This window comes from Melanerpes formicivorus, unplaced genomic scaffold (assembly GCF_026170545.1).
Source record: "Melanerpes formicivorus ecotype bairdi unplaced genomic scaffold, bMelFor1.0.p_v2 SCAF_43, whole genome shotgun sequence".
NCBI lineage: Eukaryota > Metazoa > Chordata > Aves > Piciformes > Picidae > Melanerpes > Melanerpes formicivorus.
This window is the reverse complement of record NW_027142395.1, coordinates 1,640,311-1,712,399: the sequence shown is the minus strand read 5'-3', so window position 1 is coordinate 1,712,399 and position 72,089 is coordinate 1,640,311.

Sequence of the window (72,089 nt, the reverse complement as noted above, 5' to 3'; positions counted from 1 at the left end):
CTAAGATCCTGCATGTTTAAAGTCATTCTTATCTACCTAGTGCCAGCTGAGGAGCTCCACCTCTGTTGAGGTCAGTAAGCATTTCACAGGCTTTCTTTCAATGGGTCACATCCTAAGCATCTTACTCACTTTTTTCATCTGTCTGTACTCAGGCATGCTTTCAGAGAAGTTTATCCACATTGGGGCTGACTAAATACTGAGCAAACAGTGCACGATTTGGCTCTCTTTTATAAATAATGATTCTAAGGTTTGATTTAGCAACAGATGAGCCTGAGCCATAAAGTTGCATCTGGCTCCTAACTGTGTCAACTCACATGGCAGAGATTTTTTTTTCCCCAACATGTTTTATTTCAGCCAAATCTTGGCCTGAAAGTTCATGCAGAAAGACAAACTGTGAATCAGAAGCCTGTATCAGCGCTCTGGGTAACGCGCGTACCAAGATAGCCTGCAGCCACATGCCAGCTTGCCATTGACCTTTTATCTGCATAAATAGTCATGACCTTTGGGCTGCTCAAATTAGTGCTAGCTGCTTGAGCAGTTAAGTATCACAACCTTGTACTGCTCAGGCAGCATCTCTTTGCTTCTTAACTGCTCACACCATTTCCTTCACTGGGTGATGGAGGTAGGTGGTGGCATGGGGCAGCTTTCTTAGCTCTGTGGGCATCCTCTGCCTTGGTGCTGGGTAACGCCATACTAAAGCCTCACTACATCAACTGAGCAGCACAGGGAAGACCAAGTGAAGAAGCTGACAATCTGCCTTCAGATTGACACTTTTCTGTAGGCCACAATAAGCCTTCACCTTTATTCTTGCTTTAATTTACCATCCCCTCTCATTATCTTTCATCAAATTTAAAACAGGACCTAAAAGAATTTGAATATCACAATAAATAAATCATTACCAAAATAGTTATTCTTTTGCTGAGCTTCAAAGGCAGTAGTTTTGCTTAAAGGCTGTAGTGGATCTCTAAACCACAGATCTCTCTTTAAAATCTAATCTACTTCTCTTTTTCCAGTAGACTGTATGCTGCAAGGTTTAATGCCCATTATTTTCTCAGTAGACCCGAGCTAGCATGCTCTCTCATGTAAATAAACATTTAGTCCTGTTTCAAAATGCGTCATTTATGTCCTGAAACCACAGCAGTTATTTTTGGAAATAGGTATTTGCACAGTTTTATAAGCACAGCTTTTCCAATTGTTTAGAAGAGATCCTTTGGTTGCTGAAATAACAATATTGACTAGGACTGGTAAATGAGAAAATAAATAATGAAAGGAAGGGAGGAAGGAAGGGAGGAAGGAAGGGAGGGAGGAAAGGAGGGAGGAAGGGAGGGAGGGAGGGAGGGAGGAAGGAAGGAAGGAAGGAAGGAAGGAAGGAAGGAAGGAAGGAAGGAAGGAAGGAAGGAAGAAAGGAAGGAAGGAAGGAAGGAAGGAAAGAAGGAAGGAAGGAAGGAAGGAAGGAAAGAAAAAGAAAGAAAGAAAGAAAGAGAAAGAAAAGAAAGAAAAGAAAGAAAAAAGAAAGAAAGAAAGAAAGAAAGAAAGAAAGAAAGAAAGAAAGAAAGAAAGAAAGAAAGAAAGAAAGAAAGAAAGAAAGAAAGAAAGAAAGAAAGAAAGAAAGAAAGAAAGAAAGAAAGAGTTTGATACTTCTAAGGATATAGAGCAGGAAACAAAATACAAATGTTTTCAGTTCAGTTCTCCAAGACAATGACTGCACAGACACATTTCAAATGGAGGTTACTATCCTTGAAATTTGCTCCAAAGCTCTTTTGTTCTCATTAACTTAAGCTTTGTTCTCTTTGGCTCTTTTGGTCAGAGGGTAGCAGATACCAAGTGTGGTTTTCAATCTGATGTACACCGTCTGCATGATGCTTGAAAAATTCTGTTGACTCCTATTATGCATTCTGGAGACATTTTTAATTGCACCAACTGTCAGGCAAGTAGTGAGATAGCTAATCACTAATCCTCATGTTTTTAAAACTCAATTTGAGGGAGGCATCCTGCAAGTAAGAGTGGGAGCTGCATGCTGAAGCACACGATTGCTGCCATGGGCAGACCCACTGAAAGGGAACTAATTGTTCTACTGCATCAGATCCTTCAGCTCCACACCAATGTCTAGCTCACAGTGGTCAGAATGAGCAGAATTTCACCCCATGTTTCAGGAATACCATTTTGCTAGAAGGGCTGCAGTGCCACCCATATGGTCCTTGGTCAGCCACTCAAAATGCAAGTGTCCTGCCTCTCTTGCAGGAGGATGATTTGGACAAGGGCCACAAGCTCTGAGAATGAGTCAGGAGGGTGCAGGTGTGTCTTTATGCTGTGCAGCTGGAGTGAATGCAAGAAAGAGGTCTGTGGCAACAGGTTGGACTTGATGATCTCTTCCAACCTTGGTGATTCTGTGATTCTGTGAAAGGATGAGGACTTTTTGCTCCTGTTTCTGTGAACTGTTGCATAGACACAAGATGCTATGAATTTCAAAGCCCCTTCGCCAAATTACAGCATCCTCCTCTTTAGTTATACCTAAGAAAGGGCATATATGTTTCACTAGTGAAGCAGCTGAAGGGGAGGGCTTGTCTGAAGCCTTCTCCTCTGCATCCACTGAGCCCCTTACACACAAGCTTTGTTGCAGCTGCAGAGGGAAAAATGCGGACTACCCTTGCTGAAACATTGGCAGCACATCACTGTTTACAACTGGAATTCTTGCTGCCTGTTTTTACCAATGACAACTTAGGACAGGAATAGGAAACTTCACATGATGATGAGGTCAACTTTTTTTCACTTGTACAGTACACCTAGAGAAGCACAAAGCTGCTGAAGTTAAGATTTATGGTTGCTTGCAAAAAAAATTGCACTTGAACCAGAATTTTTAGCTGACTCTTTTGTGTCATCTTTTATAGCACTTCCATCAGCATACTCATTTGAAACTTTTACAAGCAGTTTGGCTTGTTTCAATTTGTTCAGCATTTCAGCTCTCCCTCCTTGATTATCAGTGGCTGTATCAGGAGCAATTTTAACTTGACCCATTCTTGAGTAAATGAGAAGGCAACGCATGTGTTTGCAAAGCATGTTTAACTTGTGTCTTTTATCTGTGGTTAATATTAAATCTATTGAACTACATAAATAAGTAATTCACTTACAAACTTGTCAAACTAATAGTCATTTCTTCCCCTCAGAGTTTATAGCTCCAAGGTATCTCTTCTAAATGGTTTAATTTCCTTTTGTGTACCTAGAGATAAAAGCAGTCAGCTAGACAGCTTTCACATGTGGAAGAGAGAGGGCCGCTCAGCTGTCAGCTTTCCTCTGTCCCCATCCCACTACATACTATGTACATAAATGACACTCTGTATGTCACTTCTGCTGTGGTGGCTTGTGCATGTGAAGTAAACTCCTGCTCAAGCCTTCTGGTTTGGATAACAGCTCTGTAAAATAATTTCTACCAAGAGAATAGGGATCTGTTTCTGTTCTCATGCAAATGAAATTAGTGGAATTATATAAGCATAAAATCAGGGGCAAATGAGAGGAAACTCACTTGTTCTTTTGTGCTTTTATGGAGTTGGGCTCCTTAAACACAAATAAGGCAATAATCTCATAAGAGATGGGAAGCATGGCATCAGGCACCTAGCCACAGCAGTTGAGACTTGAAAACCATGCAATGCATAGAGATAGCTGGGTGTCAAAGGGTGGTTTGAAACAGAATTAACTCCACAGACTGGGAAGCCCCTTAGAGTTAAGCAAAAGGAAATACTAAGTGCAGGGGGTCTAAATGATCCTTCTCCATCCTCATAGATTTTTAGATTCATAGAATGGAAGGGGCCTTAAAGATCATCTAGTTCAAACTGCCCTGGCACTGGCAGGGACGCCCTCCACTAGACCAGATTGCTCAAGGCCTCGTCCAACCTGGTCTTGAGCACCTCCATGAAGTGGGTATCCACACCCTCCCCCGGGCAACCTGTTTCACTGTCTCACCACCCTCACTGTAAAGAATTTCTTCCTAATATCTAGTCTAACCCTATCATAGAATCACAGAATCATAGAATCAATAAGGTTGGAAGAGACCTCAAAGATCATCAAATCCAACCTGTCACCCAACACCTCATGACTACTAAACCATGGCACCTAGTGCCACTTCTAATCCCCTCTTGAACACCTCCAGGGATGGTGACTCCACCACCTCCCTGGGCAGCATATTCCAATGGCCAACAACTCTTTCTGTGAAGAACTTTCTCCTCACCTTGACCCTAAACTTCCCCTTGCAGAGCTTGAGACTGTGTCCTCTTGTTCTGGTGCTAGTTGCCTGGGAGAAGAGACCAACCCCCACCTGGCTACAACCTCCCTTCAGGGAGTTGTAGACAGCAAGAAGGTCTCCCCTGAGCCTCCTCTTCTCCAGGCTAAACAATCCCAGCTCCCTCAGCCTCTCCTTGTAGGGCTTGTGCTCGAGGCCTCTCACCCTGCCCTCCTCAAGCTTCATTCCTCTCTTTCTGACACTATAAGCCCTTGTAAAAAGTCTCTGGCTTTCATGTAGGCCCCATTCAGGTACTAGAAGCCCACTGTAAGGTCTCCCCAGAGTCTTCTGTTCTGCAGGCTGAACAGCCCCAACTCTTGTAGCCTGTCCCCATAGGGGAGGTGCTCCAGCCCTCTGATCATTGTCGTGGCCCTCCTCTGGAACCTTATCCAGTTGCCTGTATCAAAGCTGAAGGGAGAGATCTCCTTCGAGTCAGGAATCTGTTCCTTAAATAATTGCTTAGAACTTCTCTATGGAAGCAGCTATGAGAGTGCTTTCTCTCAAAACCTACCCCAGAACCATTTTAGGCTGTGTACTGTGCTGGTGCTGGGCTCTTAATCCATGGGAATTCTTCTCCCTCTACCATGAGATGCATATGTAAAACCCTGCATAAACCATTGTAGTCTCTGGGATCTGGGGGTGGAGAAAGGAATGGAAGAAATCTTGTAGCAGAATATATTTAGCTTCCATCTCTTCCAGGATGCTCCTTCACACCTCTCACTTAAGTGCATCCAGCCTTGTGCTGTGGAAATTCAGCAGAAGCAGCAGAGCTCTCTGCCTTGATGAAGAGGCCTAGATTTATACTTCAATAAAGCAGCCTCAGTTTTGAAAACATAAGAGACATCCCCCCCCCCCCCCGCCAAGTTGTTTGACAAAAGACATTTTAAACACAGCCCACAGGAGAGAGGTTAAGTTGGTTTCTAAAACTGTTCAGCTGTACTGGAAGGAAAGTAAAATTTTATGGCTGTGCAGAAATGAAAAATGAGATCAAGATAATTAGTTAAAAGGGCAGAAATCACATTTACTAAGATGCCTTTGGTCTGCAATGTTTGGTCTTTACTGTTTTTCAACTAACAAGACTGTAGAACTCATTACTTGTCCTTAAGGAGTGCTACTGTACATGGGGAGTAACCAGCTCGTGGTTATCTGCTGTGACCAAAATGCTGACATTTTGAAATGGATGTTATTCATTGCAACAACTTTGAGGCCATTTCATATGGAAACAATTAAGAGGTAGAAAGCATATCATAACAAAGGAATGAGAAGAAAGATCAGGAAATACAAGAAGATTGGATCATTCCCTAAAAATAGACACAGTATTTACTGTTGGCAATTACAATAGATCTAAGAGCTGAATTACCACAGGAGAGCAGACATGACTCTGAATTGTAGATTTCCTTAGGCAGTCTAAGAGGAAACAGTTCAGTTTAATGATGAATGTAAAATTTAGAATAGAATAGAATAGAATAGAATAGAATAGAATAGACCAGGTTGGAAGATAGGTCCAAGATAGACAAAATGTAACTTATTTCATATGTGCGCAACAGGGAGTGAATCTGAAAATACCACACTTAAAAAGTGGTCACAATGGGAAGTTACAGACAAATAAAAAGCAAATAGGAAATAAAAGAAGGATGCAGCCTATGTGCATTTCTTTTAAAGCAAGGGGAAAATACAAATGTATGTTGAAGAGCACTCACAGAGGTTTGCCCATCTTCTTGAGACCAATCTGAATAGGCAACGGGAAACCAAAAAATGCTTAAGAACAAGATCTATTCCTAAGAGGTGTATACTCTTACAGGCAGGATATACCCAGGGGAAGGGCTCTTTCTCACACTACTATCAGAGCACAAGCAAGATGATGACTGGAAAGCATATATCATAATTAAGAGTACTGAAACACCATTTAATACTTTTGTCTGATTGAGTAATTAGATAAACACAGTATTAATGCTAAGTGCTATGAGATAGATGAGATGCTGTCAGTCATACATAGCTGGGAGCCAGGCTGTCCATGTCCCTCTCTTCCTAAAGCAGTTATCCATATCTGCAGGAAAGTTTGGAAATCACTTTCAGTAGCTACCAATGCTAGAGCTCCTAGTGCCTTAACTTCCATGGGTTGCAGCTGTATGCACACATACACAGAATTTCAGTATGTCCCAAAACCTGAGTGATTTGAACTTAAACTTGCATTGTTAGGTAATAGCAAACTGTCATCTAACTTCTCCCTCTTGACCACTGTCCAGGAGACTAATTTCTGTTGCTGCTGAAATCAATTTGAGTTTAATGACTGACCTCACTAGGGCCAGGATTTGGCTTAATGTCTTGATGTAAGGAGCTAATGGTTCTTCTGACAACAGCTCTGGCTGTTGTCAGAAAAAAATATTGTCAGGGGAAAAATATTTAATGCCTTTCATCTGGAGGAAGATCCCATTCATGATATTAGCTGGCAGAGGCGACATCGGGTATCAATGCCTTCATTCCTGTTCAAATGCCCTGCTTTCTTCTTAAATAACAGTAATGCCCAAGTGGAAGGCATCTCACTTCAGGAAGCTGAGATCTGTGCAAATACTCACTAAAACTGGCCAACATATATAGAGCAGAGGGATGGTCAAGGGTGCACCTGAACCTCTGAGTATGGCACTAACCAACCTGGCATACTGCCTGCACTTTCATCACCCTGCCTTTCCTCCACTCCCCCTGCACCTCCATGACCCTCGCAACATGATATTCCACAACAGCACTAGTCTAAAGCTAGCAGAGCTTCAGAAAGCTGGCTGGAGTGGGTGGATTTAGCAACAGCACTCTCCCTCTGGCTCCTTCTCCCTTTCTGGAGCATCTCTCAGAGGCAGTGAGCTTGCCTCCCACACCTCTTGCCACTCATCCCCGGGCCACTCCTTCTAATCACTCATGGAACCCATGCAATTTCCAGTCTTTTCCTAATTTTGGAAAGTGCTTCTACCTAAGTAATAGCAAAGTGGGGCATGGCAGGAGGCAAGTGGTTGGGAGAAGTAGCCCCACATGGGATGTGAGCTTCATCCATCTACCAGCTGACCACATAAAGCAGCGGTTGTGGAATAAGTAATTCTGGGTACCACTGGCATTTTAGAAAGAGCTACATATTTGACATAGTTTCTCCAAAAGATCCCTTTAAATAGTAAAACTTTTGCACATTTGTATTCAGAGCTCTTATGATTTTATTTTTAAAGGGAATGTAGGTGTTCACAAACAGTGGGTGTGAGACTGACAGCACTAGACCAGAGCTCTACAAGTGCAGAATAACTGCTGCGTTGACTACTATACTGCAAACTCCTGTAATGAAAATACCAAGGATGGAGAGGGTCTTCCTGGCCTTGTGCTTATTTTGCCTTTGTCTTTGCAGTTGAAGCTGCCCCAAAGGGAACCAGCAGCTAAGATAGTCCATGCCTGTGCGTGCACACATGTGTTCAAACAGTTGCTAGGACAGACACAAGGTTATCAAGCCTTTCAGCCAGTAACTGCTTTTAAGCCTCAGCAATGCATTTGGATTTTGCACCTCATTGCCCCAGAAGTCGCTTTTTGCATGATGTCAGGAGTTCTCTGACACTTCCTTAAGCAGCATGTTTGGGTCTTTTAAAAATTCTTTTTACTTTTAAGAACAAGAAGTCAGTTCCGACTCAGATACTTGTACCCAACGTTGGAAATATCAAAGGTTCTTAGGAGGTTTCCAAGGACTGGGGAGACTCCCAAAAGCATGCATGCTAATCTCTTAAAGGAAACACCCTGGAGTACAGTGTTTTCCATAGCTGGGGTAGCTCCTGCCTCTAAGCATCATTTAACAGGCAATCCTGCAGACCAGAACGATCGTATTGGGCTTCCAATCCTTTCTCCCACTCAGAAACACCTTATGAAAAAAAATCCATGTCAGAATGCCTCTGAAAATTTTAAAGCCTCTTTTTTATTCCTTCCTTGTTCCTTGAGCCATCTATTCTGTACATGATAAGGTCAGGAGTGGTGCCAGTACAGCATAGAAACCTCCCCTTTCTTCAGGCATGCCAGGTAGATTACCAAATTAAGTGACTTCCTACATTTTTCTACCAGTCTGTAGGCATGCAATTTCCTTTCAGCAATTTCTCGGAATCTTCCAGTCCTCATGTTGATGTGCTTTGGCTTTTGGCTCAAGATATTAGGAAGAATAACTCTGTAGCCTATATTTTATTCTTCTCTTCCTTTGAATAATTTAGGGTCAAGTTATAATTTTCTCTCACTGGCTCTAGTCTTGTGCAGAGTAGAATAAAATTCTTCTCATTTTTGTCATTTTTCCCCCCAAGCTAACTGGAGTGGTTTTGTTAATGTGCTATGCTTGTATGCTCAGCCCCCTGCTAACCATGTTAAGAGCTGTTTTTCCCTTGTACATTCAGCAGGGAAAATCAGAAGGGGATCAAAGCATTGTGCCAGTTCTGGATGCTAGAGAACACGTAGGCAGGAGCTGCCTGACACAGAGTTCCTCTGAAGGTGGCATCTGCCTGCCAGATTACAGGGGGCTGTAGTCAGGCAACAAGAACTGGAAGAGAGTGGTGCCTTGGACCTGCTTTTTTGTGTTTCACCTGGGAAATATGATTTGCAAGGTTTGTTTGCTTTCATAGTGCTAGAAATTTCTGTTACACAGACAGAAATGCTGTTGCTCCAAAAAGATCAGGCTCAAGGCTCTGAACTAACTGGGAGCCCAAAGAATAGATTCAGGGTGACCTGAGGTCTGCCCCTGCAGAGAAACTGTATGAAAACCAGCAACAGAGCCTCTTGCTGCGAGGTCATCTAAGGCTCCTTGCACATTCTCCTGATTTTTATGGTGGAATATTTTGTGATGATTTTCAACTCTTCTCTCTGTTCATTTTTTTTTAAAGTGCTTTTGCAGTAGTCAGCTCTCTGAAACACCATTTTCTTTCCTTTGAATTGACTGAGAATCTAGGTTAAAGTGACTGACTGATGTGACAACAAAGGAGCAATTGTCATCAAGTCCAAAGAATTTGATATGCTGCAGTTATAAAATGTACTTGGACAGCCCAAGTTCTGTGCCAGATTAATATTTGATGTCATTGGACTTGACTGGCTGTAACCGAAAAAGCTGGGACCATTGTTGGCAAAACGGCCATCTCCCTCTCAGGAAGAAGTTAGAGCTTGTAGAAGCTGACAGTCTGACAGCCTCATTTTCCATTTGCCACTAGGCACCAGTCAGTGCGAGCAACGACAATGTAATTTTCTCCATATTTAACGAAGGAAAGGTCAAATTCTCTTTGCAATCCCTAGGTATTGTGTATGTTTTCTGTTATCAGTAACAACCTTGCATCTTGCTATAGTTTAGAGGGCATCAGTGCATGGCTCCTCTTCACAGTAACTACTCCTTCTCTGTCCCTCCTCAGGCACCCTCACCTCTCCTAGTGCCTGTGGCAGCAGCAGTACCTGTACCAATCTGCTTCAGACTCCTCAGCTAGCAGCAGGTACTATTTAATCATGGCCACAGTTAGACACAGTAACCTATATACCTGGTAAATAGAAGCTGGAAGGGTCATTAAGCAACACCTAGGACCCAGATATTTTAATAGAATGGAATGGAATGGAATGGAATGGAATGGAATGGAATGGAATGGAATGGAATGGAATAGAATAGAATAGAATAGAATAGAATAGAATAGAATAGAATAGAATAGAATAGAATAGACCAGGTTGGAAGAGACCTTCAAGATCATTGTGTCCAACCCATCAACCAATCCAACCCACCTAAACAACTAAACCATGGCACCAAGCACCCCATCGAGTCTCATCCTGAATACCTCCAATGATGGTGACTCCAGCACCTCCCCAGGCAGCCCATTCCAATGGGCAATCACTCTGTCTGTGTAGAACTTCTTCCTAACATCCAGCCTAAACCTCCCCTGGTGCAGCCTGAGACTGTGTCCTCTTGTTCTGGTGCTGGCTGCCTGGGAGAAGAGACCAACATCCGCCTGTCTACAACCTCCCTTCAGGTAGTTGTAGAGAGTAATAAGGTCACCCCTGAGTCTCCTCCTCTCCAGGCTAAGCAACCCCAGCTCCCTCAGCCTCTCCTCATAGGGCTTGTGTTCCAAACCCCTCACCAACTTTGTTGCCTTTCTCTGGACTCGTTCCAGCAAGTCAACATCCTTATTCTGGGCCCAACTACATGTGTGAGAACTCCAACCTGCATAGTCCATGCAGCTATATAATAGTCCAACATACTCAGAAATCCTAAACTCTCTCAAGGAGTAAACAGTTTTGGGCTCCATCATCAATGTCCTCAATGGCATTTTTTGTTTGCCTGCTGATCCTTTGTTTGAAGTTATCCAAAATATCTCTAGGTTAATGAGGACCACGTACCAGTGACATCTCATTTGCAAACAAACAAACAAGGAAATTGGTTCTGTGTCACAGAGATATTGAAAAATAAATCAAATAAAACTTGGCATTTTAAATGGAAATCAATGGACTGCAAAACTGTATTTGTTCTAGCTGGTTAGAATACTTGTTGAGTTCCAAGCTGTTTGTCCCCTTCTGAGGAGAGATGGCATCTTCTCCATTTGAACTACAATTCCAAGACAGTTATGAAATAAGACTTGAATCTTTCCACCTTCAAAACAGTTTTATGTGTACAAGGGAAAAATTAATCTCAAACCATCCCATGAGACACAAATTCTAGCCCTCATTTACAGAGATAATGAAGAGGGAGCAGATACTTTGTCCACATACATGAAGCAAGTTTCTGGTAGAGGTGAAATAGAATAGAATTTACCAGGTTGGAAGAGACCTTTGAGATCAAGTCCAACCTATCACCCAACACCATCTAATCAACTAAACCATGCAACCAAGCACCCCATCAATTCTCTTCCTAAACACCTCCAGTGATGGTGACTCCACCACCTCCCTGGGCAGCACATTCCAATGGCCAATCACTCTTTCTATGAAGAATTTCTTCCTAACATCCAGCCTAAACCTCCTCTGACACAGCTTGAGACTGTGTCCTCTTGTTCTGATTCTGGTTACCTGGGAGAAGAGACCAACCCCCACCTGGCTACAACCTCCCTTCAAGTAGTTGCAGAGAGCAATAAGGTCTCCCCTGAGCCTCCTCTTCTCCAGGCTAAGCAACCCCACCTCCCTCAGCCTTTCCTCACAGGGCAGTACTCTGAACCCCTCCCCAGCCTCGTTGCCCTTCTCTGGACATGTTCCAGTAACTCAACATCTTTCCTAAACTGAGGGGCCCAGAACTGAACACAGGACTCAAGGTGTGACCTAACCAGTGCTGGGTACAGGGGAAGAATAACCTCCCTGCTCCTGCTGGCCACACTGTTCCTGATCCAGGCCAGGATGCCATTGGCCTTCTTGGCTCCTATTCCTATAATGAACAATTGTGACTATGTCTCTCTTAAAATTCTTTCAGTATCTACCAACTACAGGCAGTATAGTACCTGAATAATAATAATTAACAATAAACCCCTGTAGTGGATAGCAAGTATGTGGTTGCCCTATAATTTCCTGTGACACCTGTCTACCTGTAACTTTCAGCTCAAGATGCATGAAGACATCACAAGGGACAGTATTGCTTCTCATCTGCACTCAACTTAACTCAGATGCTTTTCTGAAAATCTGTTTCTTGATCTTTTTATAAATCTTAAGAAAAGTATATATGACCTGAAATCCTGCTCAACTGAAATATTTACATATTACCATGTGGAATACATGAAAAGATCCCTATTATGAACAGACCATTATCGCCAACATATCTACAATATCTGCTTCTTGTCTTCTTCCCCATTCTGTAATGGTAATAATGGTGATTATTCATATTTCAAACAGAAACAAATAGCTTTTCTTACACATTCTCATTGACTCTCAGTGTCTATAATTACCATACAAAAGCTAAATTGTTGTAAGGATTTTTTTCACATTGAATTGGTTTGGTCAAAAACCCTCCAAAACTTTTCACAGGATTTTGATATGTACCATCCTGAGAACTCAAGATTTGACTTTTCATTTTTCCAAGGTCTATGAGGTTTTAAACTTGGCTACAAAGCTGTGGTGGTTTGAGCCTTTACTACGGTTTAAGAGCTCAGATGGGGGCAAGGCTGGGAATCCCTCCCCTGCTCCCCCCCTCCTCTTTCCCAATAAAGAGGAAAAGAAAGGGAAGAAGCAAGTCCACCAAGAAATAATTTGGAGTTGGCTTGGAAGTAGAGAGGTAAAGAATTTTCTTTAAACAATATATATATTGATTGATAGATAGATAGATAGATAGATAGATAGATAGATAGATAGATAGATAACAATAACAGGAAGGGTTCACAAGGATGGATGGGGAAAAAATAAGAATACAAAACCAGTCTCTTTGAAGAGGCATGGATGTAGCAGGGAGGAGCATGTGGCAGAGAAGCAGGGAGCCAGCAGCAGTCCTCTTGTCCAAGCAAAAGCAGGGGCCAAGAAAGCTAATGGCTGCAGTGTCCTCCTTTTTATAGGCTTGCTGGACAGGGAGGGGGAGTGGAACAGACTAACTCAGTTTCCCCAGGGAAAACCCCCAGCAGGGAGGGCAATGCTCTCACCATCCCTCCCCCCCCCCCCCCCTTCCAGGATGGACGTAACCCATCACAGAAGCCAATGAAATGTACCTTGCAAGGCTGAAGAAGGTTGTTTTCAGGATGGGGAAGGTACAACTGAAAAGGAAAACTAAGAACCACAGTAAGACCTACCAGCTCTGACAACAGGATAAAGTGAAAGCTAAAAAGAAGAGGCAGGTAAAATATCCCACCATAAAATCAGGAGAATGTGCAAACAGCCTTAGATAACCTCGCAGCAAGAGCCTGTGTTGCTGGTTTGCATACAGTTTCTCTGTGTGGCAGACCTCAGGTAACCCTGAATCTACTCTTTGGGCTTGAGCCTGACCTTTTTGGAGCAACAGCATTTCTGTCTGTGTAACAGAAATTTCTAGCACTATGAAAACAAACAAACCTTGCAAATCATATCTCCCAGGTGAAACACAAAAAGGCAGGCCCAAGGCACCAGTCTCTTCCTATGCCTCAACTTCCACCCACTGCCCCTTGTCCTGTCACTGGGCACCACCAAGAAGTGCCTGAATCCATCCTCTCGGCACTCACCCTTTATTATTTGAAGTCCAAACAGGTGATATTTGAGACCAGAACAATGCAATAAAATATTACTATGACAAAATACAGAGAATTTGGAATTTGTGACTTTCAGCTCTGTGACCTCCCAGTGCTCTGTCTGCAGGACAGAGCTGTCCTACTGCAGAGTTGTGTCTTCTAATGCCACTCTCCAGAAATTTCAACCATATGGAGTATGCTATGCAAAGCAGTTATCAAAAATTGGACATTAGCTCTGTCCTTGATATTAAACAGCATAATTTAGATTACTGCAATCAAACATTAAAAAAAAAAAAAGCAGCATGCGTTACCAATGTGAATTTACATCCCCTCAATTGCAGAAATGATCAGAGGAAGTATATCTCATTTAAAATTAGTGTTCTTTAAGGAAGGATTAAAAATCGAATGGATTGGAGAATAACAGCCCACCCAACCCTTTGCTGCCTTCAACTCTTGCAAATATTTATTACCAAAATCTCTAAAATAAGGAGAACTTGTTCTTGGGAAATATATAGACCAGGGGTTTTTTTTTGCCAGTCTATATCAATTACACAGAGTTATTATGGGTTGGTTCCACTGGGATGAGAAGGTGGCTGGCGTCAGGTAATTCCTGACGATACCAAGCTGGGTGGAGTGGCTGACACACCAGAGGGTTGTGCTGCCATTCAGCAAGACCTGGACAGGCTGGAGAGATGGGCAGGGAGAAATTTGATGAAGTTCAACAAGTGCAAGTGTAGAGTCTTGCACCTGGAAGGAACAACTCCATGCACCAGTATACATTGGGGACTAACCTGCTGGAGAGCAGCGAAGGGGAAAAGGACCTGAGGGTCCTAGTGGATGGAAGGTTGACTATGAGCCTACAATGTGCTCTTGTGGCCAAGAAGGCCAATGGAATTCTGGGGTGTATTAGAAGGTGTGTGACCAGTAGGTCATGGGAGGTTCTCCTCCCACTCTGCTCTGCACTGGTGAGGCCGCATCTGGAATATTGTGTCCAGTTCTGGACCCCTCAGTTCCAGAAGGACTTCAGGGAACTGCTTGAAAGAGTCCAGTGCAGAGCCACAAGGATGATGAATGGAGTGGAACATCTTCTGTACAAGAAGAGACTGAGGGAGCTGGGGCTCTTCAGCTTAGAGAAGAGGAGACTGAGAGGTGACCTCATCAATGTTTATAAATATATAAAGTGCCAAGAGGATGGAGCCAGGCTCTGCTCAGTGGTGCTCAGTGACAGGACAAGGGGCAGTGGGTGGAAGTTGAGGCATAGGAAGTTTCACGTAAATATGAGGAATAAATTTTTCCCTGTGAGGGTGACAGAGCACTGGCACAGGCTGCCCAGGGGGTTGTGGAGTCTCCCTCTCTGGAGATATTCAAAACTCATCTGGATGAATTCCTGTGTGATCTGGTGTAGGTGATGCTGCTCTGGCAGGGGGGTTGGACTAGATGATCTCTTGAGGTCCCTTGCAGCTGTGATTCCTTACATCAGTACTCTTGATTAACACCAATGCACAAAGCCTTTTGTCCTTGAACTTCTAAAACAAAGGCCAATCAAGAAGCTAGGAGTTTTATTTGCAATTTCTAGTGTTTTTAGCTTGAAAGCTTTGGACTCAAAATCCCTCCCTGGGCTTTTCACAGAATCACCAAATATTAGGGGTTGGAAGGGACCTTGGAAGATCATTCTGTCCAACCATCCTGCCAGGGCAGGATCACCTGAGTAGGTCACACAGGAATGTGTCCAGGCAAGTCTTGAATGTCTCCAGAGAACGAAACTCCACTGCCTCTCAGGGCAGTCAGTTCCAGTGTTTTGTCACCCTCACAGTGAAAAAGTTTTCCTTTGTGTTCATATGCAACCTTCTGCAGTCCAGCCTGCACCCATCACCCCTTGTCCTATCATTGGGCATCTCTGAGAAGAGCCTGCTTCTGTCCTCCTGACACTCACCCCTCACATAAATATTAATGAGGTCACCTCTCAGTCTCCTCTTCTCCAGGCTGAAGAGACCCAGCTCCCTCAGCCTTTCCTCATAAGCAAAGTGTTCTACTCCATTTTGTTTGTGGTCACACTGCTGTGGGCTCCTCCAGCTACACCTGAGCCTTCTTGGCTCTCTGTCCACTTTGTCTCCCTTCTACCTGCCCCAGAGATTGCTGGCTTCAAGCTGATCTCTACTTTAATGTGTAGATTACCCCCTAGCCAAATCACCAAATCATATGCTCACATTCTTGCAAGGCCTTGTGGGGGGACTGTCCAGTTCCAGCTGTTTCAATCATCTATAATCAAAAGAATGCAATTATTCTGTTCCCATCTAGATGGTTGGCATCCATCAGGAACATCAGCCCAAGCCTGCAGAATATACTGAACCCTTTCTGAAGTGTTGTAAATTCAATCATCATTGTTGTAATGCCATTCCACCATCACTGCCTCTTCCCAAGATGCAGCTGGAGAGCTAAGGCTCCAGTAGCACCTGGCTTAGCACCAGGGCTCCCCAAACTTTGTAGGCTCTGCTGTCATTTCCAGACACTGCTTTTCAGAACATGAGGTATTAGGCCATGGGTAACTATCCAGGACTTGACTTTGATGCCCCTGCTGTTATCTGGTCTTTGAACTAGTATTATCTATGATGGGTTTTTGTTTGTCTACCTCTTCCTGACAAGGACAGCTAGACACTGCAGTGGAAATGTTACTAAATAGGAATGTAGAATAGAATAGAATAGAATAGAATAGAATAGAATAGAATAGAATAGAATAGAATAGAATAGACCAGACCAGGTTGAAAAAGACCTTCGAGATCATCAAGTCCAACCTATCACCAAACACCATCTAATCAACTAAACCATGGCACCAAGCACCCCATCCAGTCTCTTCCTAAACACCTCCAGTGATGGTGACTCCACCACCTCCCTGGGCAGCACATTCCAATGGCCAATCTCTCTTTCTGGGAAGAACTTCTTCCTAATATCCAGGCTAAACCTCCCCTGGTGCAGCTTGAGACTGTGTCCTCTTGTTCTGGCGATGGTTGCCTGGAGGAAGAGACACCAACCCCCACCTGGCTACAACCTCCCTTCAGGTAGTTGTAGAGAGCAGTAAGGTCTCCTCTGAGCCTCCTCTTCTCCAGGCTAAGCAACCCCAGCTCCCTCAGCCTCTCCTCACAGGGCTGTGCTCCAAACCCGTCCCGAGCTTTGTTGCCCTTCTTGGGACACGTTCCAGCAAGTCAACATCCTTCCTAAACTGAGGGGCCCAGAACTGGACACAGGACTCAAGGTGTGGCCTAACCAGTGCTGAGTACAGTACCTAAGACTACTGGGTTCCATCATGCCCAGCTGCCCTCTGCCATGAAATTGGGTACTCCTCAACAGTGTCAGCCTTGCACCATGCTGTCCAGACTGGACAACTTCCCTGTAGACTAAAAATAAATTTCTTTTCTCCTTCAGAAGCTGCATATAGGGAAATAGGTGTTATGGTAAAGGAAAAGGTTATCTGCAACAAAAGAACAAGCCCTGGCCATCAGCGTAAAACATTCATAAAGTATAGGCTGACAGAAAGGCAGATTATTTCTTGGAGATCATAGACCTTCTTTTTTCCCTTCTTCGTTCATTGGTTTTTACTCATTTCTTGTCTGTTGGAAAACTAATTTCTCTTGTATTTCAGAGGACATGTGCTGAATGACAGATCGCAGGCCAGCCACTTGGCTGATGCTAGCTGACATCTGTACATTAAGCTAAACCAAGTGATCTTTGGCCCTATTAGAAGCAAAGTCAACCATATGTAGGCAATAACTACACACACACAGAGCAGCAAACCCTCCCCACAAACACAGGCCACACTACTTCAAAGAGTAGTAACTAAGTAACTAAGCAGAACAAAGGTCTATCCCTAAATGCTAAGGGTCTTTTTTAATGGCTGATAACATACCATGCCCCACTGAAGCTGAGGACTTTTTACAGCTGAACAAAACCTATCAATCCTCTTTTACATAGCACCACTCAAGGGTTAAAAAAAAAAGAGAGAAAGTATTCTGGTAAGAAGGTCAATATTGTTATCTCTGTTTTTCAGAAAGGAATGCTGAGCAGCAGAGAGTGGAGCTAAGGTGCCTATAGTGCCTTACTCAGAGGGGTGTAGTAGTGCAAAAGAAGACTTCCCCAGTTAAGAAGTCAGAATTGTTATAAAGAGGCCAACCTTGCTTTACTTGAGTGGTTGCAAACACAGCCCTGTTTATGGTAGGAATGTTTCCTGACCACTGCAGACACTAACTCAGCTCCACTGACTGTGCTAAGAGTGCCTGTGGCAGCCAGGACCATGTCTACACTAGGGCATAAGCAGATGAACAAGTTCCTGCACTGTCAGCTGGAGTATGAAATTACAGCAGTTCAGCTGCTTTGCAGGAGCGGCCATGTGCGCACGCGGAGGCTGCTGCAAAGGCAATGCCGCTCATCCCGCAGGGGAGCGACGGAAGCTGTGCCGGTGCGCTGGGTGAAGGAGCTGAGGAAAGGCCAGCCTAGGAAGAAAGCCATATTGGGGGAATTTGCTATCACTTTTCAGCTATCCCAGATGACCACCATTCTAAAACTTCAGTGGCGCAGTGTCTGCAGCTGTAGAGTCAGGCCCTCTGCAGAGTAGCCTGAAGGAAAGAGCCAGTCTCCTGAACCCACAGGACTGCTTGTTGACCCAGGGTCCTGCTCCCAGCTACTCCAGGAAGCAAGTAAATGGTAGGGCAAATTTTATTGTTTGGTTTAACATGAAACTTACAGAGTAATTAGATCCAGTGCAATAAACACCGGGCATTGCAAAAGGGGAGATAACTACATGCACACTGACATGGTGAGTGGCAGATTCCTTTTCTTGGTCCTAGTCCAATCCTTTGCCTGTGAGGAATGGATCATTCATCTCAGAGAAGCCTTTACTGCATGGCCACTGTCCTGGCCTGCTGACCCTGCTTTCCTATGTGCTGTCAGGAAATGGAGAGTGAACCTCGTGCCACAAACTTCAGAGTTCTTCACTGGGGAGAGAGGACAGGATGGCCCACAGGTTCTACACGTGCAGGTGAAAAAGCAGCCTCTCAGGATAACTCATTAACTCAAATTACCTTCCTTTCTTATCTCACTCTGCTGGTAAGTCACACTAACAGCCCTTCAGGAAGACTTTGACTTTGTGTGACTTTTCAGCCTAGGTTGAGACCAGCCTGTTCCTTTACTTGACCAAGCAGCCTCAGTAAAGGAAACTGTAACGCAAGGCTCACTGCTGCAGTAAGGCTGCTTCGTTTGCCTCTGACTTATCCTGCACGAATTGCAAATTGTGGTTTCCCCCTGCAAATCCCAGCAACACCCTCAGCAGCCAGCTAGGCTGTTGGTTGGTCTGCCTTTCAGCTTGACATGGGAAAAATCTAGGAGCAGTTAGTCTCCTGATAGCAATGTGTATAGCAAACTCTGCATCTGTATGTTGTCATGGAGATGCCATGGGATACATCTGAGGGTGTTTGCTGGTTAGGTTTCTGCTGCATCACACATTTGTACAGAAACTGGGTTTTGACGAAAATAAAGTATCCAAAGTTTTCCAGAGCAGAAGTGGAACAGAGATCTGTGTCAGAGCAGGCCAGGTCACCTTATTCTTGAGAGTTTGCACGGGCCTTAATTTTTTATTTTCCATTTAAATTGTTCCTGATTTCATACCGGCATATCATCAACAAGTTGAGAATGAGACCAGTAAAACAAAATAAATCAATCAAGGGGTAAAAGAAGCAGGTTATATGTTTCAAAAGCAACGAGGGGATTGAGTCCATCATCAGTAAGTTTACAGATGACAGCAAGCTGGGGGCAGGTGTTGATCAGTTAGAGGGTGGAAGAGCCCTGCAGAGGGACCTTGACAGGCTGGACAGATGGGCAGAGTCCAAGGGCATGAGATTGAACTCAAGTGCCAGATTCTACACATTGGCCACAACAACCCCATGCAGTGCTATAGGCTGGGGTCAGAGTGGCTGGAGAGCAGCCAGGCAGAAAGGGACCTGGGGGTCCTGGTTGATAACAGACTGAACATGAGCCTGCAGTGTGCCCAGGTGGACAAGAAGGCCAATGGCATCCTGGCCTGTATCAGGAATAGTGTGGCCAGCAGGAGCAGGGAAGTCATTGTGCCCTGTACTCAGCACTGGTTAGGCCACACCTTGAGTCCTGTGTCCAGTTCTGGGCCCCTGAGTTTAGGAAAGATGTTGAGCAGCTGGAAGGTGTCCAGAGAAGGGCAACAAAGCTGGGGAGGGGTTTGGAGCACAAGCCCTGTGAGGAGAGGCTGAGGGAGCTGGGGTTGCTTAGCCTGGAGAAGAGAAGGCTCAGGGGAGATCTTATTGCTCTCTGCAACTACTTGAAGGGAGGTTGTAGCCAGGTGGGGGTTGGTCTCTTCTCCCAGGCAGCCAGTACCAGAACAAGAGGACACAGTCTCAAGCTGCACCAGGGGAGGTTTAGGCTGGATGTTAGGAAGAAGTTCTTCATAGAAAGAGAGATTGGCCATTGGAATGTGCTGCCCAGGGAGATGGTGGAGTCCCCATCACTGGAGGTGTTTAGGAAGAGACTTGATTGGGGCACTTGATGCCATGGTTTAGTTGATTAGATGGTGTTGGATGATAGGTTGGACTCCGTGATCTCAGAGGTCTTTTTCAACCTGGTTAATTCTATTCCATGCTATTCTATTCTATTCTATTCTATTCTATTCTATTCTATTCTATTCTATTCTATTCTATTCTATTCTGTTCTGTTCTGTTCTGTTCTGTTCTGTTCTGAAAATGCACAATGGTAGACTATAAGACTTCTGCAAATGCAGTTGGGCTGAAATAATAAGTCAGGGAATTGCCCTTAACAATTAACCTGAGACATCTGAAACCCCTGTCATTTTCTACCTTCACCTGATGATTTTAAGGTAAGCAACTTTACTGCTTGTGGCCATATTTTTTCTCTTTTCAGTTATCTTCTCACAGATTTAACACAAGGTATTTCTCCTTTTAAAAGGAGAAATAATTAATCCATTTCTAAATTCCGCCTGGTCCATGCATGACAAATCACGTGGCCAATGGAATCATATTCCAAATAATGCAGTAAATGCCTGCAATCAAACAGGCCAAAGATCTGTCAGCTAATTAGGTAATCAAACCTGAGATGTCACCACCAGGTCACAGCCTACACACCATCTTCAATCCAAGCATTTTAAAAGAAATCATTATCTTTGTCTTTCTACATAACATCCTTACAGTGTAGCCTTTTCTATCTATCCACACAGTCAAACCGTTCACCTATCTAAGCTCCCATCTAATCGTGCCAGCTGAATTTTTTTCAGTTGCACCTGGAAGTGACCGCCAGCTGTTGGCCTCCTTCTGAAGCCATTCAGCTTTGACACGACTCTAGAGAAGCTGCTGCCTTTTCATACCCTGCTAGTGCGGAACCGCCGGCTGAAAAAAGCTCCCTTGTGTCTGTTGACATGAATAATCCCCAACATTTTTAATCTAGGCTGCCTTTGTCAGTTGGCTGACACTTGTGCTATGCCATGAATAAAAGCTATTTGATGACAGTAGAGAGAGGGACGTGAGACAAGTGTCTCCATTTCCTGGGCTGTAGGGGAGCGCACCTCTATCGTTTGTCATGTGCAGGAGGGTGAAGATGTTAAAGGCAACCTGAACGCAGCCAGTGATGACGTGGTGCTGCAAGGCAACACAGAGAAGGGAGACCCAAAGCTGCTTCTAATAGCCTGCTGCTTAGTTACGTTCCTTGAATGGCTTTGCTGCTGTATAGGAAACTTAAGTCACTGTAAGTTTAAATAACATACATTTTAATGTATGGACCTACCTAGAGTGTTCAGAGTGTGCCTGCACATGAGTATAGAGAACACTCCTCTTACAATCCAGCTAGAGAAAGTTTAGTTTCCCGCATATGTAAGCAATGGGATTACATGTATGTGCTAACACAGGCGTGTGAGCAATGGGATTAATAATGAATGGTTTACTTAGCAGCAACTGCTGCTCTTCAAAACACCCTTATCCATTTGTACCTATGGAGTGTGCACTGCAGAACCACAAATTCCTGGCAAAACTCTCCAGGGAAATCACATGGAAAAGCAGCTCAGGTGACTCTGCGCGAGTGTGTGTGGAGTGTTAGTGCTAACAAGGAAGAAAAAGAGATTTAAGGTAGAATTGGCAGAGTAAGAAGGAAAATGTTTGGCTAATAGAACATGGGAAGTAGATTGAGGTGTCAGAGGTGCATGAAGAAAAACCACGACTGAACCATCAACAAGATAAAATGAGCAGAAAGGAGGGATGACTGGGGGAGTATAGGCAGGAAGAAGAGTTGGAAGAATGACAGCAAAAGCAAACCAACACCACAGAGGTTCTTGAAAGAGAAGATAGGGAAATTTAATTAGAGGCTGAGAGACATATAATCAGTGGGATTTGAGAGAGATGGGCTGGTGTGTCACAGCTGTGAGACTTTTAGGAGACTTCTGAGCAGTGAAGAAGGTATGAGGGAAAGGAGGACAGCCTGCTGAAATATAAATATCTAGTGCATGAATAAGAGTCTTCTGAAGATGGACAGTAAGGGAAAGGTTGATTTTAAAGAAGCTTTAATACTTCCTAATACTTTAGAAGACAAATCTTACCGATAACCCTTTTATTACCCCAAAACATAACAAAGTTTGAAGGACTAATATGAAGAGAGAGCACGTGGTATAATCAGCAGGCAAAAGCACTTAAAAATACATCCAGAAAAAAACATTGAAAAAATAAACATGTAAAGGACTTTTATCTTCAGGCAGAGCATTCACTTGATTCCAGCTCAAGCTGATCCTTGCCCTGGGTTTTGCACTTACTGATAAGAAACAATAAGCAGACTGACAGGTTAGTCAAAGTTTTCTCCCCACTGAAGTCCATACCAGGGTTTTCTCTGAAACTCTGACCCAGCTGAGAGAGGCACTGCCCTCTCCCCTGTTGTCAGATCAGAGCTTGAGCTGACAAAATGCACCTGCCGTAACGACTCACCAGTAAGGACCCTGCACTTTCAATATAAAGTTTCAAGCACCTGATATTAGTGTGACTTGGAGGAGCTCTGGCATATCTGCCTACAGGCCTGGAATTTGTAGAGCACTGAGCTGTTCCGGGGCACCTTGGAGCTTTGCAGTGGTTATGTTACCTAGGGTGATGCTTCATAGCTGTCTGGGAAAGCAAGGCCTGTGCCCTCCAACGAATGGCTGAGACAAGAAGCTGCATGAGACCATCTGGAGCAGCATGAGAAAAATCAGAAGATGGAGAAAATTATTTTGTCCCAAGAAGAGGGAAAATTGGTGTGCGTACAAAGGCAGTGTCCTGGTGAGAGACAATGAAAAAATGAGGGCATAATTTCCAGATGAGATGTTGAGCAGAAGATGCTTTGGAAAGGTCTGTTAGCCAGATCAGCTTTTGGGATGTGTGACTAACAGCAATGAGCCATAATAATTGTTTTTTAAATGTCACTTTCAAGCACAGTTTTCTCCTGATTATTACTAAAGCACATTCCTGGCACAAAGTACCTCTGTCTGGGGTAGTACTTCTATGCCTGGTAGTACCTGAGGCTGGCACTCAGCTCTAGGCAAAAATGTTAAAACCAGTATATATTTTTTTCTCTTGCAAGGGAGAATCTCACAATTAGGCCATCTGCTACCTTCCACACCAGCAACAGCTCATCCTTGCATTTGTTAGTAGAACCAGGGCTAGCAATTAAATAGTAGCCCTTCCTTCCCACCCTCCTCCCAACCTGAACAGCCATAACCCTTCCTGCTGCACCATGAGCTCCTCTTGTATGGTGCCTACCAGAGATAGCCTTCTTCACCTAAAAAGGGCCAAGCTTCTCTGTTCCCCTGTTATGCAACTGGTCTCTGCCCATTGCCCAGCCTTTTGTCCCAGCCTTGGCTCCCATGAGCCATTGCCACTGCTGTAGGTGGGGAGGGATGATTCTGATATTACAGAGGATGAAGTTGTTGCTCCTTGATGGTTGTGAATCGCATTCCCACATCATGTCAAGCAGTCACAGTCAGAAGAGAGCTGCCTCTGCACCTAATGTGCCTACTTTCACTTAGCTTGAGCCTCCCTGGGACAAATCATCTTTCCAAGTAGACTGAGAAAAGGACTGATAGGCCACACTGATTTCAGCCTTCCTACAGACAGGAAGAGAGGGTCTTGTAATACCGTGTCTCTACAAGTAACTGCACCCGGCATAGAGATACCCACCCTACCTTGCGGTGGTCAGCTGTGGTTGGTGTGAAGCTCAGTGCAGCTGGGCACCGTCACACTTCCATCAAACCTAGCTTCTGCCAGAGCCCAAACAGACCAAATCCACATCCCTGCAGTACACCACAGCCCCCTGGGCAGAGTCCAGTATCTCCTTCTCCCATGTGCTCCCTGCACAGCACTGGCACTTTGGCATGGCAACCACAGCTGCTCTGTGGTTGCATGTAGTTAGCTTTCCCTTTCCATTCCCAGCCTGTGCCCTTGCCCTTGCTGCACTTATCAGACATTCTTCTATCCACTGCCACTCTACAGAAGACAGCTCTCTTCAGCAGGCTGCTGGCAGGTAATGTGTCTGACTCATAATGGGTTTCTTTCTTTTAAGAAAGATGTGTATCTCTGAAGTTGGGAATTTTCTCTCTCTCGCTCAAATTCGTAATCCTGGGATCGCTGCAGTATTCAGCACTTGAGTTACTACAGCCCAGTGGCTGGATGCAGCAGCATGCTCAGGTGCTGAATGCCAAGCCAGGAGCAGATAAAAATGCTGCACAGATTTTATAAGCCACAGAGACCTGGAGCAGCTCTGTGCTCTCAGATACAACGCTTTTCCTTCTTTCGACACATCAAACACGTTAGTGTGCCTGCAGTAGGAACGGAAGACCCAGATGCAGGCAGACCTTGGGCTTGGCTTCACCAATAACTTTTCCTCTGACACTTTTGCAGAAAGCTAAATATTTATGCACTCTAATGAGCATGTGTTTCTTTAAGGGGGCTTGTTCGCTTTGCGCTAATCCGGGTTAAATTGTGAAGCACAACGGCGTTTTGTTTTCCGTGCTGGATGAAGTCACCCTCGGGGCAATCGCTTACTGCGGGGGTCCCTGTGTCACCCAGATGATAAACCGGGGCTTGCTCGGCTCATTTCGGTGAGCTGTGTTTTCACTTGCTGGGCTCTCCAGCTTGAGCAGACATTTGAAACGGGAGGTGGTCTGGGTCGATGGAGATGATGTTTGTCATGGGGAAGAGGACGCATTCGTGCTGCCAGGCAACCAGCTCTGCAGTGCCCGTGCCAATGGCTGGAAACACCTCTGCAGAGGCAGGTCTAGAGAAGGAGCGGCCAGCCCGGGGCTGCTCACTACTGGGGGCCCCCCATCACCCCACAGAGCCCAGGGGGTGGTGCAGCTGCTCCCCCAGGGGCCCCTGCAGAGGTGAAACAGGGAGATGAGGCTGTGTCCCCACCCCTGGCCGTCTGAGGACTCCTGGAGGGAAGGATAGAGCAGAGACGGGGCCAGGCAGGGCTTGTAGGGAGCTCAATGCCCGCTCTTCCTACGGTTTCGGTCAGCATGGCTCAGTGGCCACTGAGGAATACACCCGTGCAACGCAGACACAGCTCAGAGGCTGCCATTTGCATGGTGGTGCTGCGGGGGCTGCAGGAGTGTCTGCAGTGCCCCCTGCCCCTCTCAGCACATGTGGGCATGTCAACCCTTCTGCAGGAAGCTTGCCAGCCCCGGCTGCTCCCCCCTCTCTGTCCTGTGGCACAGCCGGCACAACCCACACGCCCATTGTTCATCCAGTTTTCACCTCATGTGTAAGCCCTAAAGAAACAAAGCCTTCTCGACATCCTTTCTGCTGCATCTTCAGCCACTCCTGGCAAGAGATAAAAGGAGAGGGGAGAAGAGGGACCCCAGACCAGCATTGTTACTGGCATGGGGAAGAGTTGCTGTTTTATGGGCAGCCATGCTATTTCGGCTGATGGGCTCCAGAGGGAAGTCCTGTACTCTACTCTTAGCCTGGGTCATGAATGCCTTCCCCCAAACCTTGCTGTAGTCTTCCACACGCAGCTTGTCAGCTGAGGGTACAATAGGTTTTACTCATGACAGATGTGCACACACACACACATATATATGCATGAAAAACTCATTCAGAAGGATTAGGCAACATTACCACAGGGTGTGCAAAACAGCTGCATCTGCTGCAAGCACGCCCTTTGCTTACTCATTTTGATAAATTACTTTGATTTCTTCCAGTGTCTCACTCCAGGAATATTCTTGCAAAGACAAAATGGAGGCCTTGGTATTAAGCATTTCAAGAAGCTTTCATGCAGTGAGGGTTAGGCCTCTATGATCTTTTATTTCCTGGGGAAATCTTTATTCAGATTTTAATTTAGCCTTTGTTTTACAGTTTAGGGACAGACACCTGGAAGGCCAGGGAACACATTTTGTTCTGTTCTGCTCTGTCCTCTGTGGCCAGGGCTTGGCCCTAAGGCCGGTGGGAGAGACATAACTTACTCAGAGACATGCAGATGACATGTATTCTCACCACTCCAGACAGCTCAAACCCTAGAAATACCATTGTGAGGTGAGAACAGGTGAAGAGAAAGGCGAGACTAGATAATTTATTGCAGCTCCCCCCTATGGTAGTTGCAGATAAATCTCTAGGCATGAAATGCTGTTTGAAGCTGGGGGATGGGAATCATGTCTGGATCCCAGGAGCAATTTACGCTGAGCTTGGGGGCCAGATTCTGTGTGCAGTGAGCAAAGGTGCAACAGCAGTAGTGCCATTCAGAAGCAGTGTTTGTTTCTGAGGCTTCCTCCCATTTCCCCTCAGTTTCATCATTTCTGCCTGTAGCAAGGCAGGTGGCATGGCTTCCCAGTGCAAAAGGTGGTAGGAGATGGAGCACTGCCTCTTTCACTGCCTGTGGGTGCAGGTGACCAAACCTCTACCAGCCTGCACAGCCCGGACTGGGAAGCAGACTGTTAACAGTTCTGCATCATGCTACCTGATGATTCACTCCAGCTACCTTTTCATTCGCTGGGAAACACAGAAGGGAGGCAGGGAGCAGATCCACAGACCCAGTTTCCCCATACCTAAGCTTACCCTTTCAGTAAGCCTATGGCCCTGCTTAAGGGGAGCGTGGAATACCTACCAGAACAAGCACCGTTAAGGATTACTGTTAGGAGGTATGAAGCAAGGATGTAGACTGCAGCCTCAGACTCTCATGAGTCCAAGTAAGAGGTGAGGGGTGAGCTTGAGGGCTGTCATGCAAATTGTGCATGCAGTGGTGATGCAGAGTGCTAGCAGTAGGCCACTGGGCTGGCCTGGAAATAGCTTTTTTAGCAGAATAAAAATACCTGACTTTGACAGCCAGCATGCTGGTTTGTGTATGCATAATTTGCTGCCATCATGCTATAAATCAAGACGAGACTGCTAAAATTATGTATGACCTCATTTGATAGATTATCTAATAAGGAATTTGCTAATGCAGTTTATCACTTTAAAAGCCATACAACTGCTAAGGATGAGTACTTTGCTGCAGCACATTTAAACCTAATTGTCAGAGGAGAAAAGCAAGCGGATTTCAGAGGTGAGTTAGAAGAGCATCCTTATGAGGATGATGTCTTCACTAAATCAGTGGTGCAATGCAGCAAGCAGGGTGGAAAGGAGACTCCTCTGGATAAAGGTACAGACAGCTGCTAGACAAGGCTGCACTGTGTGAGAATACTGCATGGATTCACTGGCCAGTAGAGCCATCACAAGTGCAAACAGTTGTATCCTAACAGGCATGCTTTATTGTATTGTTTGATCTAGTGCTTGTTTTTTACTGTTATGACATTTCAGTTCTGTTTCACTGTCTTGCAAGCAGATCTAAAATCCCTGATATGTGAATAGAAACTACGAGCCTAGACCTCTAACTCTAGCTTGCTATTCTGGTTATCATGCCTGTCAGAATGAAAGCAGGAATTGTTTAGCTGCTATATGTTACCATCAAATATTTTTGTTCTTCCAGTTCTGTGACTCATGTAAAAAGACTGAACATCACTTCCAAGTACACAAACAGAACTATAAAGCAGCTCAAGCCAATGAAACAAAGCTTGTTTTGCAGGTTTGTTAACCATGTATTCTGTTCCAGTCCCAAATTTATTAATCACACAAATGCCATTTTCATTATTGAGGAAGTTATAAAGTTCATTCTGGGGTCTGAATGCCTGTCTACATTCCCGGGTAGTATGATCCTGTTCAGAGCTTCTGAGATAAACATTAAACCTGCTCACAACTCTGTGTATGTGTAGGGAGGGGGAGGTGTTAGAAAAGTGATGATTTTGAACTCAATTTTGGGTTTGGGAAAAATGAGATGGAAACATGAAAGAGCCTACTGAAGGTCACACAGAAAATTGTCATCAGCACCAAAGACTAAAGCTGTGCCTTCCTCAATTCCCATCTTGTCTCCTGACTGCCCAGAGCGAAACCGGCAAACATCCCCTTCCCACCTTCTGCACCTTGACCACATCCTGCCTCATTTGCAGCCCTGCACAGAATGGGGAGTTTGTTACTTGGCAGGGGAAATGCTTTACAGCAGAAATGGGGAAGTGATCATTGGCGTAAGAAGGAAGTAGGCAATTTTACAGAGCACTACTAAATGAATACACTAGGTGAGACCTCCACATTCACTTCAGTGCCTAACTAATGATTTGGGATTGAGCAGAAGCTACTGCTGTCGAGTGAAAAGAAAAGAAAAGCCCAGAGAGTGGTGGTGAATGGTGCCACATCCAGCTGGCAGCCAGGCACTAGTGGTGTCCCCCAGGGATCAGTGCTGGGCCCCGTGCTCTTTAGTATCTTTATTGATGATCTGGATGAAGGGATTGAGTCCATCATCAGTAAATTTGCAGATGACACCAAGCTGAGGGCAGATGTTGATCTGTTAGAGGGTGGAAGAGCTCTGCAGAGGGACCTTGCCAGGCTGGACAGATGAGCAGAGTCCAAGGGCATGAGATTTAAAACATCTAAGTGCTGGGTTCTACACATTGGCCACAACAACCCCAAGCAGTGCTACAGGCTGGGGTCAGAGTGGCTGGAGAGCAGCCAGGCAGAAAGGGACCTGGGGGTGCTGGTTGACAGTAGGCTGAACACGAGCCAGCAGTGTGCCCAGGTGGCCAAGAAGGCCAATGGCATCCTGGCCTGTATCAGGAACAGTGTGGCCAGCAGAAGCAGGGAAGTCATTGTGCCCTGTACTCAGCACTGGTTAGGCCACACCTTGAGTCCTATGTCCAGTTCTGGGCCCCTCAGTTTAGGCAAGATGTTGAGTTGCTGGAAGGTGTCCAGAGAAGGGCAACAAAGCTGGAGAGGGGTTTGGAGCACAGCCCTGTGAGGAGAGGCTGAGGGAGCTGGGGTTGTTTAGCCTGGAGAAGAGGAGGCTCAGAGGAGACCTTCTTGCTGTCTACAACCACCTGGAAGGGAGGTTGTAGCCAGGTGGGGGTTCGTCTCTTCTCCCAGGCAACCAGCACCAGAACAAGAGGACACAGTCTCAAGCTGTTCCAGGGGAGGTTTAGGCTGGCTGTAAGGAAGAAGTTTTACACAGAAAGAGTGATTGCCCATTGGAATGGACTGCCCAAGGATGTGGTGGAGTCACCATCACTGGAGTTGTTTAGGAAGAGACTGGATGGGGTGCTTGGTGCCATGGTTTAGTTGATTAGATGGTGTTGGGTGATAGGTTGGACCTGATCTCGAAGGTCTTTTCCAACCTGGTCTGGTCTATTCTATTCTATTCTATTCTATATCCCAGGGCCTGGGATATCCCTTTATTCAAAACCAATATTTTGGTAGAGCCATACAATAGAGTCATGCAGGCAGATTCCCCATGGCATTTGTAGAGCAGGCCCACCTAAATATTATGATGCCTGTATTGATAATGTAGTCTCAGCTGAGTAGTTGGGACAGTTCCTGTGAGAACTGGAGTCTGTGTTTCTGCTTGAACACACAAAACACAGCTGTGTACCTACATCTGATTGGAGTGACTTATCTACAAAAAAAGGCAAACACAAATAATGGCAATATCATCTGCTTCAGTAAATGCCCAGCTCTAAATGGGAGGAATCACTTGAGGGGTAAGAGTGTAGTTCACATCATGCCACAACACCATTTGTGGTTTTCCCCACTGACATTAACTGCTAGAAAATGAGTTGGTGGATTTTACATTGAAGATGCATCTCCACAACAAGCTGGACTCAGGGCACCTGCTCATTCACCCTAGACTGTCAAATAATCCCCTGGCTATCATTTTCAGTCACAGCTGACATAGTTTAGACAAGTTTTATCGCAGAACTTTCATTAGATATTCCTTCAGCCTTCTCATTTCATGAGCTCATACCCCTACCAAGATAAAAATCAGCCAGTAACACTTCTCAAAGACCTAGCAGTGCTTGTGTGATGCAGGCCGTAGTGGCCAGGCAGAATTTACTCCTTTGCATTTTATCTCCTGATTGTCATCAGCAAATCAAAGTAAAAACAGCAGCTTTGAGCCCACATTATTGCAGTGAGATTCCAAAGGAGATCATGGCAAACCTCATTCAAACCAAGGGATAAACAAAGGAACAAAAAGAGGGCCTAAGTCTGTACCTCTGAAGTTGAATGATTATTTTGAATGTTGAATGATTATTTCTGGGCCCCTCAGTTTAGGAAAGATGTTGAGTTCCTGGAGGGTGTCCAGAGAAGGGCAACAAAGCTGGGGAGGGGTTTGGAGCACAACCCTGTGAGGAGAGGCTGAGGGAGCTGGGGTTGCTTAGCCTGGAGAAGAGGAGGCTCAGGGGAGACCTTATTGCTCTCTGCAACAACTTGAAGGGAGGCTGTAGCCAGGTGGGGGTTGGTCTCTTCTGCCAGGCAACCAGTACCAGAACAAGAGGACACAGTCTCAAGCTGTGCCAGGGGAGGTTTAAGATGGATGTTAGGAAGAAAATCTTCCCCGAAAGAGAGATTGGCCACTGGAATGTGCTGCCCAGGGAGATGGTGGAGTCACCATTGCTGGAGGTGTTTAGGAAGAGACTGGATTGGGGCACTTGATGCCATGGTTTAATTGATTAAATGGTGTTGGATGATAGGTTGGACATGATGACCTCGAAGGTCTCTTCCAACCTGGTCTATTCTATTCTATTCTATTCTATTCTATTCTATTCTATTCTATTCTATTCTATTCTATTCTATTCTATTCTATTCTTCTATTCTATTCTATTCTATTCTATTCTATTCTATTCTATTCTATTCTATTCTATTCTATTCTATTCTATTCTATTCTATTCTATTTATTCTATTCTATCTCAATATGCATCTATTCAAAATGCATGGTTCTCTTTCCTTCTGGGCCAGGAAACCCTGCCGGGTATTTGTATGTACTGTGCTTGGCCATATGGTTAGTAATGCACATATCATAAAATTAGTACTGGTACAATTCTTCTTAAAACACTGCTTATGGGCCCAAAACATCCTGTAGAAGAAACAGACTGAAAGTATACATTGAGGTTGCTCTCTGGTACAACAGGCAAATTCTCCTGCTGTGCAAATCAAAAGGTGGATTGCTTGGAAAACATAAAGCAAACATTCCTAGAAGGACAGAACTACGGTGACCATCAGCAGTTATAGATTGCCCAGAGAAGTCCAGGGGACATAGGAGGAGAGCACTGAGATCATCCCTGAGGACCATATTGCTCTCTTTCAAAGGATGGAAATCCCATCTCACTAAGCATTCCCTTAGATAATTTGAGAGATCTTCACTTGAGTCACCACAAAAGAACAATGTCTGCATTTCCAAGGCTGTAACGATCAAAGTTTTACAGACATCCTATTATGTTCAACTTACATAATCTGAGTACTTAGGTGCTCAGATAATATAGTGATAGAGCTTTATGGGATTAAAAAAGGAAAAGCTTCTCATGGATAATAATAGAACAGGAATGGAATTATAGTGCTCCAGGAATTTGTAAAATACCTCCCATTTTCCTTCTGGCTTTATTGGATTGCTAAGAAGGACTTACTGCAACAAAGATGATGCCTCAAGCCTTATATTATTTATGCTGAACTTTGACTTCTCAAAACAGAATTTTGCTTTTGGGATCAGAAGCTTCTGGTGACTTAGAGACATAAAAAGGCAAAGGTCGAGGTTCAAACAGTAGTCTTAGGAGGGCTGTTTTCTTCCTGTTGAATTGAAACATCTGTGCCAACTTCAGTATGAATTCTGACTCTCATCTGTATGCAACACATTTTGAAATGTATCCATGTATTGTAGAGACAAACACAAAAGTCTTGCACAAGTAGCTGCAGCAGGAGACTGCTGGAATAGAATAGAATAGAATAGAATAGAATAGAATAGAATAGAATAGAATAGAATAGAATAGAATAGAATAGAATAGAATAGCATAGCATAGCATAGAATAGAATAGAATAGAATTAATCAGGTTGGAAAAGACCTTTGAGATCATTGAGTCCAACCTGTCACCCAACACCATCTGATCAACTCAACCATGGCACCAAGCACCCCATCCAGTCTCTTCCTAAACACCTCCAGTGATGGTGACTCCACCACCTCCCTGGGCAGCACATTCCAATGGCCAATCACTCTTTCTATGAAGAACTTCTTCCTAACATCCTGCCCTTGTTTTCATACATACAAGCCATATTATCTCTAATAAAATAAGAATAGCTTCTAATCCAGAGACAGAATGGATGTGTACATGAACAATGAAAGGGGTTCTTTCTCTGAAAGTGTTTCCCCCACACTGCTTCTCATGCCATTGCTTGATTTTCTGAAGCAGCACCTCTCTGGTGGTACTGGTTGATAGCAGGTTGGACATGAGCCAGCAGAGTGCTCAGGTGGACAAGAAGGCCAATGGCATCCTGGCCTGCATCAGGAACAGTGTGGCCAGCAGGAGCAGGGAAGTCATTGTGCCCCTGTACTCAGCACTGGTTAGGCTACACCTTGAGTCCTGTGTCCAGTTCTGGGCCCCTCAGTTTAGGAAAGATGTTGACACTTGAATATGTCCAGAGAAGGGCAACAAGGCTGGGGAGCTGGGGTTGTTTAGCCTGGAGAAGAGGAGGCTCAGGGCAGACCTTACTGCTGTCTACAGCTACCTGAAGGGAGGTTGTAGCCAGGTGGGGGTTGGTCTCTTCTCCCAGGCAATCAGCACCAGAACAAGAGGACACAGTCTCAAGCTGTGCCAGGGGAGGCTCAGACTGGATGTTAGGAAGAAATTCTTCACAGAAAAAGTGATTGGCCATTGGAATGAGCTGCCCAGGGAGGTGGTGGAGTCACCAGCACTGGAGGTGTTTAAGAAGAGACTGGAGGAGGCACTTAATGCCATGGTTTAGTTGATTAGATGGTGTTGGATGATAGGTTGGACTTGATGATCTCAAAAGTCTTTTCCACCCTGGTTAATTCTGTATTCTGTATTCAGCTTGTGCAGGTTATCCCAGGACTCTTCAAGTAGCAGGGATGCAGTTGATCTGAAAGGCAGACTACAAATAAACATACAATGAATGCACAATAAACATGTGCAATGCCCCATTTTTACCACTCCAAAGATTGTTCTTCCGTTGCTACCTCCCTGGGCAGCACATTCTAATGGCTAGTCTCTCTTTCTGGGAAGAACTTTCTCCTCACCTCTGGCCTAAACCTCCCCTGGCGCAGCTTGAGACCGTGTCCTCTTGTTCTGGTGCTAGTTGCCTGGGAGAAGAGACCAACCCCCACCTGTCTACAACCTCCCTTCAGGTAGTTGTAGAGAGCAAGAAGGTCTGCCCTGAGCCTCTCTTCTCCAGGCTAAGCAACCCCAGCTCTCTCAGCCTCTCCTCATAGGGCTGTGCTCGAGGCCTCTCCCCAACCTCATTGCCCTTCTGTTCAAGAGTCTCAATGCCTTTCTTAAATTGAGGGGCCCAGAACTGGACACAGTACATCAACAGTCTGGAAGGTGGTCTGTAAACCTAACATGCCAAACACAGGGAATGCTAAGAGCATCCCAATTTGAACAGCTTCTGTCATGGGAGAAGACTATATTTATGCAAGGATGGATAATTTGGTTTCCCAACAGCTGGGTGATTTGCTGTGGAATAATTTGGTCATTGTTGACATTAGACCAATTGGTACTTTACACATAGGAAGTCTTCTCTGGGAAGTGTGGCCTTCCAACTCCTATGACCAAACACAGGATGGAAAAGGGCAAAAATGATAACAAAGGATTTCAAGTTATGTACTGCCAGAAAGCAGACCTGAACTATCACCAAATACCTGTCATTAAAAACTGGCTCACAACAAATCCACACTTCCTTTGTGGAGTCTCATATCTAAGGCTAGCCAGTGATGAGAGGTAAAATGCCAAACCCTTTTGTTTATTGACAATAGAAGTCTGCCAGTTCTTTGCAGCAATAGTTAAAAAAACAAAGGGAACTACCTATGGTGCTACTTTTCTGTCATTTTGAAACTGTTCTTCAGGATATTGTATTCTTTTCTGGTTTTATTTATTTCCAACTGTCATTGCTTGGCAGGCAAAAAGTCTTGGAATGTGTTATGTCCCAATCCTTCCAGCAGTTAGGTTTTCACAGACCTAATACTCAAGAAAGCTGGAACACATCTAAGATAAATATCCTACTGTCCTCTTTGCTGAGTCCTCCACATCAAGTACTGTACAAGCACAAGGAAATGTCAGGTATTCCACAACTGGATGGAGAACAGACAAGGGAGAGCTCACAGTGAAATGCTGGGAGCTTGCTTCCTGTATACAATGAAAATGGAAGACAAAGCAAAGCTGCTCTTTGATCCCAATAGTGCAAGCCACGTTCTGTTTGCCCCTGTACTGGCAGCCTCCAGCCCATTCTTAACTGCACCCCCACAAGCACAAGGCATTGCCTGCCTCCCTCTGCTGCAAAGTGGCTGGGTCTATGCAGCGTTAATTAGGACAGGATGAGCGTGTGCAGGCCAAATAGGAGTGGAGCCACTGCTCCATCCCAAGGAGCAGCACAACAAACCTTACATGAAGGAGCAGACAGCTCTGCTGCCCAGGGCTTCTTCTGACCCAGGTGCCTTGACTTCACCACTTACAGTGTTTCCCACTCTGCTCCTCCCAGAGGACTTGAAGGTGTTCCCTCAGATGCTGTAATTCAGCCCTTCCAGGCATCAGCCCTGCTCACCCATGCGAGGACAAGAGAGTATTTAGAGCTGAAATAGCCAAAGAATATAGTCAGGAATCTATGATAAAAGCTACAATTTTATGCACCATGGAGCATCCACCAAGGAAATGCACAGAGCTAGTGCCACAAAATAATTACATGTGCAGAGCCCATTGTAAAAACAGCTTTTATGTGCATCAGCACAGCTGGGGACAGTGTTTAAAAATATAATTATGTAATGCATTTTCTGTAGCCCGTGAGCCATTCCAGTGATACCATCAGTCCAGCAAAACTGCAGGCAGCAGTTCCCTATCTATTGGACTGAGCACAGAAACCTTTTTCAGGAGCATTATTTCTCCCTGCCACGAAATAGCTTTGTCTCTGATGTCTACGGGGAATCTGTGTCTCTGTCATTGGCCACTTTCTCTCCTACTTTCACCAATGAAGGAGAAAGAAGCAGGGAGTTATTTTTGGCCTTGCAGCAGACTCCAGCATCTAAATCAGTTAGTTCTGAAACCACTTGGGGTGGTGCTGGTTCTGTTGTAATGGCTTCAGAGGGAGGGAATTTGTGATGCCTGACTGTTAGTGAAAGGAAACAAACCAGCTGTTGTCAGGTAGAAGGGCAAAGCAAGGTTAAGGTGCTGGGTAATGAAGCAGGGTCCAGCCTTTAGTACTGGATTTGTGGCAAAGGATGAGTTGTGGGTTGGACAACACAGAGGAGGCTATTACTAAGGCATGTATAGGCTTCAGTGTAGCAGAAGTTCTCTATTAAAATGCACAAAGGAAACAGGCTTGCAGCTATACTTATTGCTGGCATCCTCCTGCCGTGCCCCCCTCCCCCATTTATTTTATCCTTTCATCGCTTATGGTATGTGAGCTGCAGAAGGCATGGAGGAAGCTTTGATTTCCTCCTTGTTTAATCTGCAGTTGCAGCTGAGTTGAGGTGATGCAACTGTAAATTTCTGAGACAAGGCTTAGCAGTGCTGTTAAATGATAGCAGTACCATATGCAGATATTTATCCAAGACAAAAATAGAATTTTATAGACACTACTTAATGGTCGTTTTTAAAGCCCTAAAGCTTTCACTGCTTTGCAGACAGTAGTGTGTATATCTTGGCCAAATCCTACATGGGAAATTACATTTGACCTATCAAAATCTTCCTAGGAGACCAAGCAAGATTGCTTTTTCATTTAGAAACTTATTAAAGAAATCTGTGCCTAGCTCCATAATACAAGATCCACAGGTGGAAGTAGTGAGATAGCTTCTCTGGCTAGCCAGGGCTGTTGGGCACAGAAATAGGACTTGATGCTAATTTCTAAATATGGGATCTGATATATGAAAAAAGATTTCCTTTACTCTGATAGATGCTGGGTTGTGTGCCACACAAAAAGGCAGAGTGAGAACCAAAATTCAGGTCTCCATATTGCTGCTTACATGCTAGCCTCACTGAGAAATAGGGACACAGCTCCTCGCTTTCTCTCTTCCTCCCTATGAAAATTGTGCTTCTTTTTTCTTAGTGGAATGACATCTATCACAAGTCAGAAACTTGTCACAGCTGGAAGAGTCCATCACTGGCTGCAGTATGACAGAGCCCAGCAAAGTGGGGGCTCTGTGTTTGGATCTCATCTGGATGATGAGCAATGCTCAACCAAATAGTTGCTTGTCTGAAAAACAGGCATAGGCATCATCCAGCTACCCTGTCAAAAGGAAGCGGATACAGGGTCGTTTGAAAGATCTCAGCATCACCATGTATTTGATTCCCAAGAAACTAAGCTATTTGGATGCTTCCTCTCCCATGGAAATCTCTGTAAAATACATTATATAGAATCATGGAATTACTGGGTTGGAAGGGATCTCTAAATGCCATCTAGTCATCCAACCACTCCTCAGTAAGCAGAGACATCCCCAGATAGATCAGGTTTTTCCAAGTCCCATCAAGCCTGACTATGAATGTCTCCAGGGATGGAGTCTCCACCACCTCCCTGGGCAATCTGTTTCAGTGCTCCACTGTTTCAGTGCTCCACTACCCTCATAGTAAAGAAGTTCTTCCTAATGGCCAATCTATATCTATCCTTCTCTAGTTTAAAATCATTGCCCCTTGCACTAGTGCTGCAGGCCTTTGCAAACAGTCCCTTACCAGCTTTCTTGTAGGCCCCCTTCAAGTACTGAAAGGCCACTGTATGGTCTCCCTGCAGCCTTCTCTTCTCAAGGCTGAATAATCCAAATTCTCTCAGCCCTCTAGACCCTCTCCATGAGATCCGTGTCCTTCTTATGCTAAGGACCTCAGAACTGGACACAGTAGTCTAGGTGAGGTCTCACCAGAGCAGAGTGGCAGAATCATCTGTCTTGCTCTGCTGACCTTGCTTCTTTTAATGCAGACAAGGATGTGATTTGCCTTCTGGAGTGCAGTGTGCATACAGATGAAGCTCTCTGTGACAGAGCCTGCATAGATTATCTAGATACAGACTTACATACTTCATGCCACCTCTGCTTTACAAGGAAAGCTAAGACAGTTATCACTGCATTGCCTCCACTGCACAGCCTGCTGTGATACCTGTATGCTCATGGGAATGTTTGATGCCACCTTACACAGTGTTAATGGAAAACCCTGTATTCACTATGTAAACACACACACACACACAAATGTGCATAGATACTGAGCAGAATTTATAGTATTAGCAAAGATTGGGTTTGGGGAATGTTGAGCATTTGAAAGGTTTCTGTAATTGAACTTGAAGAAAACCAAACTTTTGCATATTAAACATAATTTAACATGTGCATTTGTTTATTCTGGGTGCAGGCCTGAGCATAGAAGGTTCCATGTGAACATAAGGGAAAGCTTTTTCACTGTAAATGTGATAAAAACACTCGAATGGGCTGCCCATTCCAGTTGTTGTGGAGCCTCCTTCTCTGGAGATATTCAAGACCCACCTGGATGCATTCCTGTATGACCTACTCTAGGTGATCCTGCCCTGGCAGGGTGGTTGGACTAGATGAGCTTTCAAGGTCCCTTCCAACCACTAATGTTCTATGATTCTGTGACTTTTAAGATGTACTTGGCAGAAATTTTAGAAAAGCATTTCATTAACTCAAGTAATTGCTGCTTTGAAGCACCAGGTGTATGCTATAGTCAGTCAAAATGAAACTACAGAATGGAAGAGAATAGAATAAACCAGGTTGGTTGCCTGGGAGAAGAGAATAACCTCCACCTGGCTACAACTTCCCTTCAGGTAGTTGTAGAGGGCAATGAGGTCACCCCTGAGCCTCCTCTTCTCCAGGCTAAGCAGCCCCAGCTCCCTCAGCCTCTCCTCATAGGGCTTGTGTTCCAACTTCCTACCATGCAGACAAATGGAATGTATAAATAAAAAGTACTTTCAAATTAACTTATTAAGCAGAATTGGCCAGTGACCAACTAAGAAATATGTCAATGTGTGGTATCATCATCAGCTGTGGAAGGTTTGTGGTATGTGTTTGTTTTGATTGTTTTTGTTTCTTTATTTGTTTGTTTTCCTGTAAGATGCAACACTTTATATTCTCATGGGAATTTGTAATTGTCAACTTGAATGTTCTCAACACTTCCAAGTGAGATGCATAGATTCATAGAATCAATAAGGTTGGAAAAGACTTCAGAGATCATCAAGTTAGGTAGGGGCTGGTCTCTTCTCCCAGGCGACCAGCCCCAGAACAAGAGGACACAGTCTCAAGCTGTGCCAGGGGAGGTTTAGGCTGGCTGTAAGGAAGAAGTTCTTCCCAGAAAGAGAGATTGGCCATTGGAATGTGCTGCCCAGGGAGGTGGTGGAGTCACCATCACTGGAGGTGTTGAAGAGGGGATTGGACGTGGCACTTGGTGCCATGATCTAGTCATGAGGTCTGTGGTGACAGGTTGGACTCGATGATCTTTGAAGTCTCTTCCAACCTTGGTAATACTGTGATACAATGAACACACAATAAACATGTGCAATGCCCCATTTTTACCCCTCCAAAGATTGTTCTTCCATTGCTTGACCTTTCAGTGCAAAATCATAAAATCATAGAATCAATAAGGTTGGACAAGACCTCAGAGATCATCAAGTCCAACCTATCACCCAACACCTCATGACTACTAAACCATGGCTTCAATCCCTTTTTGAACACCTCCAGGGACGGTGACTCCACCACCTCCCTGGGCAGCACATTCCAAGGGCTAACAACTCTCTCTGTGAAGAACTTTCTCCTCACCTCCATCCTAAACGTCCCCTGGTGCAGCTTGAGACTGTGTCCTCTTCTTCTGGTGCTGGTTACCTGAAACAAGAGACCAACCCTCACCTGTCTACAACCTCCTTGCAGGTAGTTGTAGAGGGCAATAAGGTCTCCCCTGAGCCTCCTCTTCTCCAGGCTAAGCAACCCCAGCTCCCTCAGCCTCTCCTCATAGGGCTGTGGTTGAGACCTCTCCCCAGCCTCATTGCCCTTCTCTGGACATTAAATACAATGATTCCACACAGTGAGCTGGGTTTTCAAAACCATGCTGTTGAACAGATACTCTCACAAGATTATGAGGCTGTGCCTTGTTTATGAAGGAGATAATACCTTCCTAAGTCTGTTTCAGGATGTGTGATACCAACAGGTGAAGACCACACTCTTCTTTGTGTCTTTTCTAATCCAATTGCAATGGTATCAGCATAAAATGAGTTGAAAAACTGACAGTTTTGGAGCTTGAAATACTATATTTACTACCTTTCAAAGGAAACATGTTAAATAGAGTACTGTCAGCAGATGAGACACTGGGAAGAAGCAGGAATGGACAGGCAACACGACTTCCTCAGGATCACATAACAGTTTCGTAGAGGAATTCACAACAGAGCCCCTGACTTATGTTCCATGCATTGCTAACCACTTCTCAGGTCCAAACTGCTTGCAGCATGCCTTTCTGTAGAAACACCACAACACTGCACTACCACAGGAACAGCAGAGAACATGTTCATTTGAAGATCTGTTCCACAGATCTGGTTTAAGGTTCTTAACACAAGTTGCTTGAAAAGGCATGCTTTGTCCAACTGCAACTCTGTTGCTTAAAATGCTAACAGAAAAACTGATTAAGGAAAACACTTTCAAATAGAAACCGTTTTATATGACCAAAGGGAACCTTCAGAGATGAAAAGGAAATAATTTCACCTTTTAATAATAATTCACCTTTTGGGTGAAGCCTGGTTGTGAATTCAGAGGTAGAAATGTGCAGGATCCCAATGCTGACATCAGCATCGGGGTGGGGGAAATATACATCTATATATATCTCTACATATAGATAGAGAGATATATGTACACACACATAAAAGAAAGTAGTCAAAACCATAGGGAATACCTCAGATTGTATCTGCAGATATTTCTGAGTAGCCACAAAGAGGTTAGTGCTAAGTATATTTATTAGTTAGCAGACTTATCTAGGTGTAACTAAAAGCGATTCCTTGAAGCCAATCAATCATTCTTAAAATATGGTACATATGTGAAACTGTTACCTCCTCCAAAACAGACAACTGTCTTGGCACAGAAGAGTAAGCAATACTGCAGTGTAAACAGTGGGATTTGGTCACAGGTTTGAAGGAGTGTCAGAAGGAGAACCATCAACCTCATGCCCTTAAATTCTTTCAATGCACTTCCTTTAATCCCTCATACTAATGTTATTTATACAGCATTTATTAAAAGTGGTTTCTAATTTCAGGTGCTCCACTTAAGTCACATGACTGCTAGAGGTCTGCACACTGAACTCCAGCTGAAAGGGTGGAAGTAGTGGGCAATATGTACCTAAGCCCATCCACTTCCCTATGATTGCAGTAATGCATTCACACTCTGATATCAAACACCACTGCTCAGCACATGTGGCTCCTCAAGCTGTATTCCCTTAAAACATGGGAGCTGGGGAAGCATTGGCTATTTGGGGACCTTGCATGCAAAATATGTTTAAGTAAGAAGATACCAGCAGATGGATTTCATCAAGCAAAAACATTGAGCAAAATGCCATAGCCATTCCAGATAGTTACAGTGAGTAAGAAATGTGAAACTGAAACCCGTCTTGTAACCACATCTTGGCAGCATGCAGTTGCAGGTAATAATTGTCTTCACAGTTCAAATTCTCATGTACTTTCCTGCCCATGAAACAGAAAGCTGAGAACATGATCATCTTGACTGGCAGAGAGAGCAGGTGGAGGGCAGCTTTGAACTACTTGGAAACCACAAAAGAGGCTCAGCCTTTGGAACAGTAGGTGCTGGTCAGCCTCTTCCAAAGCACCTGATCATCAGATTATTTCCTATTGTCGTAGTTTGGGCTGGGTGCCCTCTGCTACAGGGGTGTTTCCTGTGTCCAGAAGTCCAGCCCAGTGGGTGGACACAGGAAATTAGATATTTCTACCATAATCACTGCACCACTATAAATTTACAACGGGGTCTGGCACTTCCTCTTTCCTTCCTCTCCGTCACCCGGTAACTGGGGGAGATGTCTCCCGGCCATGGGCCTGGTTAAGCCCAAGGCCACGGGGGGATGGGCAGTCTCAGATCTGGCCAGCTGAGACTAGCCTGGGGGTCTTGGGTGCACCCTCAGGGGGGCTGGGATCTTTCTGGGTCTGTTTTGGGGTTTCTCTTGTCACTGTGTTCCTAGCTTTCTGTACACACTCACTGTTCTCTATCTAAACTTTCCATCACTTTTGCAATCCGTTTGTCTGAGTCGTTATTTCTGCCCATGGTGGGGAGGGGGTTTGCCCTAACCCACTACACCTATTACTCACTATGCACAACAGCAGGAGAAGTAGAGGCATATCTCATCAACAAGGGTGACAACAAAAGAACTGTTTTAGGAGAAGATGATAGCCAACTTCTACATGAAGCATCGTCTAAAACCACCGCAAATGTTTCTTTCCCCCATGGAAAAGTGAAGTAGATATGAAGAAATGTCCACAGAAGTTCCTGCCCTCTATCATAGTCTGAATTTTCTAAAATTCATTACTGTTGGTACAGACCTAGACCCAGTTTTGAATGTTTACTCATCTGGCATGTGCACATGAGAAACTAGTCTTGTTCTGAATCTAGACAGTAGATTTGGAGAGCTTAAGACAAGAATGGACCATTAAAATCACCCCTTCTAATCTCCAATATCCCAGAATCACAGAAAACATCTAGTTGGAAGAGATCTCAAAGATCATCCAGTCCATCCTTTGACCCAGTGTAGGGTCAAACTTAAATCATGTCCTTAAGTGCCAGGTCTACACCCTGCTTAAACGCATCCAGGGATGGTGACTCCACCACTGCCCTGGGAAGTCCATTCCAGTGTTTGATAACCCTTTCAGTGAAGAAGTATTTCCTCACATCCAGCCTGAACCTCCCCTGGTGAAGCTTGAAACCATATCCTCTAGTCCTGTTGCTTGACACCAAGGAGAAGAGGCTGCCCCCTCCTCACTCCAACCTCCCTTCAGGTAGTTGTAGAGAGTGATGATGTCTCCCCTCAGCCTCCTCTTCACCAGTCTGAACAACCCCAGCTCCCTCATACGCTTCTTGTAGGCCATGTGCTCCAGGCCCTTCACCAGCCTCACTGCCCTGCTCTGGACATGCTCCAGAACCTTCTTGTAATGAGGGGCCCAGAACTGAAGACAGTACTTGAGGTGTGGCCTCACCAGTGCGGAGTACAGGGGGATGATCACCTCCCTGTTCCTGCTGGCCACCATGTTTCTAATACAAGCCAGGATGCCATTGGCTTTCTTGGCCAACCTGGGCACATTGCTGGCTCATATTTAATCAAATGTCAACCAATAACCCCAGGTCCTTCTCTGAGTCACAGCTTTCCAACCACACATCCCCAAGTCTGTAGCTTACCATGGGGTTGTTGTGTCCCAGGTAGAGGACCTGGTACTTGGCCTTGTTAAACTTCATATAGTTAGCCTTAGCCCATCGGTCTAACTTGTCCAGGTCCTGCTGCCAAGCCTCCCTACCCTCTAGCTGACTGACACAGCTACCCAGCTTGCTGTCACCTGCAAATTAACTGAGGGTGCATATATTAGGCTGGATGTTCGGAAGAAGTTCTTCATGGAAAGAGTGATTTGCCATTGGAATGTGCTGCCCAGGGAGGTGGTAGAGTCATCATCACTGGAGGTGTTTAGGAAGAGACTGGATGGGGTGCTTGGTGCCATGGTTTAGTTGATTAGATGGTGTTGGGTGATAGGTTGGACTCGATCTCGAAGGTCTTTTCCAACCTGGTTAATTCTATGCTATGCTATGCCATGCTATGCTATGCTATGCTATATCACCACCCTTTTAATTTCAACTCAGTTACCCTGTATAGAACCAAATAACCATCTATTTAAGTAAATATCTGTCTAAAATGTGTCTTCTGAAAAAGTATTATTTAGTCTTATCTTAAAGAGGAGGAAGTGAACAATCACTGCTCAGGAGTTTTTTTTATCACCCTTTCAGAGTATGAGCCAAATTTCCAGTTTGAACTTGCTTAGCTTCAGGCTCCATCTGAGAGGTATTTCACCAGTCTCCACACATTCTCTTGAGCCTTCAATAAGTTTTTGGTGATGCACAGTACAGTCTTACTGTGAGGGTACTTTATACTGAGCAAATCAACACTTGACCTTCGTCCTGATAAAGGTCAGTAGGTTCTCCAATAAAGATCCCAGGCCTCAGATCTGTTTGTGTTTTTCTGCACAATCTTTAATCAATACCTAGGCAGCAAATGTGTCTGTTACTGCATGTCAAAGAGGAAAAAAAGACATTAATGATAGAAAAGGAACATAGGAGGAGAAAGCCTAGGTACCCTAAACAACAAGACTACAAGATGACAAAACACAGTTTTCAGGTCCAGACTTCATCTGTTTGTTACTTTGTTTCCTTAAGTTCAAACCTTACCTCTATTTCTCCTAGACACACAAGACAAAAAAGACTAGAGACAACATAGTATTCCCATGGCCAAGAAAAAATGTAGGCACTCTGCATTATACGAAGACTGCTTGGCTGCTGGGCACAACGGGGTTCAGACAAAAGGTTGCAACTAGAGAAGAGTGAAGAGCATAGCCAGAGAGTGTGGAGCTGCTGGGAGGCAGCCCTGCAGGGCTGGCCAGAGGGACATTTGCAGCGGTGCACTCCATCCTGCTGCCAAGTGCAAGCTGGGACTGCTTCCACTCAGGCCTTCTGTAGGTCATCTCTTTTGACCTGGAACAGGGCACTGGTATTTGGGCTCCAGGCCGTGGCTATTCAAAGACTGAGTTCATATTTGCTAAGCTGTTAATTACTGTGTAGGACTTAGTTTAATACCAGTGACACAGCAGGAAGTATCTCAAAGCCTCTAGTTTGCCATTCTCCACCAGTACCAAGGGAACTCTATACCACTTCTTAGTTCACATTATGATGTCTTTAAGAATTACCAGATCACAGTTTCCAGAAGGAGCCATCCTAGGAATGGCATACGTTTAAAAGAAAGGCAATTTCCAATTACTACAGTCTGTAAAAGCCAGAGATCAGATTCAATTACACTGCACTTTGCAACTTACAATGTGTTGGAGCTCATTCCAGCAGAGGCTTGTTAAAATGCTCTCTTGCTACAGACCTTCAGAATATGCTTACCTACTGAAAATGAAGAGGCTCTCAGTCCAGAGCCTCACCATAGCCTTAGCCATCAAAACTCAGGCCAGATCATCTCAGCTTCTGCTCAGAAACTGCTTAGACAAGGATGGCACATAGCTGCGTCTAAGGCAAATAAAGGAAACTTGTGGGACACTGAGAAATGTTAGTGTGAGCCTAAATTGAAAATCTGAGTTCACCAGAATGCACAAATATGCCATTCACATTTTCACAGACACACTCACCTCTTGCATGCTCCTAAACCCAGAATTTCAGTGTCCTACTTCAGTTCTCTTTTTTCTTTTTGTCTTCATATTTTTTAAGAATTTGGCCCTCCTGGTTTTACAGCTTGGTTGCTGCTGCTGAAATACAGAATACAGAATACTTATTTAGAATGAGATTTATTTAGTATAAACCAAACCAGGTTGGAAGAGACCTTTAAGATCATCACGTCCAGCCCATCTACCAATCCAACCCGCCTAAACAATTAACCCATGGCACCAAGCACCCCATCAAGTCTCCTCCTGAACACCTCCAATGACAGTGACTCCACCACCTCCCCAGGCATCCCATTCCAATGGGCAATCACTCTCTCTGTATAGAACTTCTTCCTAACATCCAACCTAAACCTCCCCTGGCACAGCCTGAGAATGTGTCCTCTTGTTCTGGTACTGGCTGCCTGGGAGAAGAGACCAACATCTGCCTGTCTACAACCTCCCTTCAGGTAGTTGTAGAGAGTGATAAGGTCACCTCTGAGTCTCCTCCTCTCCAGGCTAAGCAACCCCAGCTCCCTCAGTCTTTCCTCATAGGGCTTGTGTTCCAAACCCCTCACCAACTTTGTTGCCCTTCTCTGGACTCGTTCCAGCAAGTCAACATCCTTCCTAAACTGAGAGGCCCAGAACTGGACACAGGACTCGAGGTGTGGCCTAACCAGTGCAGTGTACAGGGGCAGAATGACCTCCCTGCTCCTGCCGGCCACATCGTTCCTGATGCAGGCCAGGATGTCATTGGCCCTCTTGGCCACCGGGGCACACTACAACATAGTGCAATACAGAATAAACCAGGTTGGAAAAGACCTTTGAGATCACCTAGACCAACCTATCACCCAGCACCATCTAATCAACTAAACCATGCCACCAAGCACCCCATCCAGTCTCTTCCTAAACACCTCCAGTGATGGTGACTCCACCACCTCCTTGGGCAGTCCATTCCAATGGCCAATCACTCTTTCTGTGAAGAACTTCTTCCTTACAGCCAGCCTAAACCTCCCCTGGCACAGCTTGAGACTGTGTCCTCTTGTTCTGGTGCTGGTTGTCTGGGAGAAGAGATCAACCTCCACCTGGCTACAACCTCCCTTCAGGTAGTTGTAGACAGCGATAAGGTCTCATCTGAGCCTCCTCTTATCCAGGCTAAGCAACCCCAGCTCCCTCAGCCTCTCCTCACAGGGCTGTGTTCCAAACCCCTCCCCAGCTTTGTTGCCCTTCTCTGGACACCTTCCAGCAACTCAACATCTTTCCCAAACTGAGGAGCCCAGAACTGGACACAGGACTCAAGGTGTGGCCTAACCAGTGCTGAGTCCAGGGGCACAATGACTTCCCTGCTCCTGCTGGCCACACTGTTCCTGATGCAGGCCAGGATGCCATTGGCCTTCTTGGCCACCTGGGCACACTGCTGCCTCATGCTCAGCCTACTATCACCTAGTACCCCCCAGGTCCCTTTCTGCCTGGCCGCTCTCCAGCCACTCTGACCCCAGCCTGTAGCACTGCATGGGGTTGTTATGGCCAATGTGTAGAAGGTTGATAGCAAAAAAATTGCAAGTACAGAAAACAGTTTACTTTTCTAAACTTGTTCCAGAACTGAGTTCGACCCACTCACAGATTTATTCTTTCCCCCTTTTCTGCACATCTACTTGTATGTGCCTTGTCAAACACCAGAAAACATGAAACTACAGCAGAGGAGGAGAGCACCAACAGAAATAACAGCACACGTCTTTCTCAGGAATTAAAGATGAGACTAATTTTCCAACAAGGAAATTGCCAGAAACAATGAACTGATCCTCTAATGAGACAGAACAAAATGATCTAAAACTTGTTTAGGAGACTAGACACCAACAAAAGTAGTTTCCATTAAATCTTGCCCTATTAACAATGGCATAGTGTGAAATTAGCACACTCCTGAATGGGCCATTGACCTCACATCATGATTATTTAACCTACAGTGTAATGGTGCAGAGCCCCATGAGAAAAACACAGTTCAAAGTGGGCAGCTGCCACTGCAGATTTAACTTTTGTCCTGGGATGCATGGGTGGAGTCCAACATGATGGCATTCAACAAGTCCAAGTGCCAGGTGCTGCACATTGACCACAACAACCCCATGCAGTGCTACAGGCTGGGGTCAGAGTGGCTGGAGAGCAGCCAGGCAGAAAGGGACCTGGGGGTGCTGGGTGATAGTAGGCTGAACATGAGGCAGCAGTGTGCCCAGGTGGCCAAGAAGGCCAATGGCATCCTGGCCTGCATCAGGAACAGTGTGGCCAGCAGGAGCAGGGAAGTCATTGTGCCCCTGTACTCAGCACTGGTTAGGCCACACCTTGAGTCCTGTGTCCAGTTCTGGGCCCCTCACTTTAGGAAAGATGTTGAGTTGCTGGAAGGTGTCCAGAGAAGGGCAACAAAGCTGGGGAGGGGTCCTGAGCACAAGCCCTGTGAGGACAGGCTGAGGGAGCTGGGGCTGCTTAGCCTGGAGAAGAGGAGGCTCAGATGAGACCTTATTGCTCTCTACAACTCCCTGAAGGGAGGTTGTAGCCAGGTGGGGGTTGGTCTCTTCTCCCAGGCAACCAGCACCAGAACAAGAGGACACAGTCTCAAGCTGTGTGAGGGGAGGTTTAGTCTCGATGTGAGGAGAAAGTTCTTCACACGAAGAGTCATTGGCCATTGGGATGTGCTGCCCAGGGAGGTGGTGGAATCACTGTCCCTGGAGGTGTTCAAAAGGTGATTGGATGTGGCACTTGGTGGCATGGTTGAGTAGTCATGAGGTGTTGGGTGACAGGTTGGACTTGATGATCTCTGAGGTCTTTTCTAACCATTTTGATTCTATGATTCCATTTTGTGAGTTCAGTTCACATTTCTTTTGAACATTGTGCTCCTCTCTGCATTTCCTTTTGTGAGCTTGCCTTACCAGGTGTTTGCAATTTATTTTTTTCTCAGGTGTGGTGGAAACCATAGATAATTATCTGCTATTGTTCCCACTAAGAAGCAACTATCTTACCAGTGACATGAGTTAAAGGGGTTTTGCATAATCAGGGTAAACCAGAGTAATTTCAGAGGAAAGCATGGAGTGAAGCTCAGATTGCATAAATTGCTCCAAAGTCACAGGAGGAACCAGGTCGTATAGCAGACAGCAATCTAAAACCTAGATTTGAGCAGGTGTCAGTTGACTCTCCTGCCCTGAAGAACGATCAGAAAAAGCACCAGGGGAGGACAAACAGGAACAAATCCTGAAGGAGCTGCAAGCATGAGAGCCCTAGTTCTCCGAGAAGTCTAACAATGGCAAAAGCACACAGCAGTGTGCAGTGCTGCTTGGTCTTTCCTCTCCAGCCCGCAGGGAGTACAGCTGGAGCAGCACTTGGGCAGCATCCAAGAAGGGGTTGTGTTCCTAAACAGTGGGGCTAAGGAGGTTCCAAGGAAAAGGTGAAGTTGATTTTGGCAGCCTTGAGGAAAATCCCAAGGGAGTTTGAGGTGAAATGAGGCGAAAGCTAAGAGACAAGCAAACTTGGAAATGGAGCAGCTGCAATATCCATCAAAATGGAAGTCACATACAGGTTAAAGATGAAGACATAGCTACTGAGCTGCAAAAGTATCACTGGGAAAAGGAGCCAGGCAATTCAGTACCAAGGGAGCTTCAAAGCTCTGTGTTTTGTGCTAAACAAACTAAATGTTAACAGGAGACATTGACATGGAGTTGGCTCTTATAAGGAAGAAATTTCCCTCACTCCTCCCAGCAAGGCAGCAAGCCAAGCTGAAAGCTGATGATCAAAGGTCAGTTGCCGCTCCCGAATCTCACTAGTTACCAGGATCTCCACTGGAAACAAATGCTTTCACACCACAGTTGAGCATGTTTATAAAGGTAGCTGAAAGCTGCATTTCAATTACTGCAGAGGTAATACACTTTGGGTTCTGGGCAACATCAGTATGTGAGATATTTCAAGTGGCAGCGAGTCAATACTCCATTACCAGCAGCTCAGCAGGCAAAGTGCCTGCTGGGAACAGGGACACAGCTATGCTCTCCGCTCCCGGGAGGGGGCCAGGGTGGGGAAGTATCCAGCACTGCTGCTCGCCCTGTGCTAGGTTTTTTGGGTAAACTGGAGAGCTTTGGTTTCCAGGATTATCAGCTCAGCACCACTACTGGAGTCCTACGTTTGCTGTAATAGTGTTTCAAAACCAGCTCCAGAAGAAAATCCAGGTTTCTGCAGAGGAAAAGGCTGCTATCATGAGCTTTGAAAGGCAGCTTTGGTCTGAGCTGCTCAAGTATCTCTCCTGTTGGTCTTAGTAGCCCACCTACCTATGTTCTTGGCACTTCTGATCTTTGAAGTCTTTTCCAACCTTATTGATTCTATGATTCTGTTGGAAAGTACTATTTGTATCACATACAAGGGTCATGCAGCTGAGGTTGCAGAGATAATTACGTTTAGGGAAGGAAACATGCAGCATTTCATGTCTCCTGCACAAGAGAACCTTTGGTTTCTCTTAGCTTGGATGCTGGCTACAAACAGTATTCCATGCTTTGACCTTGAGCTGCTGAGATGTAGCTTCTTGACCAGAAATTGAAACAATATTTGAGTGTTGATGAGGGGTGGTACTTTAAAGCAGAGTGTAATTGGCCCATTGATAGTAGATAGTCCCCCTAACCTACCTGAAATTTTCTGCCTCTCCCAGAATTGATCCTGGTATGAACAGGGACTTCCTTCACTGCCTATAGAAGTAATTTACAGGGGGGAAAAAAAAAAAAAAAAAAAAAAAGATAAAAAATACTAAATGATCCAGCTGAAAGACATTATACTGGTTAACAGAGAATTAGGGAATTGGGCTTTTTTGCCCATGAGACTGTTCCTGGCAACTCCATCCTGCTATGGTACAGGCATACACCATAGTGCTTCATAGAAAACCAGCAAGAGAACTGGCAAAATATTGCTGGGCTAAAATGAATCATAGAATCAATAAGGTTGGAAAAGACCTCAGAGATCATCAAGTCCAACCTGTCACCCAACACCTCATGACCAACTAAACCATGGCTTCAAGTGCCATGTCCAATCCCCTTTTGAACATCTCCAGGGACAGTGACTCCACCACCTCCCTGGGCAGCACATTCCAATGGCCAACAACTCTTTGTGTGAAGAACTTTCTCCTTACCTCCAGCCTAAACCTCCCGCAGCTTGAGACTGTGTCCTCTTGTTCTGGTGCTGGTTGCCTGGGAGAAGAGACCAACCCCCACCTGGCTACAACCTCCCTTCAGGGAGTTGTAGAGAGCAATAAGGTCTCATCTGAGCCTCCTCTTCTCCAGGCTAAGCAGCCCCAGCTCCCTCAGCCTTTCCTCACAGGGCTTGTGCTCAGGACCCCTCCCCAGCTTTGTTGCCCTTCTCTGGACACCTTCCAGCAACTCAACATCTTTCCTAAACTGAGGGGCCCAGAACTGGACATAGGACTCCAGGTATGGCCTAACCAGTGCTGAGTACAGGGGCAGAAAGCTGAAAAGGAAGTAAAATATGATATATCCACAAACACTGATTATGTTGTGGGTGTTAATGGAAAACATAACTTTTCTTTATTGAGCTAAACAGTAATTGGGACTGAACATAACCCAAGCTTAATATGCATCAAGTAAAGAAGTAAAATTGTAAACTTGATTTTATTTTTTAATTAACAAAATTCACTTGGGTGACAGTTGGCATGAAATCTATGCAGGAATTAAGACCCACTTCAATGCAGAGAATAAGACTTCAAGCCATAGACTTCTCTTTTCACGAGGGCTCATTTCATCCTTCCAACAGGCAGAGAAAGGAATGGAAGAGAGGAAACCAATGCAACAGCTTCAGAAAAAGAGAACAGTCTAACTCACAGGTTGGAAAGTAGCAGCTCAGCATGCTTTGTGGGTTTTCCTCCCCCTTTTAAATGATTGTATTATTCCTCCACAGAGTGTTCAAGTTCCTTGAATGTTCATTGCTTCAGAAAGGAATTTGAGTGGAGTGGGAGTGCATAGCCAGCTATGTGATTTGGATTACCTACAGCTTTCTCACAAAAATGCAGATTTATCTCTGTGTCAGCTGACTTAGGAAATATGCCAACTAACTAGGTAACACACAAGAAAAACAATAGGCCAATTATTTTCTTAGCAATTACCATTTCAATTAAAGTTGGGAGCAATTTTTGTTCAGGTCTTTGTCATATTGTCAAAACATGTTCAAACACAAAACTGCTGGTTGTGCAGCAAATAATCCTTATGTCACTCAGTGTCTAAAACCCTACAGTGACAGAGATCACTGCACAGGACATTTCCATACTGGTACAGAGCTTCCTGACTTCACTGTGGCTCCTCAGGGATGTGGAGCTTGCTGTGCAGAGTCCACATCAGCAAAAACCATCAACCAAACTTTGCATATTACCAATAAACCCCAGAAGATTTCTGTGTACTTTCCTTGCCAAAGCAGTGTCACTGTGGAAAAACTGAAGTGAAGTGATATAGGGCTTTCCTGCTCTGTATCAGAACAAGGAGAAGCTGCCTTTCACTTGCTGCTGTTCTCCTAGGTCTGTGTATTCCAGCTGACCTTTGAGCAGGGCAGAGATCATAGTGCAAAAAGCAGCATTGTAGTTCAGCTCCCTTGAAATACCTGGTTTCCATGAGAAGTTTAACCTCATTATCATCAACTCCCATTGTCACACTTGAAAAAGGGCCCTTGAAATCCACAGGCTATAACTTAATCAGTGCTGCAACTCCCACAGAGCACTTAGTACTAAAACAAAGATGACTGTATTTCTTTGGAAGTTGGTCGCATTTAATTCTGCAGATGGAAAAAATTAAGCCATCACACATATCAAATTCACCCACTTCAGTTACTTTGCATGTAAGTCTTGATTTCACTAGTTGTTCTGTATGCCATATCCATTTTGTGCAAGAAAATGAAAACCCCAGCCAGTCAGGTCCTGATGAAAGCTCTGACTCATTCTCATATTTATCTTTGCTCTAGGGCCTTTCTTCCTAACCTTTATACTCTTTCTCAGTAAGAAAGCTAAGGGGAAAAAAAAAATCTTTTACCTCTCAGCTGCTAATGCTAGTGAGAGTAATGGCTTTTGTTCACAGCCTTAATATAGCATCATCAGCATTCCCCTCCAGGTTTTCCATGAAACAGCCCACTTCATCTCATCACTAGTCACCAAAGTCAGTTGAAATGTTCCTATGGATTCCAAGGGGCACTAAATAAGTCTTTACAAAACCCAACTTATGCAGTTTTACTAAAAACAGAATACAGAATTAACCAGGTTGAAAAAGACCTCTGGGATGATCGAGTCCAACCTCTCACCCAACACCATCTAATCAACTAAACCATGGAACCAAGCACCTCATCCAGTCTCATCCTAAACACCTCCAGTGATGGTGACTCCACCACCTCCCTGGGCAGCACATTCCAATGGCCAATCTCTCTTTCTGTGAAGATTTTCTTCCTAACATCCAGCTTAAACCTCCCCTGGCACAGCTTGAGACTGTGTTCTCTTGTTCTGGTGCTGGTGGCCTGGGAGAAGAGACCAACCCCCACCTGGCTACAACCTCCCTCCAGGTACTTGTAGACAGCAATAAGGTCTCCCCTCAGCCTCTTCTTCTCCAGGCTAAGCAACCCCAGCTCCCTCAGCCTCTCCTCACAGGGCTGTGCTCCAAACCCCTCCCCAGCTTCGTTGCCCTTCTCTGGACACCTTCCAGCAACTCAACATCTTTCCTAAACTGAGGGGCCCAGAACTGGACACAGGACTCAAGGTGTGGCCTAACCAGTGCTTAGTACAGGGGCACAATGGCTTCCCTGCTCCTGCTGGCCACACTGTTCCTGATGCAGGCCAGGATGCCATTGGCCTTCTTGGCCACCTGGGCACACTGCTGCCTCATGTTCAGCCTACTATCACCCAGTACCCCCAGGTCCCTTTCTGCCTGGCTGCTCTCCAGCCACTCTGACCCCAGCCTGTAGCACTGCATGGGGTTGTTGTGGCCAATGTGTAGAACCTGGCACTTAGATGTGTTAAAGCTCATGCCCTTGGACTCTGCCTATCTGTCCAGCCTGGCAAGATCCTTCTGCAGAGCTCTTCCACCCTCTAACAGATCGACACCTGCCCCCAGCTTGGTGTCATCTGCAAATTTACTGATTACTGACTCAATCCCCTCATCCAGATCATCAGTAAAGATATTGAACAGGATGGGGCCCAGCACTGATCCCTGAGGGACACCACTAGTGCCTGGCTGCCAGCTGGATGTGGCACCATTCACCACCACTCTCTGGGCCTGGCCCTCCAGCCTGTTCCTAAACCAGTGCAGGGTGCTGCTGTCGAAACCAGGGGCTGACAGCTCTTGACAGATCTTCAATCCTAATCTCTATGGATGTCCTGCATCTCCTAGCAAGCCCATTTCTCTTCTCATGTGAGTTTGTTTGCTGCCTTCATTTAGTGTAAATAATGCATAATTATGGTTGAGACCCTGATCCTCTGAAGGGTCCAGCTCACTGTATGACAGGATGCTGAATAGAGATCTGCACGTGGGCTGGTTTGGTCAGTCAGCATTCAAGTGCTCATTTCACCTGATTTTCTGGGTCATCTGCTGCAGCTCAGCAAAGCAGATAGACAAGTTTAACTTTAAACATAGGAACAGCCCCTAAGAATCAAAAGTAGTGACATTGCCTACTCACCTAAGTAAAATGCTTAATTGCATCAGATCTGATGTGACCTACCTTTGGCTCTGGATTTAAATGCCAGAGACTGTAGTTATCACTTGCTGCTTTAAAGGAGCATAACAAGTCCCTTTTTGAGATACTGAACTGCATCAGGTTTAGCTAATGTCGGGGGAGATCATGAGTCCTTTGGAAATCTCTGAAATTTAGGTACATGGTACATAAAGATTGTACAAACAATGCAGCTAAATAAGCAAATTTGGCCATAAAAGTAATTTAGTGAGGAAAAAAAGAAGACAGAGAAGATGAATTAATGGGAAAGTACTCTTTTGTAAAATTATTTGCCTAATTTCCATGTAACCTATCAACAAATCTTGGAAATTACTTTGGAGATTTCCAGTCACTGAAGCACTATTGCCAGCTTCCTATTTCCATGCCACAGAGATAAAGACACACTGAACAATCTCCCTTGCTTCTCTGTTGCTTTTAGGCAACTTTTCCACTATTTTCTACGTGGTGACATTTTTAAACAAGAAGAGAATTCCACCTAGCATCGCACACTGTTCCTCTCCTTCCTTCCACTCCTGAGGTTCTGCAGAATCTATGATTCACCTGTGCTGTGTGCACAGAGTGAAGGGGTTGCAGACTGGCTCCAATTAAAATTTGTGATGGGTTATGCCCATCCTGAAAGCAGGAGGGGGAGGGCTTGTGAGATCTTTGCTCTCCCTGGAGGGGGTTTTCCCCCTGGGAAGCTAGTTAGTCTGTTCCACTCCCCCTCCCTGTCCAGCAAGCCTATAAAAAGGAAGACACTGCAGCCCTTAGCTCTCTTTTTGGCTCCTGCCTTCCCTGGACAAGAACTGGCTTCCTGCTTTTCTGCCATGTGATCAGGCCTGGTCCTCTCCCTGCTACATCTACACCTCTTCAAAGGACTCCAAAGGACTGGTTTTGTATACGTACTTACCCCATCCATCCTTGTTCCTTACCCCTGTGAACTCTTCCTGTTATTGTTATATATTGTTTAAATAAACATTTTCTTTACCTCTCTACTTCCAAACCAACTCCAGATTATTTCTCAGTGGATTTGCCCCCTTCCCTTTTTTTGTTCTCTATTGGGAAAGAGGAGGGGGGAGCGGGGGAGGGATTCTCAGTCTTGCCCCCATCTGAGCTCTTAAATCCCAGTTAAGGCTCAAACCAACATAAAACCGAAGACATACTTTGAGACATAAGGCCAACTCCACCAGCTCTGAACTGCCACTGCAGCACACTTCTTGGTGCAGAGACTGTCATGAAGGCTTGAAGAGAGACCTTAGAAAGCTGCATTTCTGCCAGTCCTCCTGAGATTCACTGCAGCAGGATCAGAAAGTTAGGTCACTATTTATTTCCACATTAACTCCACTGAATAGGAGCGGCCCAGCTACAAGCACTAAAGTAAGAGCAAGTTTGGCCTTTAATTCAAACCCTGAGACTTGACACAAGCCTGAAAATGTAATAGTAAATAGCTTTTTTAAAATGTTCCATTTCCTTTGAGTATATGGATGCACTTACCTCCAGGGTTGCAGCTACCAGCCAAAATATCTCCATCTCCAGAGATGAATAGTTAGTGAGATTATGAGATCATAGCCTGAAATTAATTCCCTGGTCCAGCTTCAATTCATGAATTCTGCACAGTGTCTGAGGGAACACAGTGCTTCTCAGCTAGAGATGACTTGTTAATAAACAAGATTATTTTATGAACACAGAAATTAGAGAAGGTCAATAAACAAGCCCTATTTCAATAACATCTTCTGTATTTTCCCCCAGGAGAACCAGAGCGGCAAGCGAATTTGTGTTCCTATGAAAACTCCAGCTCCACATACACTATTACTGTTAATCAGTGCTGTTAATTGCTCTGGGGCAAGCATGTTTACATCAGCTGAGGATGAGGCCTCCCCCTGCATTCGATTCATGTTTGAAATCAAAGATAGCAATCCTGATACCAAACAGAGAAAGGTGCAGGAAGAGCCAAGAAGTGCAGAGTGCATCTTAGGCAGAGAGGCTTTATGCTGTTAGAAAGAGGTCCTAATTAAATCATCCATGCTGGTAAATGAGTGATGGTCATTTTTTTGGCTGAGCAATAAGCAGGAGAGCTTAACAGTCTGTCAAAACATTTTATCCCTCTCATGGCCATTTTCAGCCTACCCATGGCCTGCCTTTGGAGGTATCACCATATTAAAAATGCTCTTCCCTGAAGGTATTTCCACGCTGCACCAGATGTCATTGACTTGGCACTATTTGAAGGGTCTATTAAAAGTAATGTGATTAATTACTTGGGTTGTCATCACAGCACTGCCTTTGAGATATTTAACATGGTTTGATAGCCTAATCCTGGAAAGTGCTGAGCACCTCCACAGTCAACCACGGATGCTGAGACAAGGGCCAGTGCAGGCTCCCCACTCATCCTTAGGTCCCCTCCTGATGCTACTGCTGTGTGTGTCACCCAGCATGGGGTGCACCACTTCCAGGAGACTCGACCCAGCAACAGGCACTGCAGCCAGCCCTGGGTGATGATTGGAGTACTGAACCCTGTAATCCTGTATTAGCTGATGATTTGGGAAAGTGATACTTGCTGAAGTCTGGAGTGGAGTGCCAAAGTGGAGGGGCATGACAAGGAGGGAGAAGCAGACAGGAACTTCTATGTACTGACCATAAACCCTGTTGCCTTGCTGAAGAGACTGATTATATGAAATCTTTGGTGATAACAAGGAGGGGGAGAGGAGTCAGGAGTAAAGTTGAGCCTGGGAAAGGGGGAAAGCAATCTGTTTTTTCCTACGTGTTTTAGCTCTTCCCCCCTCCAGCCCCCCACTTCCTAATACCCAAATCAGTAACTAAGTGCACATAGAGCAATTGGCAATATATTATTTTTTTCTCAGGTCTAGCCTGTTTTGCCCACGATGGTAACTAGAAATGATCTCCCTGTCATCTCATCAAATAAGCTTTCTCATTCCCATTGCTCCTATTCTCCCCTTCCTGTTGAAGGCATGGAATGAGCGAGCAGCTGGTGGGAGTTTGGATGCCAGCCATGGCCATCCCACCACACTTACATACTAAACGTCTTACGTGGACCAATGTTGATCCACGTGCGTGGAACCGAGACGTACAGCACATATGGAAACCTCAGTGAAAGGCAGTGGCTTCTGCTGCCCTCTGAGTACTGAATGCAGTCAGAGCTAGACCTCCACCTTTGCCAAACTATCTGACTGCATCTTATTTCTTTATAAGGAAGTGTCTCTTGGGTTCTGCGAAATTCCTGCCAACACATTTGACTTTCATCTTGGGAAAGAAAGTGCAATATAGCTACGCATCCTTGAGAAATTGCTGAGCTCTGCTCTGTGGCAGTAATGACAGCATCTGCTGCCAATAAAATAAAAAAGAACAGTTCTGAGAGGCAAAAAAAAAAAAAAATTCTATACACATACAGAGGATAAGAGAAGTAAGAGTAAATTACTGCCTAGGTCTCTGAAGCACAAATCTGTAGTTAATTTCAGTTGCTGATATTGCTGTTTGTTTCACTTTAGACATGGCACCAGTTAGGGAAAGGAAGCATCAGTTAGATTACAGAAGATAATTTACACAGAGCTTTCTCTCAAAATCGATTCAAACCATCTCAGATATGAGTCAGGTCATGCAAACTAAAATCTCCCTAAACACCGTGAAGCAAGTAAGAATAAATATGAATTTGAAATATGAAAAGGCAGGGACATCTCCAGGCATCTATCTCAGCATCTTCTGTGATATGGAAGACAGACTCATTGGCACATTAATGACAGTCATATACAGTATTAAACTGAAAATTTTCTCAAGTGCTACCAAGGGCCATGAATTATTACAGGTGAAGTAATGGAAGTGTAGTTACAGTAGAAAGAAAATATAAGGATTTAGGACCTCACCTGAAGTCTACTGAATTAGGGCAGAGAGTCCTTGACTCAGTGATGCTTTAGAGTTTTCCTGAGTTAGAGGAATTCACACTAGCATTTTCTCTACAGGAAACAAAGCTGCAGATACTCCTCTAAGACCAGAGATGAACCTGAAAAGCAAGAATAACAAAAGTGAACTAGAAGTGAAAGGAGGGAGCTTGCTAGATATGGGATTATGCGATGCAGTTTTGACGCTATACAAGATCATATATTTTAGGCTGCAAACAAGCACATATGTGATGTGGTGCTGTGCCAAGGGACCCAGGCAAGCCCTGAAAAAGGGAGTTGGTCTTTCAAAACCTCTGTGGCTGTATTCACTTGGCACACTCCATTCAACGTCAGAGGAATATGATGCTTTGCCTCAGTAGCAGGCCGCATGAGCACAGCACGCGAGCCCGGCTGCAGAACAGCATGCTGGCAAAACTCAGGCTGAGTCATTTTCAGCTAAAATGCAGGTCTCAAATACATGGAACTTTTCTTAGCTATTGAAAGAAGGACTGTGGGGGAGAAAAAAACCAACCAAGACCCAGAAATCATCTACAGAGATCATCACAGCTGGCTGCACTTAAAAGAGCTAAAGTGTTCCTTGTAGCTGTTAGAAGACCTGCCAGATGCTGCCTGCTAGCCGCAGTAGTGCTCCCAACAAAGTGAACTCTCTCCTCTGGCATAGGAAAAGGCTGTACATGATCCCAAAGGAGAGACTGTGGATGAACAGGTTAAACTTACTCCTGCTTGAACTTGGTAAAATTACATGAGAAGTTGGTCATTTGAGTGACATTATTCTGCACTGATTTCTTTGTTTCCCCTCCTCTTTCCCTAAGTTTAAAAAAATAGATTAAACAGAAAGACTGTCTTGCTTTCTATGCTCATACAGTATCACAGTATAACTAAGGTTGGAAGAGACCTCGAGGATCATCGAGTCCAACCTATCAACACAGACCCCATGACTAGACCAGGGCACCAAGTGCCACGTCCAGTCTCTCTTGAACGCCTCCAGGGACGGTGACTCCACCACCTCTCTGGGCAGCACATTCCAATGGCCAATGACTCGCTCGGTGAACTTTCTCCTCGCCTCAAGTCTAAACCTCCCCTGGCGCAGCTTGAGACTGTGTCCTCTTGTTCTGGTACTGGTTGCCTGAGAGAAGAGACCAACCCCCTCCCGGCGACAACCACCTTTCAGGTAGTTGTAGAGGGCAATGAGGTCACCCCTGAGCCTCCTCTTCTCCAGGCTAAACAACCCCAGCTCCCTCAGCCTCTCCTCATAGGGCTTGTGCTCAAGGCCTCTCACCAGCCTTGTTGCCCTTCTCTGGACACGCTCAAGTGTTTCAATGTCCTTCTTAAACTGAGTTGCCCAGAACTGGACACAGGACTTAAGGTGGGGCCTAACCAATGCAGAGTACAGGGGCACTATGACTTCCCTGCTCCTGCTGGCCACACTGTTCCTAATGCAGGCCAGAATGCCATTGGCCCTCTTGGCCACCTGGGCACACTGCTGGGTCATATTCAGGCAGCTGTCAATCAGCACCCCCAGGTCCCTCTCCGTCTGGGAGCTCTCCAGCCACTCCGACCCCAGCCTGTAGCTCTGCATGGGATTGCCATAGCCAAAGTGCAGCACTCGGCACTTGGACTTGTTGAATGCCATCCCATTGGACTCTGCCCATCTGTCCAGTCTGTCGAGGTCCCTCTGCAGAGCCTTTCTACCCTCTAACTGACTAACATCTGCTCCTAAAAGTGCAGAACAAAGTGGCACAGAACTAAGCAGACATCTAACCTAGATAGACAGGCTTTTATCTTATGTAAAGCATAAGCAGACTGCAAAGTGAAGCCACTATTAACCTCTGCCTAATTTCTTCTAAGAGGGGTTTTTAGGAATTTGAAAGCAGAGCAAAGTGAAAACTGTATTTCAGAGTGAGGCCTGGTAAGCAAAGCCCAATGAGAGAACATATGACTGGAGCACACTGCAATGTTTCATAGAATCATAGAATCAGTAAGGTTGGACGAGAACTCAAAAGATCAACCCATAACCTCATGACTACTAAACCATGGCACCAAGTGCCACATCCAATCCTTTTTTGAACACCTCCAGGGATGGTAACTCCACTAGCTCCCTGGGCAGCACATTCCAATGGCTAAAAACTCTCACTGTGAAGAACTTTCTTCTCACCTCCAGCCAAAACCTCCCCTGGTGCAGCTTGAGACTGTGTCCTTTTGTTCTGGTGCTGGTTGCCTGGGAGAAGAGACCAACCCCCATCCAGCTGCAACTTCCCTTCAGGTAGTTGTAGAGGGCAATAAGGTCTCCCCTGAGCCTTCTCCAGGCTAAACAATCCCAGCTCCCTCAGCCTCTCCTCATCTGTCTTTCCATGCTGGTTGAGTCTCACCATTAGATGGCCCTTCTTGCCCTGTATACTGAGCATCTTGAAGTAACAAACCTTTGACCCCAGGCCCATCTATGGATTTATGTAATAATCATAACTATTCTGAGGTAGCAGAGGGTGTTACTCCAGGGAAGATTAGCTCATGGTGTAGGTCTTAAGAATTTACTCCTTAGTTTGGGAAACATCTGTTGAATATAAAGAAGCAATTGTACTGCTACTTGTTTCTTAATCATGTGCTACAAGCTTCTTATTAAGGCTATTCAAGTGACCTGTGTGACAAATTACAGCCTCAATGCTTTTCCTTATGGGCACTGCCACGATCACCCCATCACAAATCCAGCTAGTAATGTTACAGTCTGATCTCCGTAGGGGATATTTCAGCAACCAGCCAGGAGCAGACCACAGTGTGAAATAGGACATGTAGTTTACTACTCAGTAGTTTAGTCCCCAGACAGTGACACAGATATCAAGCCCAAATTCCCCTCAAGTTGTGCCCAGTAGGAGGATCTGGGTAACCACTCCTGCTTTCCCTTTCTGATTCCATCACCTACCACCTGTGAGAGGACTAAGTAGGGATATGAGACATGGGAAAAGCAGAAGACTCATCAGGTAATGCAGAAACTCTTTTATGATGATAGAATTATTTCCTCTGTTACGGCATTCTAAGCATACATAATGAGGCTAATGCCATTATACATTATCTGTTCCCCAGCAGCTGGGTGCTCAACTACTGTCAAGTTCTTTTCCCTGTGTTTGGGCCAATCTTGTCTTTTTTGAACCCTCTTTGAATCTTTTTGCAAATTTCCCTATCACTGGCAGCTGACCAAAACTTCCATCATGGGGTGAAGTCCAATGATGATGGAGTCCCAAGACCCTACACCAGAATTTTTAACACTTCTAGCAGCCTTCTGGTTCAGATTCAGCTACAGGTAGGCACAATAAAAGAACCATCCATTCAAGACTGACCAAGGTGAAACCAATTTCTAAAAGAAATTTTGCAGGGATATTTAGCTTTGAAAGCACAGATAGCCTGGAAAGGTAGACAGACATTTCCTCTATCAGAGCACCTGGGCACAACTCAGAGAAGCAGGAAGACATTCAAGTATTCCCTGGCCCCCTGCAGCATAACAGTAAGGCACAGAGTGGTCACCTGAACATAAGCCTGCAATAATGCAACACTAGAGTTCAGACAATGCCACAACATGACAAGTTGCAGAAATTACCAAAGCAAAATACTTTAATAACTCATTTCCCTGACTCCTGTCCTGCTGCTTATCCTGCAAGAGAGATGTTTTCCCAAAATGGGACTTCACCTGGCATGGACTTCATCTGAGTCCAAGGGAACAAAAAGAGAACCAGAACAAGGTAGAGGGGGCCTTTGGACGTCGCAGCACACCTCTGCTCTTTCTTGCATTTTCCATCTTTCAATAGTGTGGCAGTTTTAGGCTATGCCTTTAAAAGTTAGCTGCAGATTTTTGAGCAGAAGATTGAAGACATAAAAACAAATCCACAGTTGGGTGTAAAAAGGAAAACATGAGATTGTTCTAAACGAATTTCATTGGTCAGATGTGTGGGATGCACATTCTTCTTGATTCCTCTCTCTCTCTTCTGGCTGTTGAGGCTGCTTTCTGCTCTGATCAGATGGGAGGACCTTATCAGCCTAACCTTGAGATAAGAGCACTAACTCTCTAACATCTCTTTCTCTTTTCTTCTAATTAGATGAAAAGGAGGGGAGACTGGGGGGGGGAAGTGGAGTAGTTACCCCTGTTCCTTTTGGGGTCCCAGAAGGTTCAGGGGGGTCTCTGTGCTGTTTTCTGCCTGTAAATACCTGTATAATACTGTAAATACTGCGTATTTGCACATATTCATTGCATTGCATTGCATTGCAGAGTGCAGTTACTTCTTGTAAATATAGCTTCCATTTGCTTTCCCAACTGAGTGAACTGAGTTTTTGTTAATGCTGGTAGGCCAAACTACCACAAACAGCTCTGGAAAAACATGCGGTGAGTACCCTCCATCCATTACAGATGGGCCTGGTCTGGCCTCACAGGCAACCCAGTTTGTGAATTGCTTGCTACATGAGTCCTGGTTTCCACCTTTACAAGCATATAGGCAAATGAAGGGAAAGAAATGAGTCAAAAAAAGAATATAAACTATCTAGTAATGTCTCAGTTTAAAAAAGCAAGAACTAGTAACTTCTACAGCCACCTATGTTCCTAGTATTCCTGTGCACAGTCTGTGCAATTTGTAGTATGTTTTATCTGTTTTTCAGTAAGTCCATCTGTACATATGCTATAGTTACCAGAGAAAAGTTAAAAATACCTCCTAGGTGTAGCAATGCATAAGGCAGATCCTCACCAGTAAACTAGGAAATGAGTAAATCCCCCACTCTCCCGAACAATTCTTCACAATGACAACTCCCTCCTGCCCACACACGCACACTCTCACATGCCTGGAGAAGTCGGGGGTGGGAGAAAGCTAAGCTTTGCAGCGTTGTCTGGAAGCTCATCACATCTGAGATACTTCCAAAGAAAGGAGGAAGCAAGTTCAAAGCCTCTGCCCATCTCAGCTGTGAACTGACACTATGCTTAGAGACGACTGTGCCCGCTGCCACAACATGAGTCCGCTGAGCCAGAGAAGAGGATGTACAAGCATTGTACCCCTGTATGAAATACAAACATGACAGGAAGGAAAGCCCAAACCTACTGAGGTGCCTTGCAGTACTGGCAGGAGTCAATAGCAACCAGGCCCAAGTTAACTGCAGTGGCTCCCAAGCACTGGCAGAAGATGCTAAGGGTGAGCACAGACAAGAGAGGAGATGTGCAGAGAGGAGGTAATCCTGGCACTGTTGACATCATCATGTTATGTGGATCTGAAAGGTTCTCAGCTGAAGCTGCTTTGCTGCATTGGCTTTTTCCTTCCCTAAATGCATACGTTTTTAAAGTCTCTGGGTTTTGAACTGTAAATATTATACTGGGAAATTAAGAAACATCCTTCCAGGAAAATACTAGGGTATTTCAGCAGCTAGCAGGAAACCTCCTCAGAGGATGAGCTGTATCATCCTATCATTTTCCTTCTATCAACTACTACTGGATACTGAATTGAGATAAAAACCTGCAGTTTCTGCCATCAGCTTGGGCCTGGATTCTTTGTGGCACAGACCAAACCTAGAGAATCACTTTGCTGACTAGAAACTGATCCACAAACATAGACCTTGTATTCACTTTGACAAGTACAGGGACAATAGTTGTTGCAGCTCCCCTCTGTAAGCTTTATCTGATCCTTGAAGATTATTAGTAGCAGGGAAGAGGAGTGGGGAGGAAGCCTGCATTTACATGCTTGTGATAGAAAGCAAGTTCACGCAGAGGCAGGTTCCTGCTGCCCTCTGCTGTAACAGGTTCATAAAATTCCCGACAAGGAAGTACCAAGTGAAACGGCCTCATATCCACACCAGACAGTAGAACAGAATAGAAGAGAATTAACCAGGTTGGGAAAGACCTTTGAGATCCTCGAATCCAATCTATCATCCAACATTACGTAATCAACTAAACCATGGCACCTTCAGAGGACATTGAAATAAACTGTGGTAAGTGGAACAAGACAGCTAGAAACAATGGGCTGATTTCTTGCTGCTGCTTTTAATTCTTGAAGTGGATACACACTTCTCACACATATATAGAAAACATACCACAGGATGATCACTTCTTATATTTTTGCTTAGGGGGATATGCATTTTGCATTATTATGTGCCAGAAGCTTGCAATGGATAGACCATCACAGCCTTGACTGTACCATTGTTTGTTTTTTCTTCTGCTTCAGGCGTGACCAGATATTGACCCAGACTGTATCAAATTACTGGTATGTCTCCCCAACAGAATGCCCTAGAGAAGCTGCTGGGAGCATGGAATGGAATGGAATGGACCAGTGTGAATCTTTTGCACTGCACAGTCACTGCAGCACTGGAAATGTACCAAACTTTCTTAGCAGTAGAGCAGTTAGGTTGTGCAAACCAAACATCCTGTGAAGTGGTTTACACACGTTTAAAAAACCCAAACCAACCAAACAACCCCCCCATCTAATTCCTTGTCTTAAACCACCACTTTTAGATAGAGAAGGATGCTGGGCACTATGTAATATTGATGCCTATTCCTTGCTCCCTATGTAGAGAATTTCTTTCAGCTCTTTCCCCATTAGTTCTTCATGTATCCTTAGAGCTTTGTAACCTATGAAGACTTTTACAGAGCTACAGCAAAACTTGAATAACATTTTCTTCCATCATTAATTTTCTTCTGTGTTTTTTCTCTTTACTACTCAAACACCACCAAGACTAAATTTACTGAGAATGGCTAAGACACATTGTGTTTCTTCTCTTGCCTCCACACTGCTCACACAAATAAAACCACTGCCTAAAGAGAAGAAGATATATTTAGGGGCAGTAAACAAGATGTAGCTATTCAGTTTGATTTCCTCCACCCCCTCCAAAATAAAAGGCATCACAATGAAAGGAGCACTACAGGAACATGCTAATTTTAGCTTGGCAACATGCATGTGTGAAAGATTGCGTATTACAAGTCACATGCAGGGGCTACAGGCAAATATAAAGAGGCTGAGATTCTCAGTGCCATTTGGATATATGAGTACTCCCTGTTAGAAGGTAGAGGGACTGGACATTCAGATCACTCCAGTGGATTTGAAAGCCTCTTCTGGGAACAGTCTGGGACATGAGCATTTATCCTTGTTTGTAATTTCCTTTTTGAAGTATTTTCAATTCTTCTGAAAGCAGCTATTAAGAGGGAATAGAATCCTATGGTCAAGGCTGCAACACATGGACACTCCATAGGCAAGGCACTGGCCTTCCAATGAATCCACACCAGCAAACACCAGCACCCTGATGCAAATCTAACAAGACCCCTTGCTTTCTAACACCTTGTCCTGGTTTGAGGCTGGACAGATCCTCTGTTGCCCTGAGAATGACAAAACAATGACACTCACACAAATGGACTGGATAGTAATGGTGTGGTGGTTTTAGGCTATGCCTTTAAAATTTAGTTACAGATTGCAAGCAGAAAAGTAGAAAATTATAAATAAATCACTATTGGGTGTAAAAAGGAAAACAAAAGATTGTTCTAAACAAATTCATTGGGTAAATATCTAGAGTAGAGTAGAGTAGAGTAGAGTAGAGTAGAGTAGAGTAGAGTAGAATAGAATAGAATAGAATAGAATAGAATAGAATAGAAGTAGAATGGAGTAGAATAGAACAGAATTGACCAGGTTGGAAGAGACCTTTGAGATCATTGTGTTCAACTTACCACCCAACACCATCTAATCAACTAAACCATGTCACCAAGCACCCCATCCAGTCTCTTCTTAAACACCTCGAGTGATGGTGACTTGTGACCGGTTTAGGCTATGCCTTTAAGAAAGGGACCTTGCTGGAACACTCTGGCTGGATGTTTTGGTGTGAAAAGGAAAACAAAGATATTCTAAATGAATTTCATTGGTAGCATGCAACTTTAAATTTTAGTTTTAGTTCAGTTTGAATCTCAGTCAGTCTCTATCTGTTTCAGCCTGAGTCTGAACAGCTGCTGTTTCTCTTTCTGAGCTTGGCGTTGACCTTCAACTAACGAGATAAGAAACTGATTCTTTTTTCCCTTCCCTTAGCAAACGCTTTGAACTAACAGAATTTCCCTCTTAATAATTACTTCTCTCTCACTAACCCTTTTTGGGAAAAAAAGGAAGGAAGTGGGAGAAGGGGGTTTTTGGGGGACCCTCCTCACTGGAGGAGGCCAGGTTTTCTGGGTTACGCTCTTTGCTGTATAATTTTGTATATATTGTAAATACTGTGTATATATCCATTGCATTTCATCATGCTTGTACAACACCTCCAGTAATGGTGACTCCACCACCTCCCTGGGCAGCCCATTCCAATGGCCAGTCTCCCTGTCTGTGAAGAATTTCTTCCTAACATTCAGCCTAAACCTCCAACAGCTCCATGCAGTGCTACAGGCTGGGGTCAGAGGGGCTGGAGAGCAGCCAGGCAGAAAGGGACCTGGGGGTACTGGGTGATAGTAGGCTGAACATGAGGCAGCAGTGTGCCCAGGTGGCCAAGAAGGCCAATGGCATACTGGCCTGGATCAGGAACAGTGTGGCCAGCAGGAGCAGGGAAGTCATTGTGCCCCTGTACTCGGCACTGGTTAGGCCACACCTCAAGTCCTGGGACACTCAGTTTAGGAAAGATGTTGAGAATAAGAGGATCTGTACCATAACAATTGTTCACTTTTTCTCTTATGATCTCAGCTGCTTTGCTTTGCTCAGGAGAGATAACCTGCTTTGGCTGACCTTGGAAAAGTCTCATGCTCTACTGACTGAGCATGGCGTTTGCTAATTGTGAATACCAGGTATAACATTGTAAACCCTGTATATTTTGAACATATTCATTGCATGCCAGTGTATAGACTTTGCTTGTAAACACAGCTTCATTTGCTTCTAATTGAGTTGGCAAAGTTAATGTTGGAGGGAAACTTCAACGCACCACAGATGGAAAGTTTAAATGGAAAAGTAATTTGAGTCTTATAGAAACTGCAAAGTGTAGTGACAAAGATAACCCAAAGTGTACAGAGCCCCTTACACCACACCCAAAGGCCCCACAACACTTCCCTTCTCCCCACCTGAGGGTCTACCCAAAAACCCCCAGGGCTCTTTCTCCCCCCCCCACTCTCCCCCCTCCCCACTACTTGGCTGGGCTCAGGCTGGCCAGGTCTGAGACTGACCCCCCCCACCCCTTGTACTCCTGACATTAGGCCCAAGAGTCCTTGGGATACTCCCCCACCATTACCCAAGAGGGTACATCTCCCATGGGAGTAAAGAGGGAAGAAAGAGGAAAAGAAGGACTTTGCAGATGGGTTTATAGGGAGCAGGATATTGTGGGTATGAAACAGGCTGTTTCCTGTGTCCACTTACTGGGCTGGACATTTGGGATACCGGAGGTGTAGCTTGTGTGGCAGGAACAGGAGGCACCCAGGCTGAACTGCCTCACCTCCTGTGAACTTTGGATCAAGTTTCCTGTATGAGCTGCTATACCTTTAAAAAAAAAAAAAAGACCCATAACTACAGCTCTCTCAAATGGCCAGAGGCTTTTTTTTTCCCCCCAAAGGCTTCACTCAACTTACATGCAAAGGACAAACAGTAACTAATGAGATATTGATAACTTCCTAATGAATAACTTATGTGAAGGTGTCCAGAGAAGGGCAACAAGGCTGATGAGAGGTCTGGAGCACAAGCCTTATGAAGAGAGGCTGAGGGAGCTGGGGGTGTTTGGCCTGGAGAAGAGGAGGCCCAGGAGAGACCTTATTGCTCTCTACAACTACCTGAAGGGAGGTTGTAGCCAGGTGGGGGTTGGTCTCTTCTCCCAGGCAATCAGCACCAGAACAAGAGGATCCAGTCTCAAGCTATCCCAGGGGAAGTTTAGGCTGGATGTTAGGAAGAAGTTCTTCCCAGAAAGAGAGATTGCCCATTGGAATGTGCTGCCCAGGGAGGTGGTGGAGTCACCATCCCTAGGGGTATTCGTAAAAGGATTGGATGTGGCACATGAACCCGTGGTTTAGTTAGTCAGGAGGTGTTAGGTGGTGAGTTGGACTTGATCTCTGAGGTCTTTTCCAACCTTCTTGATTCTATGAAGTTCTGGAAGCAAACTGCAGAGCAGGGTCTGCAGGCAATAGCACAAGTGTTAGTCAGATTAGCGACATACAGAGTATACTGGAATGGACTGGGGACGTACTTCTACAGAACACAGGTGACAAGCTTTGGACAATGTCCAATAACTGTTTGTGGTGGATGCTTAACTAGTAGTCCATGAATAGAAGAGTCTATGATCCCTCTGTCATGGTATATACATGATTGCAAAACAAGTGGCAAAACTTGGGGAAGGAAAGAGTAGGTCAAAGGTTACATTATATGGTTTTGCTTGGAAACAGATCTTTGCCAGGTTTAGGGGTGGGGGGGGGGGAGTTGGTGTGGTGTTTTGTTTTGGGGGGTCTTGGTTCTTGTTTGTTGGTGGGTTTAGTTTTTGTTTTTAATTAATATGAAGAGATTGCTGGAATGTGTGACAAAACATTGCTTGGCTAAACCCCAAGGAATCAGGAGGGTTTCTCAAGAAAGGATCAGACAGGTACAGGCTCCAGTTACTGCCCAGAGGAAGCATGCACTAATAGGATAAAGATGTGAAACAGTTAAAGAAAGACTAGAGCTGTAACTAATGTGCTTTGCTGCCATGTCAAGAAGTCCCTCTTTATGGTCCTGATCTGGGTAACTGCTTCTTGAACACTTTCATAGAGGTCAATATACAAACAGTCCTAATGATTAAAAGGGAACTACTTCTGTGCTTAGTTTTAAGTACACATTTAGCTGTTCCACCAAATCATTGTTCAAAAGGATCAAGGATGGCTAATTGGGATAAAAGCTTCCTTCTGCTTTATCTATTATGATAGACATCTGAGATCATGAAGAACATGATCTCATAAATTATCTGAAAGGCTAATATCTACCACTGTTCTACACTTCAATAGTGCAAAGCTATGAAAAGATAATGCAAAACCAAAGTGAAACCTGACAGGAGCCCAAACTATTGGGTTTAAAAGCAGTACTCAAATTGTGGGACAGTAAAAGCAGGTGAAATGACCAAATGTTCCTAGTTTCAGTTAATTCTTGTATTTGCACAAATTATCCTGTTTTGCAGCATCTATTTTACCCACTAGAAAATAAATATACAGCAAAATATTTCAAATCTTAAATTATATACCATTCCTCTTGGCAGGGAAATCATTTCATAGAAGTTTATTATCCAACTGGAAGGAAAGTCCTGTCCTCTCCCTCCCACAAGCTAGTCTGACTCATTAAACAAATTCACCTTAACCATCAGGAGTTACTACTGTCTGTAGACTCTGCATAAGTCTGCATGTGGAAAAGGCTACGATGCTTCTGGAAGTCCAACTATCATGATGAGTGAAAGGCAGATGAGGCAGATCTGCTCTCTACCAGGTGCATTGAAGGAAGGAAGGAAGGCAGGCAGCATCACCTTGTCTGAGAAAATGTCTCCCTGGGACAACTCAGCAACTTGAAGGTATTCAGCTTTTTCTAAAGGCTTCTTCCTCTTGCTTAGACAACAGTCTGAGAAGAGAGTTTGCAGCTGCCTTCTCAAGTGAGAAGTCAATTTTTTAAGGCTGTGTTGGGGTGAGGCCCCATGGGAATGATCTCCTTGTCCCTCACATACCTTGCAGAGGTTTCAGAAACTAACACAGTCCCTGAGGATGTGAGTGTCGTATGCCAGATGCTTCCAAGATACTTCACTGAGGATTAAGGAAGCAAAAACTTAGCCCTCAGATGGCATGGGAAGGTATAAAACACTGTTTGCACAATTTCCAAGTGCAAACTTTCCTACTTCCATTAGCACAGCTCCAGTAGGTCAGACCTATTGCATGTGACACATCCGAAGACACCTTCCCTTCAAAAGAGACCTTTACTTCCAAGGCAGCAGCTGGCTGCTCTCTTGTAAGACAGTTCTTTCTCTTCCTTTGTAACAGTCTTGAGATAGAGTTCAAGTAGCTAAGTTTACCAGGTGACCCTTTTCCCCATCAATAGGGGATCAGGCTTTGGGGCAACTTTCCTAGGAATCACCTTGTACAGCCATATGATGCAGGATGACTACAATGAGTGGAGCTGCTGGCAAGCACGTCCTTGAAAGCTGCAACTCAAGGGTGATTTATGACAGAACAGGTTGCCTAGTCACATTGTGCACCTTTCTTCTAGATGCATTTATTAGTCTTGCAGGACTCAGAAATGCCCAGAGAAGCAAACTAAAGCAGACCAGAGAGCAGACCTTCAGCTGCTGGTACTAAATTTTTATCACAAACCTTGACACACTATCACTCATGTCAAAAAGCTATTTACCAACACCATCTGTATGTACCCTTTACACACTGCAGCAGATCTTGCAGTGCAGAAAATGTTACACCGAGAGAGCAGAGAATTTCTGTTATCTCTGAAGGGAGGTTGTAGCCAGGTGGGGGTTGGTCTCTTCTCCCAGGCAACCAGCACCAGAACGAGAGGACACAGTCTCAAGCTGTGCCAGGGGAGGTTTAGGATGGATGTTAGGACAAAGTTCTTCACAGAAAGAGAGATTGGCCATTGGAATGTGCTGCCCAGGGAGGTGGTGGAGTCACCATCACTGGAGGTGGCACATGAAGCCATGGTTTAGTTGATTAGATGGTGTTGAATGATAGGTTAGACTTGATCTTGAACCTGGTTAATACTATTCTATTGAATGCTACAAGAATGCTACAAACATTCTTTTGTGAACAGCTGACAAAGCATCTAAGACAACAAAAACAGGCCAAGGTGAGTGCTTGATCCAAAGAGACTGCTTATGTACTTGGGGTATCTATTACAGGAACCAGCTAGTAAGGTTAGTTTCTTATTTCATAGTTATGTAGTAAGTGTTATTTCTCCTCAATGGGAGGTAAATACATACAGGACACTGAAGTTTTCACTAGTGAGGTCATGCCTGCTGCTGGTTTGTATCAGTGGAAACCTACAAAGAAAGGTGCTTAGAGAGCGAAGGGGTAGCTTCAGCCCTGGGGTATGCAACAGCATCTGCAGCACAGAAGCAGCTCACAAAGGAAGGTCCTGTTGCCAGGGCAATGAAAGTGCGCAAAGGTTCTGGGCATCTGTCTCCCAGACTACCAGAGAGAGCTGGGTCTTGCTCTGGCAGTCAGGAGGACAGGAGGCAGTACCACTGTGTATCATCCCACAGGATGGAACTCTTCCTCTGGGAAAGAGGACTCAGCTGGCGCAGGGAGTGCAACACACATCTGAGCTGACGCCAGACAGACGCTGTTTCTCTTCAGCAGAAGTTCCAGCTGCTACTGGAAATCCCAATGATAAAGTACAAGCCAGAAGAAAGGGATCTCGATTCTGTTTTAGTTCAGCTCCAAATTAGCAACTGTAGTTCTTTAAATTATTGCTCTCTTTTTTTTTTGCCATTATCCATGAGAAAAAGTTATTTGGCATGCTTCAATTAATAGAGGACCTGCCAGGCTTTTTGTCTGAATCCAACAAAAGATGCCCTGCATATATTAATTACCAGATAAAGATTTGTATGAGACTGTGAACAAAAGGTTGATTCCATGCAGGAGTAGGTAAACTTTGAGCCCAAGTAGATGGCTTTTAAGCAGTGTGAGAAGGAACCTTTGCCCTCCTGTTTTCTTGGATACTACTTGTTAAAGATCAATACAGGATTCTAATCAGAAATCTGACCCAACTAGGCTGACCATCCTCAAAATACAACCCCCAAAGCACTGAAAGTTTCACACTGGGAATGGTTAACATCAAAAAAGACCATTTTTCAGTGTCCAGGGCACTTTGTGCAACATTCCTTTCTAATTAGCAACTTTTTCAAGGCTTTCCAAGTCTCTACTGCAATTCCTTTCCCTGGAAGCGAGACTGATTCCTCATAACTGCAAGACTGCTATGCTTGGGACTTCTGAAATGAGTTGGACATGTATGTCCCATTTGCCTAAAAAGTAATTACAGGGATGAACATAAGGTCCTTGCTTTTTATAGAATCATAGAATCAATAAGGTTGGAAAATACCTCAGAGATCATTAAGTCTAACCTGTCACCCAACACCTCATGATAAAACCATGGTTTCAAGTGCCACGTCCAGTCCCTTTTCAAACACCTCCAGGGATGGCGACTCCACCATCTCCCTGGGCACCACATTCCAATGGCAAACAACTCTCTCTGTGAAGAACTTTCTCCTCGCCTCAAGCCTAAACATCCCCTGGTGCAGCTTGAGACTCTGTCCTCTTGTGCTGGTTGCCTGGGAGAAGAGACCAACCCCCACCTGGCTACAACCTCCCTTCAGGTAGTTGTAGACAGCAAGGAGGTCTCCCCTGAGCCTCCTCTTCTCCAGGCTAAGCAACCCCAGCTCCCTCAGCCTCTCCTCACAGGGCTGTGCTCGAGGCCTCTCACCAGCCTCATTACCCTTCTCTGGACACATTCAAGAGTCTAGATGTCCTTCTTAAATTGAGGGGCCCAGAACTGGACACAGGACTCAAGGTGCGGCCTAACCAAAGCAGAGTACAGGGGCACAATGACTTCCCTGCTCCTGATGGCCACACTATTCTTGATGCAGGCCAGGATGCCATTGGCCTTCTTGGCCACCTGGGCACACTGCAGGCTCATGTTCAACCTGCTGTCAACCAGTAACCCCAGGTCCTTTTCTGCCTGGCTGCTCTCCAGCCACTCTGACCCCAGCCTGTAGCACTGCAGGGGGTTATTGTGACCAAAGTGCTGCACCTGGCACTTGGACTTGTTGAATGCCATCCTGTTGGACTCTGCCCATCTGTCCAGCCTGTCAAGATCCCTCTACAGAGCCCTTCTGCCCTCTAACAGATCAACATCTGCTCCCAGCTTGGTGTCATCTGAAAATGTACTGATGATGGACTCAATCCCCTCATCCAGATCATCAATAAAGATACTGAACAGGATGGGGCCCAGCACTGATCCCTGGGGGACACCACTAGCGCCTGGCTGCCAGCTGGATGTGGCACTATTCACCACCACTCTCTGGGCACAGCCAGCAACAACATTTGCTCTTATGAGTAGAACAGCATTTCAAGAGACTCAGCAACTACAGGAATGGATTGGTTGTGGATACAGCT